The sequence below is a fragment of the Suricata suricatta genome, chromosome 5 (assembly GCF_006229205.1).
Source record: "Suricata suricatta isolate VVHF042 chromosome 5, meerkat_22Aug2017_6uvM2_HiC, whole genome shotgun sequence".
In the NCBI taxonomy this organism is placed as follows: Eukaryota; Metazoa; Chordata; class Mammalia; order Carnivora; family Herpestidae; genus Suricata; species Suricata suricatta.
Genome location: NC_043704.1, coordinates 15,936,593 through 15,998,200, shown reverse-complemented (window position 1 = coordinate 15,998,200; position 61,608 = coordinate 15,936,593). Strand labels below are relative to the sequence as shown.

At 37.4% G+C, this 61,608-nt stretch overlaps 4 protein-coding genes across 4 annotated transcripts; 3 read left to right on the top strand and 1 right to left on the bottom strand.

Annotated features, from left to right (window-relative positions):
* Positions 1 to 7,505: 7,505 nt before the first annotated feature.
* Positions 7,506 to 8,081, bottom strand: LOC115292705 (keratin-associated protein 13-2-like). The gene has a single exon (XM_029940738.1). The coding sequence runs from the start codon at positions 8,031 to 8,033 to the stop codon at positions 7,506 to 7,508; it is 528 nt and encodes a 175-aa protein (XP_029796598.1). The 5' UTR covers positions 8,034 to 8,081.
* Positions 8,082 to 31,382: 23,301 nt separating this feature from the next.
* Positions 31,383 to 31,892, top strand: LOC115292711 (keratin-associated protein 13-1-like). Its single transcript, XM_029940743.1, has one exon. It carries the CDS (start codon positions 31,407 to 31,409, stop codon positions 31,890 to 31,892), a length of 486 nt encoding a protein of 161 aa, XP_029796603.1. The 5' UTR covers positions 31,383 to 31,406.
* Positions 31,893 to 36,498: 4,606 nt separating this feature from the next.
* Positions 36,499 to 37,074, top strand: LOC115292708 (keratin-associated protein 13-1-like). Its single transcript, XM_029940741.1, has one exon. It carries the CDS (start codon positions 36,550 to 36,552, stop codon positions 37,072 to 37,074), a length of 525 nt encoding a protein of 174 aa, XP_029796601.1. The 5' UTR covers positions 36,499 to 36,549.
* A 9,187-nt stretch (positions 37,075 to 46,261) lies between these two features.
* LOC115292590 (keratin-associated protein 13-1-like) lies at positions 46,262 to 46,759 on the top strand. The gene has a single exon (XM_029940647.1). It carries the CDS (start codon positions 46,265 to 46,267, stop codon positions 46,757 to 46,759), a length of 495 nt encoding a protein of 164 aa, XP_029796507.1. The 5' UTR covers positions 46,262 to 46,264.
* Positions 46,760 to 61,608: the final 14,849 nt, after the last annotated feature.

Genomic DNA, 61,608 nt, shown 5'->3' with positions numbered 1-61,608 from the left:
ACTTGCACTCTGTCTCTCGAAAATAAATAAACATTAAAATTTTTAATTAAAAATTATTTTAATAAAAACTTTATAAAACCAAAAACATAAGACTGGGTCTGGGTCTGTCTGTCTCCAGACATTTCATTCCCCGCCCTTACCTTTTACATTTGTTAAGCCACACTATAAAGCTACAAATGCAGAAGACCAATGCATGATTCAGATGAGGTCAAGTTTTATTACTAAGCTTTTTAGCACCCCTGAGAAGATAGAATTAAAATGGAGAGGATAGGAGACAATCCCAAGCAAAGTGTTAAAGCATGTACAAAAGGTATGGAGTACAAAAGGAAAAAGTAAGTCATTTTAAAATTCACATCCATATTCCTTTCCCATCAAGAATCTGAAAATGAAAACCTGAATAGAATTCCATCTCATGACTTCAGGAAACGCAGGCTTGCTGTACAAAGCATTCCCCTCCATGTGTGGACAATCGATTCGGAGAACATTTCCACATCATTCTCTCAGAATGAAGTTTGCAGCTCCCAAGGATGTGCTAAATGTGGTCTGACTGTTTGTTTTCCCTGCTTTACCTAGCGCAATGATAGACTGTGAGAAATCACCCTACAATTGTTGACGTTAAAGCATTTTTCAAATTTGGCTCATAAGCTGGAGAAAATGAACAGTCACCGACACCTCTTCACCTTGCAAAATCCATTGGACACAGAAAGTGAAGTCTTCTGGAATCAATTTTATAGTCAAGACATTAACCTCTGTGGTCATTTGCCCGGCAGGAAGAGTAAGCTGATAAAAACACAGAATCAGCCACTATTCACTCTTTTTATGATTATGAGTGTGATAACAGCTTCCCTTTCAATTACATGACTGGGATTGTTTTGTTGGTAAAGTATCAAAAAAAGAGTGTACATCAAAGACAAATTTAGATGTTAACCATTTGCAAAATATCCCTGAAATAGGACAGTGTCTCATTGTCTGGAGGATAGATTTTGACTAAAACTGATTTTGACTGAAAATTACAGTATTATCTGGTCCAAAGAACTTGGGAAAAAACTCACATAGAGTCTCTGAAACTCCACCATGGAGAGGGGGTGGGGGGGGGACTATAATCTTCTTTCCTTTGGAAATTTGCAATATGCTTAAGTATATTTTAAAACTCAGAAAGGGGAAGAAAGCAAACTTGAAGATTTTGGTTAGTCCAGTATTCATCACATAAGGTACATATGTTTCTAATCTATTAAGTGTTCCTTAAGGCCAGTGTTCCAAGAGATAAATATTGGGAAGTGAGGCTTTAGACATTTGGAGTAGAGGAATTTTACAGACTCTATCTAGAAGCATAAAGGAGATTGATGGGAAATCTTACAATTTCTGAAAGAGACACCTGGTGAACATAGAAGAAAAGGAAGACTTTGGGCAAGTTCTAATCCTTTGACTTTATTTTGACCCCCACACTCAGCCTTGGCAGATTAAGAGCTTTCTTACGTCAGTGATGACTGTGTCTTGTCACTTTAACTCACGGATGTTAGTGTGCCAATATGAATCTTCCAGAAACACCTGTTATAACCCACATATCACATCTTACCAATCGATAGTCTATTTACATTGTCAACATATGGTTAACTTTCCTTTAACTGTTTCTTTTTTTCAAATAATTATAGACCCACAGCAAGTTGCAAAAATTGACCACAGAATGCCTTGAACTTCACCCAGTTGCTTTCATTAGTGACATCTTAACTATTACAATGTCAAAACAAGGAAATGGACATTATTGCAAAACTATCAGTAAGACTCCATCCATGTTCAGTTTTCCCAGTTTAAACATGTACACATTTGTTGTGCATATGCATGTGTGTGTGTGTTTGTATCATTGTGTGTAATTTTATCCCATAATAGATTCATGTAACCACTGTTGCCATCAAGATGGGGGCTATTGGTCAACTTTTTCATGTTAAAAAATTAAAAAGTGTAACAAATCTGAAAAAAATGGACCACATATTTTGGCTATTATATTTACATAATGTTATTTCATTTAATGAAACCTGAGGTTTTAAAAGAGTGAAATGTGTTCTTTTTAAGCAATGACATCAAACAGTGGTGTAGCAACTGAATTGAGGTGAGGGCCAGGCCAGGGCAGCAAGAAGATGTCAAGTCAGAATATTACACCCCTATGTCCCTTTTCCCCACATCACAAGCAGACACAGTGACATTAGAAAAGCCTAAGCTGAAAGGTAGGTCTTTGCATGCAAAGGTGTATATAATGTCTTTGTCTTCTTACTTTCTATACAAAAGGAAAAAATGCTCATGTGCATTACATGTTTTAGTATGTTTTTATAATTAATGTTTCTGATTTTACATTCTGTTATCATAAATAATGAAATACTTTGAATGAGGGGATATGGGAATGAATTGCGATTGGTTTGTCTGGTCCAGCTTTCAGGATAGCTCCACTTTATATTGTTTTTCATCTGTTTTGTTGCAGAATATTGATAATAATGCAAATGATTCTCATCCGTAAAAACTGCAATGATTTCCACCCAGTACCACTGATTTTTATCCCATAGAGAGACCACTTTGTAGTTCTCTTTGTAAGTTCATTCCAGCATTTCTGACAGTCTTCTTAATTGTGTTCTTTGAATTCTCCTTTGAACCAGTTGTAACTTTTCCATGGACCCCTCCTTTATTAATGAGTTAAATAAGATGTTTCATTTGTGTTTGTTTTTTATTTACATGAGAATCATGATTTTACTATTTGAGAAATTCTCTCTTAATACATTATGTTTTATACTGTGTCCCATTTTACATATTTACCTTCTGTTCTTCCCTTTCCAGGCCACGAAGAAGAATTTAAACTGAAGTAGGGGCATTAACAGCTCACCCCTCCCACATAGTACTATTACAATAAAATATGAATAGTTTTTAGGCTGAAAGAAATCTTAGAGATCACAGATTGCCAAGGACCATCCAAAAGAAATCTGAAGAGATCAGAGATTATCAAGGACTATCTCATTTTACAAGCATGGAAAGCAATACCTGCAGAAGTGAAGTGATGTATATAAGGCCACAATCTAGTTAACAAGGGAACTGGAATAGAGCCTGAGTCCCAACATATGTTTTACTTGCTCTACATCCCTATACATGGTGTCGTACAAGGAAAATAGCATCAAAAGATTTAAAAAGCCTGGTCTACCTATAGGAATCCTATGTATAGCAACATTTTTCCAAGTTGAACATTTGGTGTATACTTAATAAAAAGATCAATATTTCTTTCAAACCTAGAGCACCAAAAGATACACCAGAACACACACTAATGAAAAATAATAGAGTGCCCAATTTGGGCTCCAGTGAGTTAAATCTCCACAATCTCATTTTTCTTTATTATTTTCTCCTTGCCTAGAAGGATCTACTTCATTGTAAAGGATAAGACTTGAAATGTAACATTATTTAAGTTCTATAATTTTTAATGGATTAATCAGGTGGAAGGGGTGACGGACAAAGACTATTTTTCTCTAGGTAGCTGGTTGCTTGTCCAATGACAGGGGGTATCTCAGAACAAGTATGGTTTATCCAGGGAAGGACCACAGTTCAATAAGGGAATATCCATTATTTGACAATAATAATTGTGTACAGAGTGCTCAACGTCACTAGAAGCATGTGTAGTCTGTGCACAAAAAATGTGATGATGCTGAGGTTTGATGAGTAATTTACATTTCCAGAGTGGTTGGCAAAATACACAGTTTACAAAAGGAGGTAGGTTGGGGGGCATAAACAGGGTCCACAGCCCAGAAATGGCAACTGTTATGTCCCTAGACCCAAGACTCCATGTCAGCTGTGTGGTGGGGACTGCAAAAAGCGACAGTCTTTGACTGGTGTACATATGACAGTCAATATGCACCATAATCAGAAATTAGAGGTAAATGAAGTCCAGAACTGGGGTCATGGGGGGGGGGTGATGAGTGGAAGCCTGGGGTGCAGCATTTAAGAAGGCAATCCCTTGCACAACCCTGACAATGAATGTCCCCTTAGGAATGAGACGCTGCAATGAAGCAAATCAATGGAATGAAAACAGACAGAGCATAACACTAGAAGACCCCTAAGGGGACAGTATGGGGAACTCCTAGAGTAGAGGCATAGGTAAAGCATGGTGACAGGTGTGATTTCCTGTTGAATAGCTGCATAAAGTATTTTGAACTTGAGAAACAACTCACGTTTGTTTAATTCATAGTGCAGTGTCTCCCAAGTTGTTGTGTGCATCCCTGAACCCTACCCTGTGCGTTAGCATTTTATTAGACTGTTAATTGCAACTGAATGAGTCCCCAGTCACATAAATAAGACATTAATTTTGCTTCCCAAGAATACCATGAGTCCAAAGGACTATTCGTGCAAATCAAATGTGAAGGTTGTTTTTTATCATTGAAATCTTGTCACTCCAGACGCAAGACTCAGGCTTTCTCAAGCATGGGTGTCACTATTTCTGGAGGCTTCACCATCTCATTTTTAATTATTATGTAATCTCATATCTCTTGCTGCCCAGATATTATAGTTTAATAAAAGGAATTCACAGTTTTCTATCTCAAACCCCACATAATATTGTTCCCAGTGATGTGCCATTGCTTATGCATTTACCTCTTCCTGAGGTTCCCCTGGCCCCCACTTACACCCATCCTTCATGCCAAGAAAATGGGAAGAAGTTTGTCTTTTTCACTACACATGACCTAGCTCCTTACAGGCAAAAGTCCTTGTCTTTTCTAAGCTCCCAGCATTTTTCACAAAAGAATGTAATGCAAAGTTAAAGCTCCAAATATGTTTAGTGAGCTGAATTCACAGCATGGAGCTGATGTCACCTAATGCACTAAGGGCATTAGCAGTGGGGTAGTTATGAGTGAGCACACTGAGGTTAAAAGACAAGTGCCCCTCTTCACTCTCAGTTTCTTCTTAGACAACCATAGAGTCCAGCTTCGCATTACACTCTGTCACCATCATCCAACAGTCATCAACCTGTGTTACCTGGAGCCCAAACACAATAGGACATCAGAGGTTGGATGTGGTAAAGAGCAGAGTGCACATGAGAGGTAAAAATTATGGAGAGAGATAGGGAGGGATAGAGAGAGAAGGAGGAGGAGGAGGAGAGGAAGAGGGAGAGGCAGAAGGAGGAGAAGGAGAAAAGAAGAAAAGCAGAAAAGTGAGAGAAGAAAAATGGAAAGGTGGAAATTAGCAATAATGAGAGATTGAGAAAACTACAATGCAGAGAAAAAAGGGTACAAAAGGCATTCATCTTGTCTGATCCCTGAAATCTAAATCTTCATGTATACTTAAAAACAGTTATATATCAGACGTATGCTGATGTATGCATTTCCTCTCCAATCCTTTGCCTCTCCATTTGAATTTTTAGCATCTCACCTCAATGATCCCATTAGAGTGGGGGAAAATCTCCAAGTCATTCTAGAACTAGAATTTCCATGTCACTGGATATCCCTTCCTTCCATCTTTAAGTTGTTCTCTGTTTAAAGCATTATCTGTACTCATCACTTGTTGGGCCATCCTGTTTCAAGTCAGAAACTTCTAGTTTTACTAGGTTTGCTAGTGTGTCCCCAGGACTTTCTTACTGGCCATGCTACTGTGACCCCTTTGAATTTACTTTCCCAAATGCTTTCTTTACTCTACATTTTACCCATTCCACATTATACTGGGAAGAATTAGGAGTCCACCCTCATGGCTAATGATAATAATTCAGTTTCACAGAATCTTTTTCCTTACTAATAAAATGTTTAAGTGTTATTCACACCAAAGTCAATGAATAACTCTGCACCTAGATGACACATTTTATTAATTATGACTCTTTAGATGTGACAGAAATCTTCATGTATTTTAATTATCTTAATTAGTTTAAACCAAAAGAAGACTTTATTGGCTCATATAATCAAAGTACAGGAAAGGCTAATAAAGCTGGCTTAAGGGATGATGGAAACCAGAGACTCCTGTGTCACCAGGAACTTCAACATCCCTCTTCTCTATGCCTCTATTTTCTGTCTCTTGGGCAGGTTTCTGGGCACAGAAGGCCTGATTCCCATGCATCCATGCTTAGCCCATTATTGCCTTGGATAGAAGAGAAAAGGAGCCCTCTTTTCTCAGATTCAATTAGAAAAAGCTTGGGGAAAAGGGATCAGGGAAGACAAATCAATACACATCCATGGCACATGATTGGAGTAAGTGGTAAATAAATCTTTGTTGGTGTTTCTCCCACTCATGATGAGTTTTCACTTATTGTGTTATGAAAAGTTTGAACTAAATTTGGACACTACATTTAACCTCTGAGACAAAAACTTGCTCAAATTAAAAATAAACACAAAGGGTGTCCTGCCTCAGATCTGCATAGTATCCTACAAGGATCCTCTCACTACCACTCCTGAGCAGTGGATCCCAGGGATACCTCTGTGGGTTAGAAGGTTCAGAACATTGAAAGATATCTAATCTTACCTCCAGTTAGTGGAGAAGTCACTAAAACAAACAACATGGCAGGTATCATCCTCTACTTGTTGAGAAACTGAAGAGCTTCATCTACCCAGGTCATAATAATTTTGTAAATTTCTAAATCACAAATATATATTTCTTAACTGGAAGTCAAAATATTTCTTCCTGTAACTCCTCTCATTGCTTATTTTACACTTTAAGACTCTATTTATCTTTCTATCTCTTTCTTACATACACACACATACATACATACATACATACATACATACACCGAGTAACCCATCATACCATATATTTAGAGACAGTCATGATGTCCTCCAACCCCTAACACTTCATATTTTCTCTTTTTTTTCATGTCAATATATCAGATTTACTCAAATATTTTATATATTTTATAAATACTTTTTCATCTGGTTGATACCTCTGGACAAAGTCCAATTTAACACGTCTTTGAAAATGTAAACTCAAAACCAACTATAATTGGCAGCATAAGGTGTCCTCACTAAAAACAGGATGAGAATACTGACTTTATAGGAGCATACTCTAGAGAATAAAAATCCTTCCAGCTTTGATGGTGGAAGACACGCAAACTTGTTAGGTCTTAGACACTGGAATGCCTCCAAAATTTCACCATATGCCTAATGCCTTTTCCTAGAGAAATTCAAAGCCATTTCTGAGGGAAAGTATTCTGAGGATCTGGAACCCCAAATATAGATCACAAATCAAAATTTGAAAATCAATAAGGAACAGCAAGAACATATCAGATGCAAGAGTGAATGAGTTTATTAGGTCAAACAAAATTGACATTCTGTAAGAAGAATTTATGTAATTCTGAGTCAATTGTTTCAAAATTACAGACATGCACTTAATATTTTGGTCATTCTTAATTTCACCGTCTGAAAGAACTAAATGGTCAGTGAGTACTGGATGCCAAAGAAAGAGTGAAAAGCCAATGGTGAGAGAAGTTACCTAACATTCCTGAAAATCCTTTGGGAGCAGCTCTAAAAAGAGACTGAAATATTTTGCTCAAAGTGTCTGGAAACTCAACATGTCGATCTACAAAAGGCCGATCTGTAGGTTGGCCTGTAACACGCGGACTGACAGCTCCTAGAAGCCCAGTAGGTTGGGCGACAGAAACTGGATCCATAGCTCAGGGAAGGGAAACCACAGACTCCATAACCCAGGGGTCTGAAGCCACTGGATCTACAACCCAGAGACCAGACGCTTCTGGATCCATAGCTCAGGGAACAGCAGCTCCTGGACCCAGAGCCCACACACCCAGAGTAAGTTGTCTGGCAGGGACTGCAGAGCGTGGAGGCCCTCGGGCGGGAGCAGGATGTCTGGCAGGGGCTGGACACCGCGCAGGACGTCTGGCAGCTGGTGGGCTCACAGCAGGTCTCCTGGCAGCCGCTGTAGAGGGAGGAGCCCAGCTGGTAGGTGCTGGGAGAGCAGAGGTCAGTGAGGTAGACCAGGTTGCTGGGGTAGGAGGAGCCACAGGCGGAGCTTGGGTAGCGCTGGTAGCCCCCAAAGGAGCGGGAGGAGAAGTTTCCAGAGCAGCAGCTGTAGGACATGTTGAAGGAAGATGTGAGTTCAGCTGAGTGAGCGTCGGAAGGTGCTATGAGTTTCGATGCCGTGGTCAGGACTCCACGGTTATATATACTCTTAGACCTGGGTGTGTCACCGTCCAGATGTCCCTCCTCCTCGCTTGTCATTTTATGCAAGAAGGCCTTCTAGGTTATTGCTTAAGTCTCATTTACCACATCTTCACATACTTAATTGTGCTTCAATCACTCTGATACACTTACGAAGAAGCACCTCAATTTAATTCCCCAGAAATTCTCTGTGATTTGATCTTTGAATTTGATTCAATATTTGATTTGATATGTCATCATATTCCCAAATAGTCTTCCCCTATGGCCCATGTGGGTGGTGAGTCCTTGTACTACGAACTGGAAGTGTATAACCTGCTTCCTTACTTCTACGAAGTTTTTAAGAGGTTCGGTGGTTTGTCCTTTTCCTCACAAGCACATTAGAATGAATTTCTTCAAATACTAACTACATTCAGCTGTATCAACAATCAGTTGAACATTTTACTCTTTTTCTCTTTAAATTAATCCATGTAATTACTGATATCTATTAATTTAGCTTAATTAAATTGTAGATTCATTGACAAAGCACTCAGCCTGCCTTTTTCTGTGATATACTTGGCTTTCTTATGTATTGAGCTTGCCACTGGAATTAAGGGGTGTGGACATTATCCTTGTTCATGCCAATGGACTTCCTTAGGGGGAATAGAAGCCCAAAAGACTTCCTTAGAGGATGCTCTTGTAAGAAACAGATGCAACCCTTTGAGTGAGACTTTAAATAGAAGTGTTTGCTGGAACTGAGTTTCTACGTATATTTTCTGATGAGCCTGTCACATCGCAAACATCATTCTCTGTTTTTACCCTAAGTCACTGTACAGTTTTGTTGTTGTTGTTTAGCCTTATTTCTTGATGAAAGGACATATTCTTAGTTGCAGTTATTAATTTTCATCTAAAATACCATTTCAGGAATTAATGGTTAAAATTTTCTGAAGCCACTAACTTGAAGTATTAGAGCTACAGGGGTTTTTAATAATATCTTTGGTCAACCCACACATTGAAAAATTATGCCTCAAAGAGGTTCAGTAAATTTCTCCTAATTGCTAAGTAAGATAGAAGTTCGAACCACGGTCTCCTTATGCAGAGTCAAGATTCAAATACTCTGCAAATATAAAAGCAAATTTAACTTTAACTTGTCTCAGAAAAGAATCTATTAAGTTTATTTATACTAAGATATAAAAGCTTAATAAAAAGCCTTATTTACCTCTCCAAAGAATATTTGCATTGACGAGTGTTCAACAGTAGAATTCCATGCATCACTGATCTTTATGCATTTAAAGCATACTTTACTTTCTAGCCCAAGAAAGAGAAAAGAACCTGGATAACCCATACATAGATTAATGAAAAAAAGAAAAGAAGGAAGAAGAAAAAGGGCCATTTCTTATCTGGTTTGTGCTCATTCGTCTTCTTTAGAATCTGACATTTTATTTGGTTTAACTAAGAAGAATGGCATTTACAATTGTCATTGAAAAGAAAGCTTCTTAACTACCTGAAAATTAACTTGCTGAATTCCAAAGCACGCTGCTTCAGCTCACTTAGTTACTTTGTTTTATGATTATCTCTCCCATGCAGAATCCAAAGTGTGGCATGCATCACATGAAGTGCTCTTGTGCAATACTTAAACCATCCCTCTGATTCACTGAAGGACAGTAAGTTATGCTTTATGAATGGACACCTATTAAATTTACTAAAGAAGTATGTACCACCCCCAACACATGGGATGCCTAGAAATGCCAGACTTTAACTCCTTTAGAATGCGTAATATTTCTTCCTTCTTATTAGTAGTTGGTTCTACTTTAAAAAAAAAAAGAAAGAAAGAAAAGACCTTCCAAGACTTTCTAATATCCAGAAGTGCTTGCTTTTCCAGGCCAGCTCCCTAGTCTTGGGAATTAACATCGAAATAACTCAGGAATAAGTCAATTACAATTAATATCCCCCACACCCATTCTTAACTAGGCTAACACTTTTCATTAGTCATTTGTGCACTTTGTACAGATACTAGTGAATAACTCGTAAATGCTAATAAATGTGTCCCTCTGAAAGGAAGAAAACAAAACAAAACAAAACTAAAGAGACTATTAAGTTCAGAGGTGGATCCTGACCCAATAAAACACTCTGTGTACCCTATACGCAAAGGCAGAGTGTTTAAAGAAAAAAAAAAAAAAAACATTGTCTGGATAGGTCAGTAGAAAAATGCTATCTTGCAAAATCTGTTACTGAATTGGAAAAATACCAGTACGACATGGAAGAAACAAGCATTAGAGGACTCACTGGCCACAAGTAACTTAATGACAAGAATTCCTTGAGTACTGATTGTTTTTTCAGGTCACCGCATGTCATCGAGTTCAGTCTTCAAGCAGACAATCTCTTGTTGCAACGTTTTCAGATATTTTTGAATACCGTTCACATTAGGCAAATATTAGAAGACATAGAGAAACCCATATGCTCCAACCTAGGTCTTTTATCTTCCCCGTTCTCTTTTTCCTTACATTCTCGCACTGCCTTCTCTGGACTTACAAGGACCTCTGCTTACCCCACCATGAAGGTTCTTCTTCATAAGAGTTACTCTTCACTAGGATTTTACTTTCCAAATTCTCTCAGCCAGGGAGTGATTCGTCTGTTAAAGGTGTAGTAAAGGTGCAGTAATCGGCTGAAAGACCGATTTCTGGGTGAAGGATGAGGAAAACCTCTCCGCCTTGCTGCCCTGCCCTTTGTCTCAGGCACCAAGCAAGCTGCTACTTTGCAGGAGGTCACCTGTCTCCTTGTTGGACCCTGCTGGGTGCGGGCACTCCCCTCATGTCACCACAGCCTCTTCCTGCTTCAAACCGACCACTGTAAGACTGCAGAGCCAATCATCCATTACTCTTACTTAAAAAAAAATTCTTAGTGGTTGTTTATTATTGAGAGACACACAGATGGTGAGCAGGGGAGTTGCAGAGAGAGAGAGGGAGACACAGAATCCTAAGCAGGCTCCAAGCTCTGAGCTGTCAGGACAGAGCCCCACGAAGGACTCAAACTCATGAGCCATGAGATCATGACCAGAGCCAAAGTCAGATGCTTAACCGACTGAGCTCCGCCAGGCTCTCCTATAACCTCTTCTACTTTAAGTGAAAAGGCCCGTGTGGCTGATTTCTAAGCTACTAGGCTTACCGCCCTCCCTGATCTTCTGACCCTTGCATTTACCTAATCCATTTAGAAAATGGAAAAAATAAAGAATAGAGTAATAAAGCAAATTCTAGAATGCCTAACTCACAGTGTTATCATTTGAACACATTTGTTTCATCTCTTTCCCTGTCTCTGTCTCTGTCTCTCTCTCTCAACTAAAGAAATACAATGTTACAGGTGTAATACCTCTGTGGACACCCTCAGTCTGCTGCTCTTTTCAATTTTCCAGCGGGGAAACATTTAGTCTGAAGTATTTTCCAGCAAATTTTCTGCACACAAGTTAATAATAAGCACATGCACTTTGTTGTTTAATTATTATTGTTTTAAGTTGTAAGAATGCAGTCTTGTTGCACATGTATTTGTAAATATATTTCATTAAAAATTACTTTTAAAATATATTCATGTTGATATTTATATATTTCTTTTTTATTTTTTTAATGTTTTTTTCAGCTATTTTTGAGAGACAGAGAGAGACAGCGCAAGCAGGGGAGGGTCAGAGAGAGGGAGACACAGAATCCGAAGCAGGCTCCAAGCTCTGAGCTGTCAGCACAGAGCCTGATGTGGGGCTCAAACCTATGAACTGTGAGATCATGAGCTGAGCCGAAGCCAGGCACTTAACCGACTGAGCCACCCAGGTGCCTCTATATTTATATATTTCTATCTTCACTTCAGTAGGACTTTCAAGCACCAGGCGGTATTCAAAGGAGTTTATTCCAAATATAAGCTCATTGAATCTTTGTAATAATCCACGCGGTACATACTCCTATGGTTCTTATTTTAGAGAGGATAAAAGTTTGAGTTTCTGACCCATGGCCATTCATGTAGTAAGTAGCAGAGTTGGGATTTGAACCCAGATACTGGTTCTATCGTCAGAGTTTGTGCAAAGAGCCACTTTATTATAATATAATGACTTTGTTTCTTTCTGTTAGTACCATATGGAATTCTTCCATATAAAAATATCACATTTTATTTATCTATTTCCTTATTATTTTTGATTCCTCACTATCACAAATCATGTGACAAGGAGCATACTTATCCCCATGCCCACCTCTTGAGTTTCCATCAGGTATGTAGGTAGAGGTAGACTTGCTAGGAATGTTCAATTTCATTTTCAATTTTAGCATAGTAATTAGGAGAATGGCCTGTGGATTCAGAAGGGCTGGGTTTGAGTCTGGACTCCATCCTCTGCCAGTTATATAACCAGGACTCCCTCAAGTTTATTCTTCTGTTACTACCTTCCATCTATTGTTGTATAGAGTTATTTTGCCTTTCAAACTATTTTTTTAGGAGTTCTTTGTGTATTCTTTATTTTATGCCTTCATCTTCGGTATGTTGCAAATAGACCCCTTCACTTGGTTGTTTGACTTTTTTTTAAGGTCAGCTCTATTGAGGTACAATGTACACATGATGAAATTCATCTCTTTGAGGCATAAAGCTCAATGAGTTTTGACAGACATATACAATCATGTAACCACCAACACAACAGAAATACAGAACATCCCATTATCACCCAAGGTTTCCTTGTTCCTCTTTGTGTCAATGGCTTCCCACCACATATCTGAACTTCTGTCCATATAGTCTTTTCTTTTTGGAAATGCATTGTAAATGGAATTGTCCATCACATGACTTTTTGTGGCTAGTTTCATTTACAGAGTACACTGCTTTTGAGTTTCATTCATGTTGTTATACAGTTCAATAGGCCCTTCCTCTTCATTGCTAAGTGGTATTTCACTGTATGTATCTATTCACTATCCATAACATTTAGATGATTTCCAGTTTGGGGGCTATTATGGACAAAGCTGCCATGAACACTTACATGCAGGTTTCTTCATAGATTTTTTTCATTTTTTCTAGAATAATTTTTGGGAGTGTGATTGCTGGATTATATGGCAAGTGCATGGTTAGCATTACAAAAACACTGCTACCCTGTTTTCCACAGTGGCTGTGCCATTTTAGATTTCCAACAGCAAAGTTCCAGTTGTTCCAAATCCTCAATAACACCAGCATGTTATCATGATTTATTATTACCATTATCCATTATTATTTCCTCCTCTAGGAGGCATATGGTGGTGTGACATGTGATTTTAACTTTCATTTCCCCAATGATTAAGACTAGTGCACATCTTTTGATGTGTTATTTGCCTTCCGTATCTCTCCTTCAGTGGTATCTATTCAAAGTTTTAAGTCACTTTTGAGTGGTTTGACTTCATATAATTGAGTTGTAAGAGCCCTTCATATATCCCAGATCCGAGGCTTTTCTCAAATATTTTCCTCCAAGGTTGTAGCTTATGGCTTGCAATTTCATTTTCTTATCGAAGTATTTTCTTAAAGAGCAGATATTTTTGATTTTGACTAAGTTCAATTTATCAAACAAATTTAGTATTTTGTGCAATGCCTGAGTCAAGGATTTTTTTTGTCCTATAGATGTCCAATTATCCTGATGCCATTTGCCGTCCTTTGCCCACTGTCCTTTGCCCAATGAATCACAATGACGCTTTTATCCAAGTCAATTAATCATACTTGTGCAGACCTATGTCTGGAGTTACTCCTCTGTTCCATTAGTGTCATGTCTACCCGATACTACCATGCTTTCATTACTTCAGCTTTATAGTAAGCCTGGACATTAGATTGTAAGTCCCCAAACATTGTTCTTTATTTTCCAAAGTATTTGCTTATATGAGTTCTTTTGGGTTTCCATTTAAATTTCACAATAAATTTATAAATTTCCACAAAAAACTTGCTATGATTTGTAATCAGGATTTTGTCAAATTTATGTTCAATTGGGGGAGTTTAAATCTTCATTGTCTTTGTGTCATAAACATGAACTATCTCTACATTTATTTAAATATTCTTTAATATCTCTCATCAATGGGTTATAGATTTCACTACACAAATCCTGCGTATGTGTGGTTGGATTTACAGCTCAGTACTTTGTGGATTTTCATGCTATTTTAGATGGTATTTTAAAATTTCAATTTCTATCTGTTCATCACTTTTACATAGAATTACATTTTTCTATGACTTTGTATCCTGCAACTGTCCAAAATTCATTTATTAGTTCTAGCAGAAATTTGTGAATTATTTCAAGTCTTTTGTATAGGCTATCATGTCATCTACACATAAAGCCAATGTTCTTTCTTCCTTTAAGATACATATAACTCTTTTCTTTTGGTCTCATTGTATTTGGTAAAACCTCCAGGGACCCTTGCTTGGGTGGCTCAGTCCATTAAGAATCTGATTCTCCGTTTTGCCTATGGTCATGATCTTAAGGTCATGGGATTGAGCCCTGCATCAGGCTCTGCCCTAATCTTGGAGGCTGCTAAAGACTCTTTCTCCCTCTCCCTTTGCCTCTCCTCCACTCATTCTTTCCCCCTCTCTCTCCAAAGAAAGAAAGGAAGAGAGGAAGAAAGAAGAAAGAAAGAAAGAAAGAAAGAAAGAAAGAAAGAAAGAAAGAAAGAAAGAAAGAAGAAAGAAAGAAAGAAAGAAAGAAAGAAAGAAAGAAAGAGAAAGAAAGAAAGAAGAAAGAAAGAAAGAAAGAAAGAAAGAAAGAGAAAGAAAGAAGAAAGAAAGAAAGAAAGAAAGAAAGAAAGAAAGAAAGAAAGAAAGAAAGAAAGAAAGAAAGAAAAATAATCTGAAACACAATGCTGAGTGTAAATGGTCAAAGCACATATCCTTGCTTTGTTCCTGAGCATTCAGTCTTTCATTGTTAACTATGATGTCACTGGCATGGTTTGTAGATGCCATGCTAATTATCAGGTCAGGTAAGTTCTCTCCTAAATCATGTTTGCTGAGAGCTTTTACTATGAGTGCATGCATGTTGAGTGTTCCAAATCTTTTTAGGAATTTATTGAGATTATTTTATAGTTGAGTTTTTAATCTTTTGATATGATAATTTGCACTGGGTAATTTTGAGTACTGAAATCAACTTTGCATTCCTGAGAAAAATATTTTTGATCATTTGATCATATATTATGCTTTTATTATATACTGGATTAGACTTACATTTTTCCAAGTTTTTTTTAATGCCAATTACTTACAATGTGTATTGGTTTATAATTTTCTTATAACAGTGTCCATTGTCTAGTTTTCTACAAGGGTAATGTTGATCTTATAAAATTAGTTGAGAAGTGTGTATGCCTCTTTTTTCTGAAATATATTTTGTGTAGAATTTGTTCTTGAATATTTTGAATAATTTTCCAACAAAGCCACCTCAACTTGAAATTTGCTTTATTGGAAGGTTTTCAGTGGTCAACTTAATTTCTTTTATAGGTATCGGGCTATCCAGGATGTCTCATTATTCTTGCTGGAGCTCTTAGTGTGTATCTATCAAGGAATTTCCCCATTTTACCTTTGGTATCCCAGCAAGTGACCTCAGAAACCAGCAACAATGGTCATGTAAATATGCATGGGCTATGACAAAAGCAGAGATAGTGGTGACCTGTCTCTTTACCACATGGACCGCCTAAGCCATTGTTGGGGCCACTCTGTCCGGAAAAAGGGGTAATTTCAATAATACCAACTGGAGCAAAAACTGAGTCCAGAAGGAATAAAACCAACAATCTCCTATTTATTACCTCATTTGTCTTGTTTTATTGCTTATCATTTCCACCAAAATATGCACAGATCTGTCCTCTCTCAGATGGTCATTCAAATAAAATGTTATTGCTTATCTGTAATAAAAGTATTTTAAGGAAACCAAACATCTTTTGTATCATATTGAACTTGATTGCCTCAAAACAGAACACAGATTCCACTTGATCAGATGCCCCAGTTTTCTCCTCTGCATCAATCCGTGTGGACACGCGTGGCCACATTTCTGCCTCACATGCTCTCAGCGCCTCATTTAACAGTGCGTTACTAAGGTGGCCGGCTATGGCGACAGGTTTCACCTTCCCTTTAAATAAAGATCATTCTCTGGGTCCTGTATGCGTCATTTACCTGCTGAAGGTTCAATCTTCAGACCATTTGTCAGTTGATAAACATGGCTGGTTCTTCTAAGAGAATTAGAAAATACTCAGCTGTTTCCAGACCATACTTCTCAAAGCCCCATCTTGAATGTTTTCCTGTACCTCTTGGGTAAATTCCTAGAAGTGCTATTGCTGGATCATAGGGTAGTTCTATTTTTGAGTTTTTGAGGAATCTCCACACTGTTTTCCAGAGCAGCTATACAAGTTTACATTCCCACCAAGAGTGTAAGAAGTTGCCTGTTTCTCCACATCCTCACCAGCATCTAGAGTCTCTTGATTTGTTCATTTTAGCCACTCTGACTGGCATGGGGTGGTATCTCAGTCTGGTTTTGATTTGTATTTCCCTGATGATGAGTGATGAGGATATTATGCTAAGTGAAATAAGTCAGTCAGAGAAACACAGATACCATGTTTCACTCATATGTGGATCTTGAGAAACTTAACAGAAGACCATGGGGGAGGGAAGTGGGAAAATAGTTACAGAGAGGGAGGGACGTAAACCATAAGAGACTCTCAAAAAATGAGCACAAACTGAGGGTTGGGGGGTGAAGGGAAAGTGGGTGTTAAGCATGGAGGAGGGCACTTGTTAGAATGAACACTGGGTGTTGTATGGAAACCAATTTGACAATAAATTATATTTTTAAAAAAGTTTTCAGAGATGTGCACAATGTCAAAAAAAATTAGGAGACCAGAAAGGGAGTCTAGTATTACATTCAACTTCTATGTTCCTTATTGCTTTGTTTGTTTGAATTCAGCACTGTAGACAAAACAGAAACACAGCCTAACTAGGAAATGAATAAAGCACAGATATATTTTACAGAACTAGATATTATTAAACCTACTGAGGGAATGCTAGTGCGTGAAACCACAGATTACAACGTCTGATTTCTTATGCTGAGAAAGGTGAATTTTAGTGTATTAAGGTGGAAAGAACACCAAATTACAGCAGTTTACTTCAGGCTGTTAAGTAGATCAGAGGCGGGACCAGATGGCCACCAGAGGTCCTGACAGTTGCCAAATTCTATGACTTTAAGGTAAAATTTTCTTTCCAATAATTCAGTCTTCATAACGAGTTTCCATATGAGTACTTTTGTTGTTGTTGTTAGTGTTTCGTCTTTATCCGGTTTTGAAGGAAGGGTGCATTTCTTCCTTAGTGAAGTTCAAGCAAGATTCAAGAAGTACATGATCAGAGGTGCCTGTGTGGCTCAGTCGGCTAAGCCTCCGACCTTGGCTCAAGTCATGATCTCACTGTTTGTGGGTCCGAGCCCCACATCAGGCTCTGTGCTGACAGCTCAGAGCCTGGAGCCTGTCTTTGGATTCTGTGTCTTCCTCTCTCTCTGACCGTCCCCTGTTCACACTCTCTCTCTCTCTCTCTCTCTCTCTCTCTCTCTCTCTCTCTCTCTCTCTCTCAAAAATAAAAATAAAAAAGCACTAAAAAAAATTAAAGGAGCTCCTGGGTGGCTTAGTCGGTTAAGCGTCTGGCTTCCACTCAGGTCATGATCTCTCAATTCATGGGTTGGAGCCCTGTGTCGGGCTCTGAGCTAGCTGTCAGCACAGCTAGCTTCAGATCCTGCTTCAGATTCTGTATATCCCTCTCTGACCCCCCCTTCGCCCACCATGCTGTCTCTCTCTGTCTCTCAAAAATAAATTAAAAAAAAACCATAAAATAATTTTAAAAATTAAAAATGGAAAAAAAAGAAGTACATGATCAATTTGGTCAGAGAGGACACTGATTGCAAACATAAAGAACATCACTCTGGAGAGTGTATAAGAGTTCTCCAGAGAAACAGAACCACTAATATGTGCATGCGAGTATGTGTACAGTAAATTTACATAAGATCTGTGTGTATACACATGTGTATGTGTGATATGTATTCGTGAGTTGTGTGTGTGTGTACAGAGATTGAGAAATCTACATTTTAGAATTGGGTGGTGTGGTTGTGGGACTGACAAGCATAAAATCTACAAAATCAGCCAGCAGACTGGAAATGCATCCTGCCATCCATTGGCAGTCTTGAGTCTGAGTTCCATAGCATAGCAGGAGGACAACTCAGGCAGGATTTCTATGTGCAGCCTTGAAAATTCCTTCTTCAAGAAACCTCAGTCTTTTTACTGATTGGATGGGGGCATACCCACATTATGGAGGTAACCTACTACACTCAAACTCTATTGATTTTTGTAATAATTATCTCTACATCTTGACTGGTGTTTCACAAATAATGGGACAGTGTGAACCAGCCAAGTGGAAACATTACAGTTAACCATGACCGATAGTTATTAAGGCATTAGAAAATAAGGAATTAGTGTTAGCAAACAGTTCTTTCATCAGAAAAATATAGTAATTTGTCACTCTACTATTTACTTCTGTTGACTTATTATTTCTTCATTTATCTCAATAATATTAATAATATGAAACTTGTAGATATCTCAGTATCTTTGAGTCGTTCTGAATTAAGTTATATTTAAAGGCACAAGCTTTAAAATCTCAATAACACTTAAAAGAAATCAAAATTTCTCTCAAGACAAGCCTTTTGAAAAGGTAAAGCACCATCTGGGAAAGACATTAGTCTTGTCTATTTTAAAAGAATGGTAAAATATTCATAAACCAGTACTATTCAGTGTAAATTAAATCTGTGTATACGCTATACCCATCACAATGACAGATGTATTCTATGTATTTATTTACCAAAAGTATAGTTGATGTCCTGTAATATTGAAATGTTTATTATAATACTTTTAAGAACTCTTGACTTGAAATACAAGACTATGAATCTTTGTTATGCGAAATCACATTTGTTTAAATGTATTTGTTCACTTAAAGTTGCAAACCATGTTTGCCATTTGCTGTAAGATGCGAGTTTTCACACACTATACTCATGATTATTTACATCTTAGTTCTGACATCACTGAGTTTGCTATGATTAACCCACTCAAGTTGTGTAAACATCCTGATGAGTTCTTTGGAACTAAACGCATACCTAAAAGCACTTCTAGTTGTGTTTTTTATAATATGCAGGTAAAATAGAGAGCCTAATGATTATTTTTGGAATACAGTGCAGAATTTCAATTTTTTTCAATAAGAGTGGATAATATTTAATAAGCAATTTATATGAACCAGGCATTGTGCTAAACATTATATATGGTACATAATTATTCTATTTAACTCACAGCAGTTCTAAAATATTTTTTTCTCTTATAGATGAGTTATAATACAGTAGAGACAATGTACCTTCATAGCTTTATCTGAATCCATGCTCTTAGTTCCTAACTGTACTGCCTTAGTAATAAAGAAGATGGATAAATGGTTGGGAAAGTAGAGAGTGAAAGGTTGGGAGCAGGGTAAGAAATTAAAAAAATATTAGGGGAACAAAGTGAGAAATATTGGAATGATTAAGATTAGGGCATGCTCAGTACCTGTTTTTGGTTTCAGTTTTCTTGTTTCAATAATTCTGTTGAAAATAAATTTTAATTACACTGTTGTCTATGCTCTATTAATTCACATCAGAAAAATCAAGTAACTTCATGCCATCACCCTAAACATCAAGGATACTCAAAAATCGATCTCCCCTAAAATAAAATATAAAAATTTCCACCCTGGGGGCACCTGGATGGCTCAGTCTGTTGAGTGTCCAACTCTGGACTTCAGCTCAAATCATAACCTCATGAGTCCTGGGGTCCAACCCTGTGAGTGGGGCTCAAGCCTCGTGTGGGGCTCTGCAATGGTGGTGCAGAGCTTGCTTGGGATTCTCTTTCTCTCCATCTCTCTCTCACTGCCTCCCCTCACCTCTCTCAAAATAAACATTTGAAAAATTTTCACTCTGATTATATAAACTTTTACAAATCCTTATATATTTTCTGAATGCATCCTTTTTCTTTTGGTTCAACTAAAACTCCAAAGGGTTGGGTCCCCCTCAAATAGTGGCTCCCATGAAGCCTTTCCTAACTTTTCTCTGTCAAGATCCCCCTTGTTCAAAAACGCTCATTGCTTTTCTACGAGTCAACCCTGAAAATTACTTTATTTTAATTTCTAGTTAACATGTCATATATTATGAGTATGCAAAGCTATAGAAAGACAAGTTGAAGACTGCTAATAATTAAAGGCAAGCTTATACAGGAGAAAGCACAGATGCAAATACTAGGAAGTTGAAAAGGTTAGTCCAAAATGTCATCCCGGGTAAAAAGGAGATTTCCTGGAAGAGAGATCAAAACAAAGGGATATGGAGTAACATAGAAATTACATGGAAAAGGGTCGCCTGGGTGGCTCAGTCAGTTGAGCATCCAACTTTGACTCAGGTCATGATCTCACAGTTCGTGGGTTCGAGCTCTGCATCAGGCTCTGTGCTGACAGCTAGCTCAGAGCCTGGAGCCTGCTTCAGATTCTGCATCTCCCTCTCTCTCTGTCCCTCTACTGTTCATGCTCTTTCTCTGTCTCTCAAAAGCAAATAAATGTAAAAAAAATTGAAGGAAATTACATGGAAAGGAAAGAAAGTAGGATTAATGTGAATGAGAAAAATGTATTCCAGAAATTTACATAAGCAAACTAATTTAATCCTTCTAAGAAATATATTTCACTGTCATTTACATTTTCCAGAAGCAGAGGCAGAGCCAAACAAAGCTTACATAAGATAACTTCACCTAAGTAATAACTTCACTTACATTCACGCTTGTCTCACTCCAAACTCCATTTTTTTCAAATTTTTAACATTTTTGTATTTTGAAAGAGAGAGAGAGAGAAAGCAAAGGAGGGGCAGAGAGAGAAGGAGGGAGAGAGAATTCCAAGCAGGCTCTGTGCAGAGACCAACATGGGGCTTGGTCCCAAAACCATGAGATCAGGACCTGAGCCAATATCAAGAGTTGGACTCAACTGAATGAGCTACACTGGTGTCCCCAAATTCCATTCTTTTTATTCATTCATTAATTTACTCATTCATTCCCTCACTCACTCATTCTATTTGTTTCACTTGCTCTCATAAACATGAGTTTCTTACACAGAATAGATATTTACTAATTTTGAATAGATGAGCTAATGTATAGATACATAAACAAATGGGAAACTGAAATCATTATAGTCTGATTATTAGTACCAAATTGATTCTCAAATTTTCCCAAATGGACTCTGTTAGGGACCTGGAATATATTTCTGAATGATAAGAATTAGGTCAGATTTTACTTCTTTGAGACAACACAGGTCTCAAATGGAGCAGGAACACACAAAAAAGATCTTTTCTCAGCACAATTCTTAAGCTGTACTCTTTGCTTTATCTCATGAGGAATGGGGAGAAGCTAATCATTGTTTGGGCTTTTTAAAAAATATCTTGCTTGGGGCTCTAAGTTTGAATAGAGACAAAGAGAAATAAAAAGAGAAAAAGGAAATCTAATTAAGAATCTATAGCAATGACTTCAAAATCTGGAGCACCTGGTTTGCATATTCGCCAGAAACTCTATACCTTGCATTTAAATGGTTGGTGTACCTTAGGGGAAGCAGAACTAATGCATTTTCATGCCAAAGAAAATTAACTAAAGACATACAGAACACATTGAAATAAATAAATAGAAACATGAGCCCAATTTCTATGTTAAATTAATTATTATAAAATAAGGTGATATCTTTCTCTTCCTTTGTGACATACTAGAATGAGATAATCCAGAAAGAAAAGAAAATAAAATGTGTCCTAAGAAAGGGAGATGAAGGGGGCTGGGAGTGAGGTAGGGGAGAAAGAGAATTTTGGAAGTAGCAACTTGCACATTTCTAGTTGTAGCATAGGTTATCAGTGAATTAAAATAGGTCTCACTTCTTAGAAATGGATAGGTAGTTCTGAGTTAAAAGATCTGGTGCTTCCTTAGTAATAAAATTTTTAAAAACTCATCGTTTGAGATCTTAGGAATGCAACATACTGATTTACGGACCTCTGAACCAAATCAAAAAGATGGTTTGCTTCCATCTTTTATGCATTGCCTGATTATTTAACCAAGCAATACCCTTTTTTTAATGAGCTATTGAAAGCTGCAGTAGTTTGATTTTGGTATTGTTGTTGCACTTGAGTAGAGACAGACCTTTTGTCTACAAGCTATATGAAGAGTGCAACTGCAAAACAAGAGCAAAAGGCACTTCCTCCCATGACGGTACAGTAACCATACAGATCGAATCCTCAGGGACATTCCATCTTTGCAATAGCTCAGATTTTTGTTCCTGTCTTTTTCTTTGCACACCAGATCTATTCTTTAGCAAAATTGTAAAAGGCTGCCGTTATGGACATTAGGTATCCCAACATAACCATCTGGAGTGTGTCCAGTTTGTTCTTCATAGGACCAATTTTTATTTGAAGCTTGAGTTTTTATATGAAGTTGCATTATTTTGGATTTGGTTGTCTTGTGATGAATTTTTTCATATGTGTTCTGTGACATACTATTGTTAAATGAACTGTTGCTATTGTGAGATAGATTTTAACTGGCCTATTTAAGGTTTCTTGTGAATGGCACTACTGTAGGGACATTCTAGTATTTGCTTCCATTGTTTGGGCCTTGTGGATAATGTACAGATTTAAAAACAAATCTTGTTGCTAGTTTGCCCATTTCTTTCCCTGCACTTTGTTACATCTGGGATACAGTCTAACTCATCTGATTTAATATGCATTTTAAAAAGTGCCATAACTATTAAACACCTTGTTTACAGACAGATGAAATTGATTTATTCCAACCAAAAAAAAAAAAAAAGAGAGACTGATCTCTCCTAGAGAAACAACAGGTGTGTCAAAGAGGCCCAATTCATCATGAGTGGTAGGGAAATTCTCAAATCCACAGACCCACAATCCATACACTGGAAACCAGAGTCTACAGCCCCAAGCTCATATTCTCATCCTCTGGAAAGACTGGTGAGGAAGGGTGCCCATAAGTGGGCACTGGATAGCTGGAAGGTTCCCTGGTAGCCAGCAGAAACTTAGTAGACATGGGAAAATGGAGTCAATGACTGTGATCACTCAATTCCTGGAAAGGCAAGACTCCCCTCTGACAGATTGACAGTGCATGAATTTGACAAAGTGCCACAGACTGGGTGCTTAACCAACAGAAATGCATAGTCTCACAGTTCTGGAAGTGGGTTGCCCTAGAGCTAAGTGCTGACAGGATTGGTTCCTTCTAAGGACTGAAACAGAAGGATCCTTTCCAGGCTGCTCCCCTTGGCTTCTAGGTGCTCATCTTCTCCTTGGGTCTCTCAACTTCTCCTTCCTTCTATGCATGAATGTGTCTTTGCTTACATTTCCCCTTTTTATGACAACAGTCATATTGGATCACAGTCCCTCACAATGAGCTCACTATTGACCTTGATTGCTTCTCTAGAGACCCTATCTTCCAAGAAGGTCATATTCTGAGATAATGGGGTTTAGGACTCCAACATATGAATTTCGAGGGACAGAATTTAATTCATAACAAGAGACAAGCAGTCATTAAAATGGGAAAAAAGACATTTAAAAATTTTGATTAGATATTGTCTCAAAACTTCAGTTTTCTCTTGGTTTAATGAGGAATTGGAGTGAATTTTCTCCTAAGGAACTTTATAAATCCTTTCCACTGGGCATGTGGGTGAGGAAAACAACTTGGTGGAGTCCTTGGGGGTTTCACTGAATCAGTTATCTAATTAAAATGAAATTGATTTCCCTCTGCACAGACACGGCTGAATATGTTTTATTCATTTACTTAAGAGACACAGATCATCCCTTTATCATGTATAGGATGAAGGTGACTATTTTCACGGCCAATAATCCAGTAATCACCATCCATGCAGCACCGCAGGGCGCCTGCCACTCTCCACTTCCTAGCATCTTATACTGACAAGGTACCATGCTCTTCTATTTATGTTTCCTAAGGAACCAAGCAGCAGAATCTCAGTTCATGAACAGATGATCACGTATTTTCAACTGTCAACAAGTAGAAATAATAAAGCCAATACTAAGATTGCTTGTATTCATCTTTTTAATAAACATTACTGCAAGTTCACTGTGACACAGAAACTGTGGGAAGGAGGGTGTTCCTCCTTTTAGGTCCACTCTATCTGGGAGATTAAGACGGGATGCACAAAGCTGGGAATTTCTAAAATATTCAGGAAGAGCAACAGACTAAGAGCTGTAAAGGCCAGATATGTACAGCTGTCAACAGATTCATCAGGGCCACATTTGCAAATCATTTTGAAATTGTTTGCCTTTGGGAATGTTTGATTAAAAAGGCATTATAACATGGGAATTCCAAAATTTTAAATAGGAGCTAAAAACTTTTCATTCAAAAACATCTGATCTACAGTGAAATAACATGCCAACAAAATTAATTAAACTGAAGTATTTTAAGATGAATGAAATTGAAATGCTTACCTACTCTTGAAAATACGTACAGAAGAGAGTGAACTTTGATCAGTGGGACAAATGGAAATATTTCTTTGGTCTGACAGTATTACCAGTCTAGAAGGCTCAACCAAGATAAATGGTGTGTGAAACATGAAGATGGGAGAAAGAGAAAAGGAAAGGGAAGGAAATAAGGGGTTGATGGAGATGAGAAAGAAAGGGACATTCAAGATGGATAAGAAACACAGCATGTGAGCACAGCATTAAACCATTAAGTTAGGAGGTCATTTATCACTGATTTTGCTGATCAATCTTGTGAAAATGTAAAACAGTGCTTTCTATATAGGGTTGCAGTTGCTATGCTCTTATTTTGAAACAAGTGTACTTTTGGAAATCCCAAGTTTCTCATTTAATTACAAACATTTTGCTCTTTTGTTAAAGAATGACTCAGACAATAAAAAAATAATGAGTCAGGCAATAAAAATGTATTTAAGATATTAACCACAATGATTCTCAAATTTGATATCTCAAAAGCACTTAGGAAGTGTTTTCTTTGATTATATGAGCAAAGATTCCCATATACTCTTTGCTAATTGCCAGACAATTTTGTGGGCATTTTATTTATATTGTCTCTTTTTTTTGTAGTATTATAATAACCCAATGTGAGAGGTACTCTTATTCCCATGTCACAGATGAGAAGAGTGGGGCAGAGAGAGCTCAAGTCAATGGCACAAGATCATAATGCTGAGAAAGGCAATGCCAGGCTTTGCCTTCAAGCTTCTACATTACCTTCTCTTTCAATTGTGAAGGCCCTCTCCCCATAGCCACCTCCATGCTGGTAAGATTCTGACATGTATGTTTTAATAGGCATTACTTAAACTCACAGGAGTTTAAAATCTTGAGTGATCAAACATAGTCCATTTTACAATGCCTTCTTTATTGATTTTGAATTCCAAATCTCAACAAACAGATCAAGTCTTAGGATAAGTTAAAAAGTCAGTGCAAGAAAGGTAGCCAGGAAGAAAGAAGGAAACCGTGTCTAATACCGACTGAGGAATAAATGGGCAAAACTATGTTTTACAGCCCTTAACCCCTCCCATTGAAATCTGAGTCCACGTTGAATGGGGCAAGACTTGCAAAGGAATTAGTCTCTGGACACCAGAACCAAATTTTGGCATCATAGAATTTAAGCACTGAAATGGGAAAATGAGGAAGTGGAGGTAAGGAGTGTTCTCCACTAGTAAGCAGACAGCAAAACAAGACCCTGGGTTCAAGGTATCCCAGATATTGCCACTCTGCCCAGTTGCCTGCAACAAACATGGGGAAGCCATGACCTCTGCTACGTCTGTGCCTCCAGCCAGCCACCACGGCACAGTCAGCCAACGAAGTGGTATTAAACAAGGCCCCCTCTGGAGAAAATCAAGCTGTCTTCCTGTCTAGGGCTCCTGCCTAATAATAAGGATAAACCAGCCTAGGGGATTAAGAAACCTCAAGTACCCTCTACTTTGAAGTCTTGGAAAATCCACAAGTGTCCTGGCATAATTTTTTCCTCTTTACCTTTCTTGTTCCTGCTCTCCTCCCCATGCCATGACCCGTGCCTGCTCATGTACCCTCCCCTCCCACCCCCACACTGGAAATGAAGGAAATTCATGAACAGAGAACTCACCCAATCCTATATTACCTTCAAGAGGTTAGATGAATAAATGCAGAGCAGATATGGAATTGCCTTCTGTATGCCACTCCTGTGCCTTCAGTTAGCAAAGACTTGGGAGAGAAGGAAATGAAGCCAGAGATGGTGACACCCCAGCATCAGGAAGAGGCCAGACCTCCACAAAATAGCAGGAGAGGAAGTTGTTCACATAATACAAACACACACACACACACACACACACACACACACACACACAATCTGCTAGTCTTTACTCTTTCTCCTCATCTCACCCCTTTCCCCTGGGTCAAGACTTTTTGTTAGCAGCTGGGAAACTTCAATACTGTGGTTCTCAGTGAACCATGACCTCTGAGTAGAAAAGCTTCTATGTTTCATAGATACAAATAGTCAACCTTCACTAAGCTGGCCAATCAAAGAAAGAACAAACAAAAAAGGTTAATATTTATGTAACACTCTTACATGATTTATTTCACTTAAGACATTTAAAACATTAAGACAATTTCTCTTTTCATTCAATCAACATATGTCTTTGGAGTGCCTCCTATGTTCCACAGACCGTGTTGATTCCACCCATACATTTAACATCTGATTTCTAGTGCAAAAGCCCTTTTTATTCTGCCTTCCACTTTAGCTATCACAGTCTGTCAAAATTGCTATTCTTCTCTCCTGTATTTATAGCGAGTCATTACTACTCATCATGAGGCCATCTGCACAATGTCATTGGGTAGTGACATGCAGCCTTTGTTCAAACCCTAGGGTGCTGCATCTTGCAGGATGGATATTAGTGCAACTAAATCCATCTTCAACATTTCCAAACAACAGCATTCATAACAGCCATTATATCTGCACAGTAGCAAGAAGAGAGGGTGCAGCATATTATTAGCAGGAACTGCCCATTACAATAGAATTATGACATTATAAGCAGAAAATAGATTTCCTTTTCTCCCTTTGTAATGTTGTACTTTATATTCTTGGAAAGACAATCCTTGTACAGAGGTGGTTACAGTTGTCAGGCATGTAGTGTGATGTCACACAGCTAGGAGCATCTCCTGTGGGCCCCCTGGCTAGATGTTAACCCTTTAATTAAATTAATTTAATTTTGTTAACCCTTTACTCTAACCACAGTGGTACATCAGAATCACACGTGGAATGGCCTGAGGTGTTCAATCATTTGGTTTTTAAAATTTTTTATTTTCAGGGGCACCTGGGTGGCTCAGTTGGTTGAACATCTGACTTCAACTCAGATCATGATCCCAAGGTTTGTGAGTTTGAGCCCCACATTGAGCTCACTGCTGTCAGCCCGTTAGCACAGAGCCTGCTTTGGACCCCTTGTCCCCCACTTTCCCTGCCTGTGGTCTCCCCAAAATTATAAACAAACAAAGAAACAAACAAATATGTAGGTAAGTAATTAAATAAATAAATTTGTTTAGTTTCTGTTTGCTTTGTATGTCTAAAATGACCCTTTGTTAATTCTGTTGCATCTTCAGAATTAAGACACCACTGACTTAAGTTGTTGCCTGGTATATAAAGACCATATCAAGATCTGCCGGCATGTCAATTATTTAAACGAGTGAGGTGGTCTGTTTGACCTGTGATTTGCTTGATGACTGATGTTCTATGTTCCAATTCACCGACATAGACACATAATATTTTCCTATTAAACATGGAAACCTATCCTTCAAGTACACAGCGAGTGTGGTTTCACAAAACATCTGAAAACCCAAAGTCTCTCAATTTACCTCTCATTCTCCCATTTGTGAGCGGTATTAACTAACACAACAAAATAATAGCCCAGGATTGATGACTAATGGCAACTGGAATTTGGCCCCAGAGCTGTAAAATAAAGAGGAGTAGCTGAAGTCGTAGGGAATTTGGGGAAGCACATCTCTGAATGGAGCAGCTCCATTCCAGGCAGGTGCAAGCAAGGCAGCCCAGCATAACCAGATTTCCAGAATGTTTAGAAGATTTCAGATACCCATAGTTTGTGTGATTTCTTTTGATTTTTAAATATTGGCGGCTAATATGGAGTTTGGTAAAAAGCCTGTGGGGATCTACACATGTGTGATGAACAAACTTGTGTGGACTGGATTTGGAAGAGGACCTGAGAGTTTGTGATCTGTTATTTCAACTGGTATCAACACTACCACCTGGATGTGAGGAGGGTCAGGTGTATAGGGAAGAGAAGGGCATCCTTGTGTGCCCATGAGGACAGTCCACTGTATAGGGTTGTGTCACTGTAGACAAATTTTTACCGTTTTTGTGACTTTGATTAACAATTGCCCTATCTCCAGTGAGCAAAGAGTCTCTCTTACTTGTGATAAGACAACCATTTTCAAGAAGTTCTTTGAAAAGCAGAATTTGAGAAAGGCATGGTGATCACAGCTTTATGTAGGCTAGGACTCTGGGTTCAGTAGCTAGCAGCTTTTAAGAAAAAAAAATAGAAATGTAAAAGATTGTAAGGTAAACATTTTAAAAGTACCTGTTTGATGGGAATGTACCACTTCACCTTTCCTTGGACTTATAGAATTCTGTAGAGTGTTTCTTTTTGTAAAATTGCAATGAAACCTACTTTTATATAAGGAAAGTTGTTCACTGAAGCATATACAGTAAAATTGTATAATAATTTTTATTAAACAGAGTTCCAATTCAATGCCATAAGCCACAGCACTGTACTTTCTGAGAGCCTGATGCCACATATTTGACTTTTGGTGTCTGTTGCATCAGTTCATTGATCTTGATATTGGCAGGAAACAGCGATATACTCAAAGAATGAGATATATGTATCAGATATTTTCCTTTTAAAAAAATACTTGGAGTTAAAGAGGACCAGAGACAAATAACAAAAGCAACAACAAATCACAACAATGCAATTATTGAGAGTTAGGTTGGAACTCTGGACAGAGATGTTTTCATGGAAGGTAGATTGAAGAGAGACCTGGGCACTCCATGTGGGTTCTTGATATCTCAGATGGAATATCACCAGCACATGTTTGAGTATCTTGGATCGAGCAAGTTAGACAGAGACATATTTAACCTAATGAAGCTTGACTATGAGGATCATCTTCAGGGTTCCTTTGTCTGACCTTTTCCAAGGCTCCATTGTACTCCTCCAGGGAGATTTGGGGAAAGGGAAACCCACTGCTCCATCTGTGCTGACATAGCCTGGGAGTCAATCATCTGCCCTTGTAGTAGTTCTGGGGGCTGTAGGTGGATCCAGAAGGCTGCCTCCACTATCTTTGGCTCCTGGAATCAACCTGGTGAACCTCTGGACTTCAGGGAGTTTTGGGGCACCTGGGTGACTCAGTCCACTAAACATCTGATTCTTGATTTCAGCTTAGGTAATGATCTCATGATTTGTGGGGTTGAGTCCTGTGTCAGGTTCTGAGCTAACAACATGAAGCCTTCTTGGGATTCTCTCTTTCTCCCTCTCTCTCTCTCTCTCTCTCTCTCTCTGTCTTTCTAACCCCTCCCTCTTTCCCTCTTTCAAAACAAATAAATAAATTTAAAAGAAATAAAAGAACTTCAGGGACTTTTGAGTTCAAGAAGGATGAGAAGCAAGACACTACTCTGCTACCTAATAGATGATCACTAAAATTGAGGATCCACACAAGTCAGCAGCCTCCAGGGCCAGCAGACTGGGATGGGGAGGAGGTAACACAGGGACATCAGGCTGAGATAAGCTTAATCCCAAGATTGAAGCATCAACTGAGATGAAACAACACAGGATGTTACAGATGCAGCATTATAATAAATAGCAATGTTGAAAGGAACTTTTCTGTCATCAAAAATAATTTATGTATTTTTTGATACATAATTTTGGAAGAAAAAAATGAATTACATTCTATTCTTTCTACAGAAAATGTTGTTGACAAAATCATTGTCATATGTGAATGTGACCAAAGGCTATGCAGCCAATGAATATAGAGGAAATGTTATAGATGATAGTGATGATTATAATATCATGTTATTGTCTTGATTTTGTGATAGTTGTGTTTTATTGTCATCTGTAAGTTTGTATTTGTTAATATTATTTTTATTCTACATTAGCTCTCATATTTTTATCTACAATTATATTCATAATGTTGTATTCATTTTCTTAAAGAGGTCCCCCCAAATTATAAACTTCAAGATCTGCAAACCAGGGTCCCATCTAGTAAGAAAGCAGGGACAGAATCATGTACCAAAAGCAAGGAGAAAAACAGAATCTGCCATGACTTTGGAAATACTCAGAAAACATTCAAACTTTCAAGAGTTGTGGGAGGGTAGACCTCAGGAAGTTTTGCACATGTACATGTATTATACAAAGGCCATGAATTAAGTTCATTTTGAAATAATTTTATATGATGAAACTAAGAAGTAGAATATCCACAAGTTGTCCAGTGGGAGAGAAAATCCCAACAGTCCTATTACTCTTTCTACCACTATCTCTTGTTTCCTCACCTCATGTCAATAGTTTGGTTTTCTTCACATGTGTCCATATTGGTCTCTTCTAGCTTTAGATTTGATTTCATTTTTCTAAACACTAAATTTTTACAACATATTTGTTCAGAATTATGCCCACTTCTAATCATCTCTTTCAATTTCTTTGGCTTCCTTTTCTTAGAACCCTCTAAACTGGACAAAGTAAGCATTACTAATAGTAAGTACTAGATGCAAGATTATATTAAAGAGTGTGAATAAATGGCTTGATGTAGGGGCAATCTTTAAAAGGTTCTTCATCAAGACCAGATTTCTGCTGCTCAGACACTGACACAAAAGGGACATTACTGCCGTATAATCCCCGTGAAGAAATGCTTTCGAAGAAAGCATTCCTCAGCCAAATCTGAGCACATGTACAAGTAGTCATGACCAGAAAAATAAGAGGGGCTTCCCTGGCCATGATGGAGTAGGCATCAATTACATACTGTCATAGCATTTGTGACATGGATGTAATTCACTGACATAGAGCTATAAAATGAGTGTGCCCATAAATATAAGATGAAGAGAGTTAACTCCAATTACAAAGAGGATTACTGAGTTACATGTATGCAAATGAGGGACTCCAAATCTGGAAATTATGATGCTGTAAGGTGCCACACCCATCGCTAAGAGCATACAAAGCCTCACTTGAGGAGTAATATTCAAGCACAGAATCTTCCGTCACTCAGCTGAGCTCACATCTCCTGCCAATATGTCCTACAGCTGCTGCTCTGGAAACTTCTCCTCCCATCCCCTTGGGGGCTACCAGTGCTTCCCAAGCTCCACCTGTGGCTCTTCTTCTCCCAGCAACCTGGTCTACCGCACTGACCTCTGCTCTCCCAGCACCTGCCAGCTGGGCTCCTCCCTCTACAGCGGCTGCCAGGAGACTTGCTGTGAGCCCACCAGCTGCCAGACGTCCTGCGCGGTGTCCAGCCCCTGCCAGACATCCTGCTCCCGCCCGAGGGCCTCCACGCTCTGCAGTCCCTGCCAGACAACTTTCTCTGGGTCTCTGGGTTTTGGATCCAGGAGCTGCTACCCACTGGGCTGTGGATCCAGTAGCTTCAGACCCACGGCTTGCAGAGTCCAAAGTTTCCCTTCTTTGAGCTACGGATCTCAGTTCTGTCACCCATCCTTCTTGACTTCTAGGACCTTCCAGTCTTCTTGTTATAGACCAATGTGTAGATCGGGCTTCTATTGATCACCTTATTAAATTTCTAATCTTGTTGTTCATATCACCAATGCCTCTACTCATAATCTTTATCATCTTCATCACTTACAGGAAGAATTCACTTCTTACTCTTTGATTATCAAATTCTCACCTTGTCTCTGGCCCCAAATACTAGCTGACAGAATTTATTTGAAAAATTCTCCAATTAATGTACTACCTGAAAATAAGGTCTAAAATCTCCACTGGAGATAAGATTCATGTTATTGGATTTTTTTTCCAAACTTGTATGAAAAACCTAATCATTGTAATCTAATAAATTTATTGGTTCTGATATTCAACTGTGTTTATTGTTGTTAGTTTTTTATTGGCTAGGTTTTTGGTTGTGATATATAAAAAAGATATTATGAAAATATCTATATGCGCCTGGAAATAAATTTTGAAATCTTGAGAAATTGGGGATTTGAACTAACTTTGAGGGACCTCAGATATTTTTCTTACTCAAACTACATGTACTGAAAGACTATTGTTTAAAACTTTTGAGAATGGAAATCTCAGATTCAGGAATTAAATTGATTCCCTCACAAGATATGGGAAGGACAATGGGTGTAAGGTAGCAGACTAGATGATAGTCATATAAGGAATGCAGAGAACAAAAATAATATTTAGAATTATATGATGAGGCTTATACATGAATGAAAAATTGAATAGAACACAGATTAAAATGATCATGTCTGAATTTTAAGTACCTTTGCTTGAAGTTACCCACCATTTCTTGGTAAAGGTCATAAGCACCTGCAATCTCACTGATGAGTTCTCAATATGATCTTATCTACATATGTGTAACGACTGATTCCATAACATCTGAGTGAAGAATCTAAAATCATAAGGATGATTTCCACCTTGTTTTTTCCTCACATTTCAAACTCAAAGGTAATAAGCATTTGATACCATAAGGATAGTGATTTAATGCATATCTCACCAAAAGAGTTGAGGAAAGATTACTTTTTTATTTTCAGGATATTATTCTCCAGTTTTTTGTTTTGTTTTGTTTTTTGTTTGTTTTGTTTGTTTTTTTGTTTGTTTAGGCAAAGCATGTCCTGGAATAGCAAAATCCGTTGATAGAATTTGATAAGGAACCTAAAACTGAGAACAAAAAGAGTTAAAATATGTTCAGTAAATATCTCCAAGCCTTATTTCTTTAGGCTGTACAAAAGCCCTTAGAGAAAGATAGTCTTTATAAATTTGTTATGATAAAAGTAAGATAATGGAGCCACATGACGGGCTGAAATGAAGAATCAGATGTTTGACCGATTAAGCCACCCAGGCTCTCCAGACTGAAAATTATTTTTATATTCAAGAAATTATTGAGGGGCACCTGGGTGGCTCGGTTGGTTAAGTGTCTGACTTCAGCTCAGGTCATGATCTCATGGTTCATGAGTTCCAGCCTTGCGTCAGGGTCTGTGCTGACAGCTCAGAGCCTGGAACATGCTTTGGATTCAGTGTCTCCCTCTCTCTCTGCCCCTCCCCTGCTCATGTTCTGTCTTACTCTCCCTCAAAAATAATTAAACATTAAAAAATTTAAAAAAGACATTATTGAAAATTCAGTTAACTTACAAAGGGGATATTTATAAGGTGTGCCAATGGAATATATGGTTAAAAATAGTTGGTGAATGGAGCGCTTGGGTGGCTCAGTCGGCTAAGTGTCCAACTTCTTCTCAGGTCATGATCTCACAGTTCGTGGCTTGGAGTCCCATATCAGGTCCTGTGCTGACGGCTCAGAGCTTGAAGCCTGCTTTGGATCCCCTCTCTCTCTCTCTCTGTCTCTCTCAAAAATAAATAAACCTTTAAAGTTTTGAAAAAAGTTAGTTGATGAGAAAAGGTCACTCCATCATTTAGAGGTATTACATTTTATTTAATTTTTAGAGGTATTACATTTATTTTATGTCTTTATTTTTATTTTGAGAGACAGAGACAGAGGGTAAGTGGGGGAGGGGCAGAGAGAGAGGGAGACACAGAATCTGAAGCAGGCTCCAGGCTCCGAGCTGTCAGCACAGAGCCCAACACGGAGTTCAAACCTACATACTGTGAGATCATGACGTGAGCAGAAGTTGGACTGAGCCACCCAGGCGCCCCTAGAGGTATTACATTTTAAACTACAATAATTCTTGTTTCCACCCTCTTCCATTCAAATCATTAAAATGGTTTTGTGATCGAACACTTACTTCTATTTATCAATAATTCTAATCATTCTTTCATATTTTATAAGATAAATCTTGTACCCAAGGATTAATTAGGAATCTTCAATTTATTCCTAAGGGGGAATAAAATACAAATTGATACACTTACAAATGAAAGTATATATGTGTGTGTATATATATATATATATACAGAACTAGTATCTTTTGTCTAAAAAATCTAGATAAAGAAAATATATGTGAAATTTTCAGAAATTACCAAATATCAGGGAGGTTTCAACAACAATAAGAAAGTCACAGAATTTGTCACTACTTTCAGACTAGGAATATTGCTGAATCCAAATGAGAGGCTAATGTGACTCATGAGCTCAAGTAACCAAAACTGAAGGTCAGAAATTTCTAATGATTTTGACCAAAATTTTCTGAGACTCTGAATAAAACCTAAGGACTAAGTTAGCTTAAAATATTTACCCCTTCCTATATGTTAAAGCTCAGTTTCAAATCATTTCAATGTTTGATTAGGTTAGCAGGGTATAGAGATAACCTTCAATGATTTCTTTACATAGACAGATATAGATATAAATGTAAATTCAGGTATATTTTTGTAGGTATAGATATAATTATAGATATACTTTTATAGTAGATATGAATGAATATATAGATGATAAAGATAGATGACATAGATAGAGATCATCTGATACCCTTGGGAAATTTACCAGGCTTTAAGAAGTTAAGAAATGACTAAATCCAAAATATGGATCATGCAGTAGAAGTCACTTTAGAAAATAAAAAATAAATTTAAAATTTTAAGACAGAAACATATTAAAATAACCAAGTAAAAATTCTAAAATTGAAAAGTGCAGTAAGTTAAATGCAGAATTGTTGAATGGATTAAAGAGAAATTAGATACAGCTGGAGAGACAATTAGAGATTGTTCTGAAAACATATTCAAACCAACAAATAAAGAGAACGCATCAGAGTCAAAACTGATGAGCTGAAAAGAAGAGAAAAGTTTAAAGCCCCCAAAAGGGAAAGAAAATGCAAGTTACCTTCAAAAATTAACAGTACAATTGATGGCTGAATTCTAAACAGATAGTAAAAGGGAAGTAGGAAATTTCTGAGGAAAGAAAACTTTAAAACTAGAATACTTGACTAGTGAGTATTTGTTTCAAAATTGAAGGAGGAATGTAGAATTTTCAATCAAATGCGTGAAGAGTATGTCACTACCTTTCCAGCACTAAAACATATCATAGGGGCGCCTGGGTGGCTCAGTAGGTTAAGCGTCTGGTTTCAGCTCAGGTCATGATCTTGAGAGTTTGAGTCATGAGTTTGAGCCCTGAGCCAGGCTCTGTGCTGACAGCTCAGAGCCTGGAGCCTGCTTCAGATTCTATGTCTCCCTCTCTCTGCCCCTCTCCTGCTCACTCTCTGTCTCTCTGTCTCTCAAAAATAAATAAACATTAAAAGAAAATTAAAAGAAAAAGAAAATATATGGATATTTTACAAAGGTAAAATAATCTTAAAAAAAACTGAAGTAGGTAAAAATTGTTTTGACAATGGAGATAATTGTAAAATAAGAATCTAAAGATAAAATGGCCAGAAGGTATCATGTAGTAAGAGTTGTTCTAGGAGAGCTGGGTTATTGGACACATTGTAACTACAGGTGACAAAGGGAAAACGTACATGAAAAGCCATAAACTATATTGATACAGAACCGTTTTTATTGGAATTACACACAGATGGAAAGACTAATCGTGCCCCTCATTACCGTCCTTCACCTGAAGAGTATTTGACACTTTGTGTTTCTTCACACGTGTACAAATTGGTATCCACTGAGAATTTTTTTTTCCAAATTAGTCTTGCTTAATCATTCTGTCTTTAAACACTCATCCTGATTTCTCTCTGTGACCCATCAGATTTCTCAATCAATTTGTTTTACCTATTTTCCCCTTTCCAATGGATTTGAGAGGTAATATAAAATATAATGTAATATGTAAGAAATAATTTTAGAGAATAGAATACATTATAGAAAGAAAATCATTGGTGACAAGTAAGGTGCCTCTATTCCACTGAGGAAGGTAAAAAGTGACTTAATCTCAATCCCTGACTTTTGAGCTAAGCATTCCCCAGCCAGTGTACAAGCAAAGGCACCAAGAGTCTCAGCCAAGGAAAAGAGTGGGGGCTTTCCCGGTCATGATTTGTTGGCATTAATGACATATAGTCATAGCATTTCTGATATTGGAATAGTTTGTTGGCTTGGTGCTATAACAACACAATAAATTCTCCCATAAATATGAGATGGAAGGAATCATCTGCAATTATAGAAAATATCACTGAATTACACATATGAAAATGAAGGATTCCAAGTGTGGGAACGGTGACTGTAAAACATGCCACACCCATGGCTGACTATATAAATGCCCCAGTCTAGGAGATGACATTCAAAGTCAGAACCTTCTCCCCGTAACTCAATTGAACTCACACCTTCTGCCAACATGTCCTATAGCTGCTGCTCTAGAAACTTCTCCTATCCCCTTGGGGGCTACCAGCGCTACCCACGGTCCTCCTGTGGCTCCTCCTACCCCAACAACCTGGTCTACCGCACTGCCCTCTGCTCTCCCAGCACCTGCCAGCTGGGCTCCTCCCTCTACAGCGGCTGCCAGGAGACCTGCTGTGAGCCCACCAGCTGCCAAAAGTCCTGCGTGGTGTCCAGCCCCTGCCAGACATCCTGCTCCCGCCCGAGGGCCTCCACGCTCTGCAGTCCCTGCTGGACTGCTTACCCTGGATGTGTGGGCTTTGGGTCCAGGAGCTGCCGTTCCCTGGGCTATGGATCCAGAAGCTGCTGGTCCCTGGGCTGTGGCTCCCAGGGCTTCAGACCCCTGGGTTATGGAGTCTGTGGTTTCCCTTCCCTGAGCTATGGATCCAGATTCTGCCGCCCAACCTACTTCTCCTCCAGGAGCTACCAGTCATCATGTTACAGGCCAACCTGCGGATCTGGATTCTATACATCAACTTGTTAAAGGTTTAGAGGTTTAGAGGAATGTGTCTAATTCCTAAACAGGGAGTCGATCATTTTTGTGATCTTCAGGAAAAACTCTCCAGTCAACCTTTTTGCCAGCTGCAAAGCACTGGCCATAAAACTGTCTCTAACATATACGGAACTTAATTATTAATTTTATTGAATGATTTAATAGAATTAGTGGAATTAATGAAATAAATTGTAAGATCAATTAATGACAATTATGCTAATAAACACAACTTAATGTTAAATAAATAATGGGATTCTTGTTCTTGATTTTATTCACAAGAGATGAAAACCCAAATGAACATGATGCAATAAACTCATTCATTTTGAATATCTTCCACATATTCTGTTAATTTTATTGTTAGTTTTAACTGAATATGGTTTTTTCCTTTCTTTTCTTTTCTTCCTTCCTTCCTTCCTTCCTTCTTTCTTTCATTCTTCCTTCTTTCCTTCCTTCCTTTTTTCCTTTCTTCTTCCTCTTCTTCTTCTTCTTCTTCTTCTTCTTCTTCTTCTTCTTCTTCTTCTTCTTCTTCTTCTTCTTCTTCTTCTTTTCCTTCTCCTTCTTTTTGCTATTGCTTTTTGGGAGGTATTTAATAAGTTAATTTTTACTATGTCTCTGGGAGCAAACTTTAGAAACCTAATAGATTGGTGAATTTGAGCTAATTTATTTGGGGCTTTAGACATTTATTTTTTCTTTTAACCTTTTTTCTAGAATCCTTTTTAAAAAATATTTTTATGTCTTTATTTTGAAAGAATGAGACACAGAGTGAGTGGGGGAGGGGCAGAGAAAGCAGGAGACACAGAATCTGAAGCAGGCTCCAGGCTCTGAGTTGTCAGTACAGAGCCTGATGTGGGGCTCAAACCCATGGAGTGTGAGATCATGACCTGAGCCGAAGTCAGCCGCTTAACCACTGAGCCACCCAGGCACCCCTAGAATCCTTTTTTATGCATTGATAAAATTTATATGAATAATAATCTCTGGAGCAGTATTGAGCATATTTCCTCCAAAGGATGCAGGACCTTGATGTTTGTTGACAAAAGGAAAAAACACATCGGATACATCTAAATTCCTGGATGGTGACATTTGATTTGATCAACTAGTTAGGGACCAGGAAAGGAGAACATTAGAATGTTGGTACAAAGAAATCTGGTGTAGAGACATGGGGATAGACACATGCAGGTGCACACAACATGTAAAGATATGTGTATTTCTTCCTGGTTCCCACTGGAAAGCATCTACCATGGAAGAAACAATCAAGTAGACAAAATGACTCTGTCAGCTGATGTGAGCCTAGCTCTGTCAGCAGTCTCTACAATGCTGGCAAGATGAACAAGTGAATAAAATGACCAAGAGGTTATGAATGGGTTGAGCAACATAAGCAGAGTCTACTTGCAAAGCTGATTTAATTAATGCCACCCCTGAATGTCCAATCTCAGCAGTGGAAGTAAATGCTAACTTTCAGCATGATATTAGTCCTCAAGGAGACCAACTGGCTACTTGGTTGAAAGTTGTACATGGTCCTCTTTTCCCTGGAAAGATCAGTGTTCATATCTCAAACATGTAGATATGTATTCAGAGTATGAGTCTGCTTTTTATGCTTACCTCAGCAGCACCATTATTCAGAAATTAATGAATAAATTAATCTACCAGCATGGGATTGCTTCCCCTGGAGCAACCAATCAAGAAATCCACTTCACAGTAGAGACAGTCTAAGTAGAGATCCACAAGCTTTAGCAGTACCCACAGCGGCCTGAAGCTACCTGCCTGATAGTGCATTAGATTAGAATACTGACTGGAAAATTGAAGTGTTAGCATGGAGGCAATACCTTCAAAAGACTGAGCTCTAGATATCCACCTATGATTACTTCCAGTGTCTCATTTAAGAACTTTGTGCTTCCTATTTCTGCAGCTGGAATTTCCAAGGATGGAGTCTCAGTTCCCAAAGGCAGACTTCTTAAGGAACACATCAAGGGTTTCATTGAACCACAGCTATGGCTGCTGCCTGAGCACTTTGGGCTCCTTATTGTTGGCAACAAAAAGGCAAAAACAAAAACAAAAAAAAAAAAAGAAGAAGAAGAAGAAAAAAGTTGTGATCCATCTATAAAAGGGTAGTTGGGTAGATGACCCTGATTAGTAGAAGGTTCTATGGTTACTGTTACACAATGAGGGAAGAGGGAATATGTGTGAAGCTTAGTTAACCTACTTGGATGGCTCTTAGAACCTCTAGTCCAATTGTGGACATAATAGTGACCCTAGCAAGAAAATGTTACATTTTTCATTGTTCATACTTCTTAAGAACAAGTCTTGGGTAGCAGTGCCAAGAAATCCACCATGACTACCAGAGGTGACAATGGAGGGTGGGGCAAATTTATAATGGATGGTGAAGGCAGGCGCTGGTGATCATCACCTACAGCCACAAGACCAAATGCAGTTGACAAGCACTGTGTTTCATGCCACGGCCTTGCCCTTTTATATTTCCTCTCAGGAATAGACACCTACCAGAGCTATGAAGAATCTCTCTCCTGACAAGTTGACCCTGAAGGTGTAACCAGTGGACTGTGACAGGTACAGATCGGACTTGGAACTCACATCACACCCCTGGAGTGACCAATCAATAACCAGTGGACTGTGACAGGTACAGATCGGACTTGGAACTCACATCACACCCCTGGAGTGACCAATCAAGAGGAATAGCTGTCTGGCTATGACTAGTGAAGCCTGCTGACAGGCTTTCTCTGTTAGCTTCTCTGGGCTCTGCCTCCCCTTCTAAGCCAAGATCACGTTTTCCTCATGGCAGTCAGTGACTGAACAAGGTGGTAGAATGGCTTTGTTTATTTGCAGGTGCTACCCTTTCACAAATGTTTTGTTATTCTATCTCTGTCTCAGTGCCTGCTTCCTGAAGAATACAACTAGCAAAGTGTTTCTCTATTCTTTCTTAAAATTTGTTGGTTCCACCTAAGATGATTTTCCTTCAGTCTCCCAAGTCTCTGTTAGTATTTATTTCAGGGCAAATTTATCTGACATAGTTAACCCATTGGAAATTAATGCTCAGTTATTTTACTGTTCAAAGGAAAAATAAAATGAAGAATAAAGATGATAAAAGAAGGCTATTTTTATATTTTTGGAGGAAATTACAGGAAAAAGACTGACTTAGAAAATGCACAAAACTTGGGACACCTGGGTGGCTCAGTAGCTTAGTCTGACTTCAACGCAAGTCATAATCTCATGGATCGTGGGTCTGAGCCCATGTTGGGCTCTGTGCAAACAACTCAGAGCCTGGAGTTTGCTTTGGATTCTGTGTCTCTCTCTGTCTCTGCCCCTCCCCTGCTCACATTTCCTCTCTCTCTCTCTCTCTCTCTCTCTCTCTCTCTCTCTCTCAAATAAATAAACATTAAAAAATTAAGAAAAAAAGAAAATGCCCAAAACTCATTCAGTCTGAGCAATGAAAACGCTGAGTTGTTCTAGGAGGTTCTTCTAAGATTTGGACAATGCAAATGAAAATACAGCAAAACCCTCATTTGCAAGTATAATTTATTACAGAAACATGCTTGTATTCCAAAGTACTTATATATCAAAACGAATTTCCCCATAAGAAATAATGGAATTATTATATATATATAACAAACACTCAGGTGATTTGTTCCACAATCCAAAAATATTTATATAAAAATGATTATAATACTGTAAGATAATAGAAAATAATAAAGAAAATACAAAATATAAAGAAAAACAAACAAATTAACCTGCACTTAACCTTGTAAACTTCTGTGGCTGGTGCAAGGGAGACAAGAAAAAGGAGGGGTATTGTATAGGATGACTTGCACTATCACTTATGGAATCACCACTATCAATGGAATCTTTTTCTTTTGGTACAAACTTGACAAGGAACCTATCCAGTGACCCTTGCTTTTGTCTCCTTTTGATGTTTTCACTGAAATACAACATTACATTGATGATCACTCACAATCCTGCAGTGAGAAAAAGAGAGAGAGAGAGAGAAGGAGAGAGAGAACCATCGGCTCAGTTGTGATCATGTGACATTCAGCATCACATACTACTCAAGACATCGTTCGTTTATCAAGTTACAATGTATTAGAAATGTTTGCTTTTCTTGTGGAACATTCACAGAGTAAGTTACTCACAACCCAAGGTTTTACTGTGTGTGAAAATTCATTAAAGATATTATTTGTTTTAAATGGCATTTAGATTAAAAGATCCATAAGCTAAAAATACATAGAAGAGATACTTAAAATCTTTGTTTCTTCCCTTTTCCCAGAATCCCACATTGTCACCATCACCCCCGCTTTCTCTTCCAATGGCCTGAGTCGACCTCTTCTTGTGACACCATCTCAATTCAGTCTTTTTGAATCTCTTTGCCTTTATATGTTTGCCTGGCTCCTTCCTATTTCTAGCCACTTCTCATTATGTGTTATTTTTCTTCCCTCCATTGGATGTAAGAAGTACTGTATAATAATATGTGATAGATGGAGAATAAATTTGGAGAATGTAAATCATTGGTGACAAGTAGAATCAATCATTAGAAGCATCCTTATAAAAAATAAAGCTATGTCACTTATCACTTGACACAGTAGAAAAGTGACAGAAAGAAGCCTGAGCGAAGCAAGAATAGATATGTAGGCAGTCATAGCGAGGGAGAGAAGAGGCTTTCCTGGCTGTAATAGGTTGAGGATCACTGACAAATAGTTGTGGAATATCTAAGATAGGAATGATCTTTGGTTTTGTGTTATAATAACAAATTATAAGACCCATAAGTACAATAGGTATAAAGCTAGTCAGCTACAATGACAGAGAAGATTAAAGAATTACCCAAATGCAGAAGAGGGTATACAGATGATGTAAGAAGGTTGTACTTATACTATGCCATACCAGTCGATGAGTATAATGATCACCTTCAACCTCAGAATTTTCTCAATCTGCTGTCAACATGAGCCACAACTGCTGCTCTGGAAACTTCTTTTCCCGTTCCCTTGGGGGCTACCTGAGCTACCCAGACTCCTCTTGTGGCTCTTCCTACTCTAATGATCTGGACTACAGCATTGACCTCTGCTCTCCCAGCACATAGGAGGGGTTTCTCTCTCTACAATAGCTGTCAAAACACCTGCTGTGAGCCCACTGGCTGTCAGACATCCTGTGTGATGTCTAGCCCCTGCCAGACATCCTGCTACCACCTGAGGACCCCCATGTTCTGCAGTCCCTGCCAGTTAATTTATACTATATCTATGGACTTTAGGTCCAGCCTTGGCTTCTTTCTGGGCCATGGATCTGGAAGCTGCTACTCACTGGACTATGGATCCAGTGGTTTCAGACCCTTAGGTTATGGAGTCTGGGGCTTCTCTTCCATGAGCTATAGGTCCAGATTCTGCCACTTAGTTGACTTTGCTTCTAGTAACCTCCAGCCATCTTGTTGCCAACCTATCTATCTATCTGGCTTCTTCTAATCAATTTTTTGAGTTCTAGTACATTTATGCGGTCACCAAAATGTCTACTCAGAGTTCCATCATGCTCCTTATTTTCAGTGGCAACTATCTTAGTCTTTGGACTCCAGTTCCTTACCAATCTCTTTCCATCAAGCATAGTCTAACAGACTGATTCCTGCATCCTTTTAATTTAATGACTTAACTCCAAAATAATGGAATTACAAATAGAATTCATGATAACTTACTTTCCAAATGGATAAAAGGTAAAATAGTTATAATCTAATAAATGAATTCTTTCTGGCATTCAAACATTTTTATGTCATTATTTCTACATTATTGACCAGAGTTTGTGTTAAGTTTGATTTGGCAGGTTTAATAAGAGCTCAGTATGCATCTCAGGGTAAATTTTGGAAGTCTGTGTAGTCTGTGAATTTGATCTAGTTTCTTTGGACTATGGATATTTTTCTCATTCAAACTATAGTTACTGAACGTCCATATTTTATAGTTTTGTTTTGTTTTAAGTTTATTTGTTGAGAGAGAGAGAAAGAGAAAGAGAGAGAGAGAAAGAGAGGGAGAGAGAGAGAGAGAGAGAGAGAGAGAGAGAACACTCAAGCAAGAGAGGGCTAGAAAGAGGGAGAGAGAGAATCTTATGCAGACTCCACCCTATCATGACCTGAGTCAAAACCAAGAATCGGATGCCTAACCAACTGAGTCACCCAGGTGCCTCAATATATTTTATAGTTTCATAGTCTTATGAATGAAGATCTGAGATGTAGGATATATTTTGTGTCCTTCAAAAAACATGGATTTTATCTATGTGTACAGAGGGAATGTGACTATGTAGTTGAAGGATTTGTCAGGAATCTCATGAACAAAAATAACTTTTAGGTTTACATGGTTAGCATAATGAATGAAAGAAAAACTAAAAGTCCAGTTTAAAAATATGTAAGAGTCTTAAATAAATTCTAATGAGCTTACCCAACTCTTATTTTAAAATGTCCAGCTTCATGCATCTGATAATGAGTGTCCAATGTAATTTGGTTTTCAATATGTATGGAATGATATTCTTAGTTGGGAGAATGTGTCAGATTCCCTATTAGTGCTTTACTAAAACCCAAACTAAATAGAAATGAAAACAAAAAGCTTTCTATGGCAGCAGGCTTGACTACTTCATTTGAATGTCACTATAAATTTGGGGACACTACATGTTTACTTTTTGGGTAACATTCTCAGCTTTCACAGGCTAAATAGTTAAAGAAGCTCATAAGAGACTAAGATAAGCAACAGGTTACCAAGGAATAAAAACAAATTACAAAAGAAGTTATCCTTATTTAGTGCTATAATCAAGGTTAAGAGAATATCCTACTCATTATTTCCTTAGACCCTCAAATAGATCTATGAAAAGACTATTTTTCAAATTCAGGTCTTAAGTAGGAGGAAATGAACACAAAACAGATCAGAGACTTCCCTAGTCATGACAACCAAAATTGTCTCTCCAGATATTGCCAAGTATTCCTTGAGGGGTAGAAGGCACGACTGCTCTTGATTGAAGAACATTTATCTAAACGAATGCATGGAGACAGAGGTGAAAGGAATTTATGCAAATATGGACCATAGTGAAAAGATTTAACATACTTGTATTTGGAGTTTTAAAACAGGTAAGAGAGAAAATTGGGGAGAAATTGCTAATTTTTTTTCCAAACCAAAGCTAATAAAGGGTGCAAACTAAAAGTTAGATAAAGACTGAGAAAAAATATATATATATACATTAGTAAAACTCATGAACACCAATGACAGGAATGTTTCTAAGAAACCTGAGAAAGAAAGCTGGTTTCCTTTTAAAAGGGGGAAAAAAAGTGATGATGGGATTAAAATACAAATTATTTACAGAGATGATTGAATGAAATATTCAAAATTCTGAAAGAACACAGATGCCTGTTCAACAGAATTCTATGCTCAATAAATGTGTGCTTCAAAATTGAAGATAATTTCAGACGACAAAAAATCGAGAGAATATCTAGGCAACAGACTGACAAAAAATGTGTACTAAATGTTGTATGTTAATGAGGAGGAAAAAAGTCTGAAATTCAGATATGAGTTACATTCTTCTCCCTTTTATAAAACCATTATGCTTTTGTGGTTACAGTACAGCTTCCCAGTGGACATATTTACCATTTTCTGGGATACAAATGACCCTTAGGCAAATACCTTCTAGATAACAAATAGACAACACATCATCTGATGGCATCAATCTTAATTTTCCAAGTCATGACTTTTAAGCGCCTAGCAACTTGTTAAGATGATTCAGTAGAGTTGTCTCTTCCAGATGGTTAATAACCAGATGAAGAACAACTCCCATAAAATATTTCGATGGGTGGCAAAGTAGGATCTAAAGTATATAATGAGAATCTGTTGGTTCCACAAATCAGATATGAAAAAAATTAAGTAGTAAACAGAGATGGGAATCAAATACCTATTTGGAAGCCATGAGTTCCCCCACCCAAAGCCAATATTTTAATATAAAATCTCCCAATAATTTTAAATGTGGATAGATAATTCTACTTTAGGAAAAAAAAAACCTATCATGGAAGTGTACTTGTGCCAATGTGATATCTGGACTGCATTTAGTACATGAGCTTATCCCTTTGAAGAAAAGACTCTACACAACACTGCCCATTGAGGTTACAGTGAAAAGACTAGTATCTAGGAAGTGGATTTCATCAGACACCGAATATAATGATCTTTGATGTCCCAGCCTTCAGAACAGTAAGAAATAAATGTTTGTTGTGTATAAGTCATACAATCTGTGATACTCTGTTATTGCGGCTGGAATGAACTAAGACAGGTTATCTATATTTTCAAATTGCTAACATTTGGAAATGTTCTAGCTATCATTTTTCACTACTTTATAAGCATCCAACTCTTGATTTTGGTTCAGGTCATGATCTCATAGTTCATGAGATTGAGCATTTACTTCTTCCCCTCACCTCAATTGATAAATACTCTCTGATCCTCTTCTCATGGGCTCAAATTGGTCTCCATTTGCAATTCTGTTCCAATGTACCATTCTTATATATTGCTTCCAAATACTTGTCCATGGTTCCTTCTGTTTCAAGCCTTTCTCCTCAGTTTGTAAAACATTAGGCCTTCTGCATCTGGTATGAGATATTCTGCATTAATATTAATACTTGGAAAATAATTTTTGGATAAAAGTGAATTAATCAAAACAAGTAGTTTTCAATCTTTAGAAGGCTTTCTGGCAAGGCCAAAGCTTTGCCTCCAACCAAATAAAAAAAAAAAGAAGAAAGAAAGATGATGTCATTTTAATCTTCACCCTTAGAAGGAACTCATATCCCAGTAAAACCAGGATCTGATACAGGTACAGCATACACCAGGAAGAAAAGGAGGGGCATTCTTGGCCAAGATGACATGACCATTAGTGCAAAATGGTCGTAACATTTCTGACATAAGAATAGTTCATTGGCTTTGTGTTATAACATAATTTATTATAGTTCTCATAAATGCAACAGGTGGGAAACTATGCAGCTGCAATTATGAGAAGATGACTGAGTACTATGCAAATGAAGGGGTACAAACATAGGGATGATACCATTGTCACTTTTGACACATGCAGCTGAGAGTATATAAAGGCCACAGTCCAGGAGGTGGAATAGACCTCAGAATATTCTCAGTGTGAATTCAGGACTCTCAGTGTTTTCTCACCTGAACTCAAACCTCCCATGAACATGCGTTTCAGCTCCTGCTCTCGAAACTTATCTCACTCCCTTGGGGGTTACCTGCACTACCCAAGCTCTTGCTGTGGTTCTTCTTACCCCAGCAACCTGGTCTACCACACTGCCCTCTGTTCTCCCAGCACCTGCCAGCTGGGCTCCTCCCTCTACAGCGGCTGCCAGGAGACCTGCTGTGAGCCCACCAGCTGCCAGACGTCCTGTGTGGTGTCCAGCCCCTGCCAGACGTCCTGCTCCCGCCCGAGGGCCTCCATGCTCTGCAGTCCTTGCCAGACAGCTTACTCTGGGTCTCTGGGCTTTGGATCCAGAAGCTGCTGGTCCCTGGGCTGTGGCTCCCAGGGCTTCAGACCCCTGAGTTATGGAGTCTGTGGTTTCCCTTCCCTGAGCTATGGATCCAGATTCTGCCGCCCAACCTACTTCTCCTCCAGGAGCTGCCAGTCATCATGTTACAGGCCAACTTGTAGATCTGGATTCTATACATCAACTTGTTAAAGGTTTAGAGGTTTAGAGGAATGTGTGTCTAATTCCTAAACAGGGAGTCGATCATTTTTATGATCTTCAGGGAAGATCTCCAGTCAACCTTTTTGCCAGCTGCAAAGCACTGGCCATAAAACTGTCTCTAACATATACGGAACTTAATTATTAATTTTATTGAATGATTTAATAGAATTAGTGGAATTAATGAAATAAATTGTAAGATCAATTAATGACATTTATGCTAATAAACACAACTTAATGTTAATGAAATAATGGGATTCTTGTTCTTGATTTTATTCACAAGAGATGAAAACCCAAATGAACATGATGCAATAAACTCATTCATTTTGAATATCTTCCACATATTCTGCTAATTTTATTGTTAGTTTTAACTGAATATCGTTTTCTCCTTCCTTCCTTCCTTCCTTCCTTCCTTCCTTCCTTCCTTCCTTCCTTCCTTCCATCCTTCCTTCTTTTCCCAATCAAGAAATCCACTTCACAGTAGAGACAGTGTAAGTAGAGATCCACAGGCTTTAGCAATGCCCGCAGCGGCCTGAAGCCAAACGTCCTGTGTGGTGTCCAGTCCCTTCCAGACATCTTGCTACCACCCAAGGACCTCCACGCTCTGCAGTCCCTGCTGGATGACTTATGATGGGCCCAACGGCTTCAGACTCCTGGGTTGTGGAGTTCGTGGCTTCCCTACCTTGAACTCTGGATCCACATCCTGCTACCAAACCAATTTTAGTTTTCGGAATCTCCAGCCGTTTTGCTACAAACCAATCTATGGATCTGGCTTCTATAGATTAATTTGTTGAATGTCTGGATTTTTTTTTTTTTTGCAGAATGTTAACTATTGTATTCTCACAAGAAACAACTCTTTATGGTCTCCAAGGACTACTCACCCTCTCTATGGCCACCCAGCTTAGCTTTCAGATTCATTCTCACAGTATGTAAAACTAAGCAGTAAATGTAAGCTTTCAATCATATAATTCCATTGGTGATGGAAATCATACAGTTATAGCCTTTAAAAATTAGAAAAATTGAATTATCTTAAGTAAATAAATGATCATGCCATTGGGAGAGTTCCAGTGACCTTGCAGTTGGCGAGTTTGAACCTCACATGGGACTCTGCACTGATGGTGGGGAGCCTGTTTGGGATTCTCTCTCTCCCTCTCTCTCTGCCCTGACCTGCTCACTCTCACTGCCTCTCTCTTGAAATAAATAAATAAACTTAAAAAAAAAACTTTAAAGTTTTTGTCTTTAGATTTTTTTCCTTTTATATAAACTTCTTGTAAATGAATATCTCAAGAACTATAAAAATCCAATCCTTTAGATGATGTGAGTCCTTGTATCTCTCTTCATAGGAGAAGAAAAGCACAAAATATGGTAGATATATACAAAATGCATATGCAAAAAATGAAATTTAGATCTAATGGTACGTTTGCACATGAAAAAAATTAAATATAAATTTAACTTGTGACTGTAACATTTCAGAAAATACTAAATATAAAGCTTGAATAACTTGCATTAGACTCATCCAACATCAGTTGGGAAAAGTTACCAAATCTTTGAATCCCAGTGAGCACATTTTGATGGAATTCATTTCTTTACAGTATGTAATAAGGAAGCCAATTATGCTTGGTATAAAGCTTTGGGGATCAGATTGTGTGGGTATTTATTCTTCTGTTCTCCAATGACTTAAACTATATATAACTGAAAACCATAGCCTTTGTATCAGCAAAAAAATGGAGATCCTTTATTTTTATATTTTGTATACATATGCTAATGGTTTTTTTTTTTTGCTGTCTATTCCAGAAAACAATATGTTTCTATGTGAGACAGAGTTTGATAAAAAGAAAAATCTAATAATAAAAAAGAATTATCTTTTTGTTAAGCTAAATAAATATTTAAACAGATTTTCAGGTCATTACTTCTTTAAAATCTTGAACAGCACTCAGAGGGAGATATATTTTTATGTGTTAAATTTCATTTAAACATGAGGCAATGGAAGTTAAGTCAGTGAAGGTCTGGCCAAAGATCCCAATTTATGGAGAAATCAGTGTTCACAATATCCTGAAAGATGAAGCCTCCTATGAAAAGTGAAAATGGAAATAGTATGAGTTGGAATAGAGGAAGTTTGGGAAGATAAAATGAAATGAATAAGTCAGAGAGCTATAAAGGTAGCTAGTATGTTTAGGGAACATCTGGGCAGGTAATTTACAATGAATGGAGGGTTTGTTTGGTAAATAGGGCTAGATATTAATAATGGCTGCACATTACTCTTCATTTTAAAGCCTGAATTTTGAGTGACAATAATCCTAGTTTTCATAGTCACCTATGAAATTTACTGGAAGAGATTTCTAGTAATAATTTTCCATGATTATTGCCTATTCTAAATAATTTTGCATATATCACAGAATGAATATTCTTACCAGTAACCCTCATATATAGAAACTTAACATGCTATTTATACCAAATATAACTTTTGACAGCATTTGACTAGTTTAAATCACTCTTAGGGATAAAGACTTTAGTAGAACTTAAAAAATAATCTATCCATAAGCTCTGGAGCACTATCAGCTAAGAACTGCTAGCTCAAAATTAGGACAAGTTTTAAGTCAAAATAAATGGTCTTTGGTATATTTTCTTCCTGAGTTGTCCACTGATTTCAAAAATGTTAATGGGCTACAGGTGAGAATGAGTAGAGTCATATTTCTGGGTCTCATTTTTGAGGAGGTTTGAATACAGGTCAACATTCTAGGCTTTTAAAGATTCTACCAGAATTTTTTTATTGTTTTTAAAAATTGTTTTAGGGGCACCTGGGTGGCTCAGTTGGTTAAGCGTCCAGCTTTGGCTCAGGTCATGATCCCACGTTCGTGTGTTCAAGCCCCGCATCAGGCTCTGTGCTGACGGCTCGGAACCTGGAGCCTGCTTCAGATTCTGTGTCTCCCTCTCTCTCTGCCCCTCCCCGCTCATGCTCTGCCTCTCTCTGTCTCAAAAATAAATAAAACACTAAAAAAAAAGTTTAAAAATTGTTTTAATGTTTTTTATTTATTTTTGAGAGACAGAGAGAGCAGGGGAAGGTCAGAGAGAGGGGAAGACACAGAATCTGCAGACAGGCTCCAGGCTCTGGGCTAGCTGTCAGCACAGAGCCCTACACAGGGCTTAAACCCACAAACCGTGAGATGATGACCTGAGCCAAAGCCAGACACTTAACACACTGAGCCACCCAGGTGCCCTGACTCTACCAGAATTTTATGAGTACGCAAACATAGAGTGTGTTTCATAGGAACTGAAGTCAACTTCTGAATTGCATCAATCATGATGATATTAAGAGTGTTAGAAATCTAACCTCAGCTTTCTGTCACTAAAATAAATCCTTCTGAAAACAGAGCCATTCAGAGCCTCAAATTACCTGCGGTAATTGATTGAAATTTACTAAGGCTGCAAAAAGCCAAAACAAGACCAAACCAAGAGACAATACAGAATACAAACTTATAGACTCTCTAGATAATGTACATATTAGAAATGTACAGAAAAATAATAGTGGTTATTATTTTTACAGAAATTAAAGACAAGGGTTAAGAGTTTTGACAGTACTAGAATATATAAAAAAGAACATAAAATACTAAAACAGTAACATACAATAATTAAAATGAACAAAGTCAAATTAATTTAAAGGCAAACCAAAATGGTCTAAAACTCTGGGCCAGCCTCCCCCACAGGTGAAATAGAGAATAAACTAATGAGCTCAGATCAGAGTAGCAGCATATCTGGTTGGAGGTTCGGCAAAGTGGAGAGGCAGTCAAGCTGGTCTTGTCCCTAGTTTGTCCCTCAATTCTTTAAGGAATCTTACTGTTATGCCTTTTGCCTTTCTAACATGCAGAGGGAAGGACTTATGTTCTCTGCAAAACAATAAATAAATATATTTGCATATGCTTATTTTTTGTGTGTATATGTATTGGTCACATAATCATGTTTTTTAAATTTTTTAAATTTGTATTTGTTTTTTAGAAAGAGAGAGACACAGTGTGAGCAAGCGAGGAGCAGAGAAAGGGGGTGACACAGGATTTGAAGCAGGCTCCAGGTTCTGAACTGTCAGCATAGAGCTTGATACAGGGCTTGAACTCATATACCATGAGATCATGACCTGAGCTGAGGTCGGACACTCAACCAACTGAGCCACCCTGGCATCCCTAATCATATGTGTTTATAACTACAATTATAACTATGTAAATATAAGTATTTATGTTTCAAAACCCACTGTTCTTTTGTTTATAATGTCTACAATGTAACAAAGCATTGTATAAATTCAAAGTGCATGTAAATGTTACCCAATCAAAAGTATCAATAGAAGCAAATTCACATTTACTACAAATATTAGAATTAGTTGGCACAGACTTGAAAGAGACTATGCTGAACATATAAATAATTTAAGAAAAATATGGATACAAATAATAAATAATTGGAAAATTAATAATAAATAATTGGGAATTTTAAGAGATGGAAATAATTTTAAAAAACTAATGGATATCCCTAAACAGAAAATTAAGACTTAAAATTAAGTAAAGACATAATATTAAAATAGGATTTTGAGAAAATCTGACCAAACAGAAGTAAGGATAAATTTTTTAAAAAATATATACTATATACTATATACTATATACTATCCAATCTAAGGTTCACGGAGAAATAAAGATTGAAAAAGGAGACAGTAAAGATTTGGAAACTTGTTGAAAAACATCAAGCAATCTAGAAACAGTATAAGAGAAGTCCCATAAAAAAAAAACGAGCAGTAAAAACAAAACAGACTATAATAAATACTTTTGTACATTGTACATTTGACTAACAACAAACAAAAAACAGCAAATAAATCAATAAAACCTCCAATTCACAAACCCAACAATCTTAGGATGCTTGAATTAGGAGAAATCCACAGTAGGCACCTTATAATGAATTGATAAAAAGCAAAGATAAACTCATAAAGTAGCTAGGGGGAAAAAGAGACATTACATATGTGGAATAGTGATAAATACAGTTAATGTTCTTAACACCAGAAGAACATGGAATGATATATATTTATACGTTTATTCATTTTGAAAGAGAGAGAGAGAGAAAGCATGAATAGGGGAGGGGCAGAAAAAAAGAGAGAGGAAATTCCAAGCAGGCTCCGGACTGACACAGCACAGAGCCTGATGTCAGGCTTGAACCCATGAAGCATGAGATCATGACTTGAGCTGAAATCAAGAATCCAACGTCCAACCCACTGAGCCACCCAGGTGTCCCTGCAAAAATATTTTTAAAGGCTGAAAAGAAAAAGAAAATTCAGCCTCCTAGAATTGAGGTCAGTTCAAAACACCCTTCAAAAATGAAAGAAAAATAAACATATTCAGAAAATTTGTATCCCCCCAAATTATCTATAATTATTAATTTCGGGGCACCTGGGTGGCGTGATCAGTCCGACACTTCGGCTGAGGGCATGATCTCGCAGTCCGTGAGTTCGAGCCCTGTATCTCGCTCTGTGCTGACAGCTTAGAGGCTGGAACCTACTTCAGATTGTGTCTCCCTCTCTTTCTGCCCCTCCCCTGCTTGTGCTCTGTCTCTGTCTCTCTGTCTCTCTCAAAAATAAACAAACATTAGAAAAAAATCATTAATTTGACCATGGCTGATTTGATAAGTGATTTCTAGAAGTGTGTGCAATTGAAAAAGTAAGTGCTATAATCAGTAGATGACACTGCTCAGATCAGAAACAATTGGCCCCATATCTCAAGAATGCAGACCCTGGGGGGAAGAAAATAAAGAAAGAATGCAGACCCACAAACAAAAAATGCAAATCAATATTTCCATAGTAAACAACATACATATTTTGAAACTGTTCAGTTGTATAAAGTTGACAATTAATTTAGAGTGTTTTTTCTTTAAAAAAAAAAACTTCAAAATACAAAAAAACTACCTGTTGAGGCCTTTAGTGTGCAGTCTTGATGAATAAACAAGTTCAGGCTACAAAGAGGAGGACCTGAGTGCATGTGAAGTCTCCTTCAACTGGATCCCATGCAGTCACTGTCACACGAAGTAGAATCAGAGATAAGAATTAGCTGGAAGAGAATGAGGCAACAAGCCTCATTGATTGGTACAGACGATCTGAATTAAGATTTGGTAGTCTTTGAAAGCGTATTTATTAACTTTCCATTTTGGCTAAGAGTAGTTCTGCAACCTATTCATCTTGTGATGAGTGATTTCTAAGTTTGTCATGAGGACTATTTTGAAAAAGTATTTGGAAATCAGTAAGAATGAGGAAGACAGACATATACCTTAGTTGTTGGAGAGAGAGGAAGGAAAAGTTAATTCTGCACTGGAATATATGAAAATAAATATTCTTCCAAATGATTATATGCATTTTCTGAAGCTATTGGTTACCTATTTTCCTATATAATTTTTTAAATGAAATAAATAACTTTATTGATTTTCACTAAATCTGAATTTTGTCCATGTTGGCTTTGTCTGTTTCAAGTTGATTTCTATTTCATTGACTTCTATTCTTGCCTTTATAATTTCCAACCATAAAGTTTCTTTTGGTTTAAATTATTATTCTTTATTCAAGCTTCCTCATGTAGAGCACTAAAATTTTATTTCAAGCTTTCTTGTATTTTCATATATATATTAAAATTTAAACCTTTCCTTCTTAAAAGCTGTCTCTCTCCAGTTTTACTGAGTTATATCATCATTATAATCCATTTCTAAATATTTCCCAATTTCCATTGGGTTTTTTTCTTTGATGTTTTGATTATAAAGAAGGGTATTAATTTATAATCATAAGAGATTTTTAAGTGGATAATTTGTAATTATTTGTGCCTTATGCCTACTGACTTCTCACTTTTTAAAAACATATTTGCAGCACTAAACTGAATAACTGAAATTTAAAGTCTAAAGCCAGCCTTTATGACAGAATTTATTTCAACAGATTTTCTTCTCCAAATGAAATTCACATGATTTAGGTGAAATAAACTCCACAAATAGTGTGATGGTTTATCATCTGCTTATTTTCTATTTTTGTTTTGTTGTATATTTGTGAGACTGAAATGAAAGATTCTATTTTTCTGCGAAAGGACTTTGAACTGTTGTCTGTGCAAGGTCTTAACTGATATCTGTAGAGTCTTCATCTTCTTAACATGGTAATTTCCTGGAAGTTCATGGTATGAAGGTGCAGGTTTCTCTGATGATAAAAGTCAGGAGCAGAGGAAAGCTAAATTCACTCAATGAACAACTGACCTTGTATCTGTGTTGGCAGAGTCAGGAAATTAGGAAATTGACACATAAACCAGGAATATAGAAAGTAAGGAAATAAGTTTATATGGTTCGGTCCATTAAAAAAAAAAAGTAGGGGGCGCCCACCTGGGTGGCTCAGTTGGTTATGTGTCCGACTTTGGCTCAGGTCATAACTTGCAGTTCGTGAGTTCGAGCTCTGCATCAGGTTCTGTGCTGACTGCTGACAGCTGACAGCTGACAGCTCAGAGCCTGAAACTGGCTTCAGATTCTGTATCTCCCACTCTCTCTAACCCTCTCCCACTCTCTTTCTCTCTCTCAAAAATAAACAAACACTTAAAAAAGTTTAAAGTAAATAGAAAACTACTATGTTTGTAAAATTGAGAGAAGGATACCCAAGAGCTTTAAATACCTAAAATTGAATTGACCTCATTTTGGTTAAAGGTGTCTGGATTTCGCATTCCAACAACCAGTGTCAAGCCTGTTCCATTTCTCTAAGTGTGTCAGAGGTCATCAGTGAAGCCAGGTATGAAGGGTCCAGGTTCAGGTGCCTTCCCAAATGGGCTTCTCCAGCAGCCCAGATGTCTGTTTCCATCAAATCTCAACCTGAAGTTCATTTTTCTTATGGTTCCTTTCTAAACTTTTATAAACATAGTATTTCAGGAAATGATAAGCTGTTAAAAATAGGCTTTGTTGTAAATGAGCCAAACCTAAAAATAAAATGATATCTTTGCCCAGAGCCAGGGAATCTTTAAGGAATTTTCTATGCATTATTTCATCATACTCACAGGCATAGGAGTGTGGAATTCATTCATGACAGTCTAAGGTCCTTTTAGCATCTGAGAAAATAGAAGCTCCAAGAGAAACATAGACTTGCCAAAGGTGTCATTTCTTTAAGGAAATACAAATGTCCCAGTCTCTTCCTGAATGCATTAAATGTGAGAGACATAGTGACTGAATAGATCACCAACTTAACTTGTATAGACGTGGATCCTGAGACCTAGAAGAGTTAGTTTCTAAGACTCACAGAAAGTTAACAGCAATGCTAAGGACAGCCCCCTGGTTCCTAAGTTTCATTTTAAGTCCCCAGGTGCCACACAAAAAAACCTTTTAAAGGCAAATTGGGAATTGATTCAAAGTCTTTCATTACACCACAGTACACTGAAATACACACAACTGACAATTACAATTTTGGAGTGCAGTAAATTTGTAATGTAACAACTGATACTTAAGTTAATACAACATCTCAATTAAGGATATCAACATCAAAGGATAAAAAACGATCATTACATATCAAAGAATTGTCTCAATTCCCTATAAAAGCTGCTCCAGAAACAGTGAACACCCACCCCCAAGTCTTTTGCAACTTTCTGAGTTTACCAGGGTCAATGTAAGGTTCCCTCTATATTCCAGCAAAAGTTATTCTAGGTCTTGTTTCCTACAAAGGCAGCCCAGCTCTCTACCAAAGTCTTACTACTAGATTTCTCGTAGATCCTTTCCCTACCAGTCTTCCAACTTTCTCTTGCTCTATTTCCTGCCCATCTGTTACACTCACTGACTGTATATTTTGAACTCAAGAATTCAGTTCCCAGGTTCCTGCTGCCTAAGCAATTCTATTTCCAGGAATTGCCTGTCATCTTTTTACCAGCCAGCATGTGGTTCTGATTTCGAGGGACTGATGTATTTAGTTTCCCAGGAAACTCATCATGAATCATTTCTATGCAATTGATTTCACCAATTCCTATTTATTTATTCTTGTCACATTGGTGATTGCAGATAACAGCTTTGTTCCCCTTCAACCTTGAATCCCATATTTTTTATTAGTCATGCCTCGGTAGTATGTTGTCAAACATCTTGTCAATACCAGTCAGTTCTCAAAGTAATATTCATTCGACTCTGCTCATAAGGAATGCATGATGAACAAATGTTCCATTATATTTTTTCAAAAAGAATGCATTCACTAATCTCTTACTATATAGTGAGAACATTTAAAAACAGCATTTAAAATTGTGGTTCCTTTGAACTTGCCATCTAGCAAGGTTAACCAAATGACAGTGATTACAGCTGTAAACAAGCAAATCTTCAACATAGAAGTGAATTTAATAATGAGAACTATGTTAAAATTCAGCAAAGCTTCCAAGATAAAATATTTTACAAGCTGTGGCAGAAGAATGAACAGATATTGTAAATATTGCTTGATCGAGGTAGAAACTGAAGTAAGGATATCCAACAGGAAGATTATTGCATTAATCTGAGCTAGAATGAGAAAAGTCTATGATAATGAGGTCCCGTATTGTTTTTTTAATCGCTGTCTCCAATTCAACATAAATCTTCCCTTTGCTGTAAACCAGCTGAACTCCAATTCTTCCCTGAACACAGTATGCATTTTTCCATTCTGCTTTAGTCATTGTAAGCCCTCTTCTTATACTCCCTCTTATCTGTTCTCAAAGTTCTCATTGTTTTTGATATTTCAGATCATCCTATCTTTTGGATTCATTTCTTTTAAAGTTTATTTACTTATTTTGAGAAAGAAGACATGTGCATGTGCAAGTGGGGGAAGGACAGAGAGAAAGGAAGAGAGAGGATCCCAAGCAATCTCCATGCTCAGTGTGAAGCCGAAATGGGGCTTAATCTCACAAACTGTGAGATCCCCACCTGTGTCAAAATCAAGAGTTGGATGCTTAACCAGATGAGTCATCCAGGTGCCCCTAGACTCATTTTTAAATGCTATTTCCTTTATGATGCTTCCTTCTCTAAATACAGGTTATCTTTCTATCTTCTGAAATTGGGCTAAATGGAATTACAGTGAAATTTAAAGAAGGAGGTGACAGGGATGGGATGGTATCAGGAGTATGCCAATCTTAATTAGAAATTCAATTAAATTTATGTGTAAAGTTCCCATTCCCTGATCTGAGGAGAGTTTGAAAATGGACTTCCCAGGCTCACTGAGCATGAGAAAGCAGGGGATTCTGTTGTAAATGCCCTTTAAATAGACTCAATTAAGAATCAATCCATTTCACCCCATTTCCATGGTTAGATGATATCTGATACCATAAACAAGAGGCTCATAAAACTTAAAAGATACATATTTATTAATGTTATGAGCAGAGAAGGTAGCCCACTCCACACTCATACATATGCACACAAAATCAGCCACATTAACATATCCCCACATTTGTAGTCACCATTGCACTGCAGGAGTTAGCCAGAGCAATAAGGCAATAAAAACAAATAAGGCATAAATATGAGCAAGGGAACAGGAATGCTTTCTGCACTCATAGGTACAATGACATTAAAAAAATCTAATGAATCTACAATATTACTATTAAAAATCTGTTTTATTTCTATATAATAACAAAAACATGTGAAAATCAAATCCAAAGTATGTTATATTAACAACAAAACATATATTCTACTGGTTACATTTCAAGATTCAAGATTTGCATATTTAATACTATGAAATATTCCAGAAAGAAATGAAATAAGACCCTAATAAATAGAGACACATATCATGGATTGAAAGACGGTTATTATGCCTAATTTACAAATTTAACACATTCTGAACAAAAAAGCCAGGAGGCATTTTTATAAAAAATTGAAGAATTGGTTCTAAAATTTATATCATGCAAAGAAGCAAGAATAAGCAAAATCACCTGGAAACAGAAGTAAAGTTGGAAGACTTTCATCATTTCACTTAAAGAGATATGTCAAGGTATATTAAGATATTGTAGTGCTGAAATAAGTATAGATAATTAATCAGTGAAACAGAATAGAGTTCTAGAATGGATTCACATGTACACTGCTAATATTTTTAACAAAGATGTCAAACCAACATCTCTGTAAAAGTATCTTTGGGGGAGGAAAATATCTTCAAAAGTAATATTAGAATCACTGGGTGATTCTAATCAATTGGGGCACCTGGGTGGGTCAGTTGGTTGAACACCCAATCCTTAATTTGGCTCAGGTCGTGATCCCCAGGTTGAGGGATCGAAGCCTGCACTGAGCTCTGTAGTGAGTGCAGAATCTGCTTGGGATTCTCTCCCTTTCTCTGCCCCTCTCCACTCCTCTTCACACTTTCTCTCTCTCTCTCTACAATAATAATAATAAAAAAGAATCATTGGATACATGTAAAGAACTTAAGAAAATACATGTGTTTATATATGTCATAGACTCATATATAAAGATTAAAGTTTTAAAGCTTCTAGCAAAAAATAAGAATACCTTTCCACCCTAATGTGAGGAAAAATTTTTCTTGGAGAATACAAAAAAGCATGATAGAAGACAAACAATTGATAAATTTGATTTCATCAAAATGAAATTTTTTCTTATCCAAAGTTGTCATTAAAAGGAGGGAAGTCACAACTATGAAATTATTAACAATATATAAATCTAACAATGCACTTATTTCCAGAGTGAAGAATTCCAGCATGTAGTAAAAAAAATTAATGTGGCAAAACATGAATAAACTCTGCACAAAGAAGTCAAGAAGATAGCCAATGAGCAAAGAAGGGATGCTCAAAATCATATTGGCCAAGTAAGTGCAACTTAAAATCACAATGAAATATTACTCACATCCAGCGAATAGTTAAGAGAACGATGATATCAATGTTGATGAAAATGTGAAGCTCCTAGAAATCTAAAACATTGCTGGTGGTAGAATAAAATGATAAACTAACTTTGAAAAACTGATCAGCAATTTCTAATAAAGGTAAGTATATGCTCACTTTATGACCCAGAAATTCCATTTGGAGTTTTTTCCACAAAAAAAAAAAAAAAAAAAAAACCCTCAAAAAAACAAAACAAAAAACCCTATCAAAATCATAAGTTCACAAAAAGACTGAAACAATGTGTTAGTTGCAGCTTTATTGATTAAAAAAGTTTTCTGTAATCTTGAAACAATTCAAGGTCCAGCCCCAGGTAAAGGACTAAACACATTATCATCCATTTGCACAAAGGAACACTCAACAGAAATAAAATGAATAAAACATAAGTGCCTTGGAGAAACCCAGGAACATTCTGTTGAACCCAAAAAGCTGGACACACCAAAGAAAATACTGTATGGTTTAATTTTTAGAAAATCTAGAGGCAAAATCATTTTATGATGACAGAAATCATTACAATAGTTGGCTAAAGTTGGCAGGGATTGGTTTAAAAGAAGCATAAGTATACTTTCTGGGGTGGGGAAAATGTCCTGCATCTTGAACATAAATGTATATTTGTCAAAAACATCAAACTCTACCATTAAAATATGTCTATTTCATTGTGTGTAAATATTAGTTGAATAATAAAAGTTATTTTAAAAATGTGACAAATCAGACAATCTCATACATCTGCCTAAAACCATTCAATGGCCCTTGCTGCTTTCAGAAGAAAGTGCAATTCTGAGCTAGACCACTGGAGACAAATAAGAAATGGCCCCCAAATCTTTCCGGCCTAATTTCAAGGCATTCTTTCATTTTCCCTCACTGACATGACAAAATGCCATTCAATGTTATAATGCACATCTCAAGACTGGGTCTTCAAAATATTCTTCTCCAAGCACTATATATCTATCCCCTACCTACTCTTTCAGATATTTCAAATTCTATTCCTCTGGGGAACTTTTCTTGACCTCTGAGATTAGGTGACTTTCTCTCAGTGTTTATTTAGTATTAAAAACTCATTCATAGCTCATTATTACTATAGTTAAATAATTATTAATTTAGTATTTGCTTTCTCTATTAACTTTCAGTCCAGTTAGAATAGAGATCCCACACAGTTTCTTAATATATTTTAAACTATGGAGTAATACATACATATAATCTAATTAAAATATATTCAGTAATACGCATTTCCATTCCACAGACTCTGACTCATGGTAAAGGCTCAGTGAAAATGTCATAAAACTAATGGTACCAACAAAATGTTTGGCAATGTGTTCTGAGGCATGACTAATTAGAAAAAAATATGACAGCAAGGAGTTGGGGAGGATAAAGCTACTCTCTGTAATAATCACTAATGAGATAAACATTAATAAATAGAAATTGTTGAAATCAAGTGCCTAGAAATGATTCATGGAAGTATTTCCTGGGAAACTGGTTGCACTTATTCTTGGAAGTCAGGATTGGAAACCAGTTGGCAGAGATGATCAGCAGTTCTGGCGTTATAGTTGTGGAGGCTGTAAAAGCTTGGGATCTAAACCCCTTCCGAGGTGTTAAGCATCCGTCAAAGGAAGCAGCAGGAGGAATCCAGATAAGTGCCAGCTGGTCTTTGTTCATTGTGTGGAGTAGGAAACTGGTTAACATGGTGAAAACTGGAAGATTACAATTCACTATACTACTGATCACAATTCACTCGCTACTGAAACAGAGAAAGAAGAAAATCTGCACTCTGGGAATTTAGTATGTGCAGGAGACATGGAATGGAGGAGGGGGTAATTTCCTGAATGGTCATGGCAAGTCATCAACTCAGGACTTACATTTCTTGTAGAATATTGATTGTGGTATCCTTATCTTGGTTATCAGTGTGATGGGTTACTATGATAACTTCAAGTGTAATTGTGGTATTGCAAGTTTGCTATCCTCACCCTTGAATTTTGCTCTTTTTGAGCCCTTCATAATATGACTGTCTATTTACACTCAATCAGCCTTTGAGGATTTTTAAATATATGAATTAGCTTGTATATTGGTGTTGGCAGGCAGAATAATGGTTCCTAAGATATATCCATATTCTAAACCTTGGAATTTGTGAATACATTACTTAACATAGAAAGGGTTAGTAAGGTAGCAGATGGAATTAAAGTTGCAAATCAGTTGACCTTAAAATAAGACCATTACCAGATGGGCATGACATAATCTTAAGCATCCTTAGAAACAGAAGAGAGAGAGGAAGAAGAGTAGGTCAGAGAGATGCAGAGTAAGATTGGCCTGATCCACCGTTGCTGGATCTGAAGATGGAGGAAGGAGAGAATGGGCTAAGGAATGCATCTGGCCATCAGAAACTGAAAAAGGCAAGAAAGTAGATGTTCTCCTAGAGACTCTGGAAAGGAATGTGTCTCTGCCAGCATATTGCTTTTAGCACAGTGAGACTATACCTGACTATGAGATAATAAATTAGTATTGTTTATTCCACTAATTTGATGTAGTTTGTTTTACCCATAATAGAAAAACTGAGACACTAATATATTTCTGAAAACCAGAAAATTTCCACTACTAAATCTAAAATCTGGAGACATGAACAGAGGAGCACTCAGGTTGGCCAAAAACTCTGGCTCTTCCTCACGATTGCTGTGCCCTTGTGTATGTTGTAGGGGGCAAAATTGGATTGTTTCTCTTGGTTGAAGATTATGGGCATGAAACCAACTTGGATCTTTAAAATTCATAAGCAGGACCATTTACAGAGAAATTTGCTATTTTAAATTTTATAGTGCAATGGGTGACAAATATTTCCCCTAAATCTTCATTCATTCTTCCTTTTTTTAAATTTTTTATCCATAATATTTTATTGTCAAATTGTTTTCCATACAACACCCAGTGCTCTTCCCCACAAGTGCCCTCCACCATCACCACCACCTCTTTTCCCCCCTCCCCCTTCCCCCTCAACCCTCAGTTCATTCTCAGCAT

What these genes read in the sequence shown, in the direction of transcription:
- LOC115292705 (XM_029940738.1), bottom strand. Translation starts at nt 8,033, where the DNA reads ATGTCCTACAGCTGCTGCTCTGGAAACTTCTCCTCCCGCTCCTTTGGG.
- LOC115292711 (XM_029940743.1), top strand. Translation starts at nt 31,407, where the DNA reads ATGTCCTACAGCTGCTGCTCTGGAAACTTCTCCTCCCATCCCCTTGGG.
- LOC115292708 (XM_029940741.1), top strand. Translation starts at nt 36,550, where the DNA reads ATGTCCTATAGCTGCTGCTCTAGAAACTTCTCCTATCCCCTTGGGGGC.
- LOC115292590 (XM_029940647.1), top strand. Translation starts at nt 46,265, where the DNA reads ATGCGTTTCAGCTCCTGCTCTCGAAACTTATCTCACTCCCTTGGGGGT.